The following is a 57,622-nucleotide window of genomic DNA, read 5'->3' on the forward strand; positions in this document are numbered from 1 at the left end:
AATGAAAAATTAAGGAATCATTTCCACTGAGGTGGTCAAAATAATCAACACAAATAGATGGACACTGTCTATGCCCCACTGTTTTTCTTTCCATTTCTTCTTGGGTTATATACTGAGAGCAAGAGCAAGGGTTGAGGGTTGTTAATCCCTTCCTGATTTTGTATTACTCACAAAGCTGCCAGTAGGAGTGGCCTAAGACTGAAGACAGTTCAAATAATTCTCAGCTTCTTTTCTTCCCAGTATGAGGTAGGGTGGGCTGGGAAGTACCATCAGTTGGAGTTTTATCTGCACAGACCAGTTGGAGTTTTGTCTGCACAGATCAGATCCATGCACTCTAAGGGTGGGGGCACTGCAGAGTTTATTAGGAGAATTCCAGCAGGTGGGGCTTAGGTTTAATCAGGCCTTAGGAGCTTTGTTGGGTGGTGTCTGCTCTAGGAAGATTAGATCAACATAACCCTAGGGTCTGGCAGTTGCCAACCAGGGATTCTACTCATGGGGCAGGACAGCCAATCCTTCACTCCCTCTGCTGCCCATGAACACAGCCTTTTTAGAGTTCCCAGGCTTAGTCCCTGAGTGTATTCAAAGTACCTGTTCAGACTCCTGACCCCGCTTCAGAGGGTCACATGAGCCACCTTTCTCAAAAGGGGAAGTGAGTTGGGCTCCCCTTTGCTTTTCTGACTTGAATCTGCCTGGGTAAAATATTCACTGTGCCTGTTTTGCTAGGTATATGTTCTTCTAGGTACACCCTAGACTACAAGGAAGGTGCTCTCCAGGACAGTGTAGTCGCAGATCTCCTGGCTCCTGTAGCAGCAGCTGTAGTATGGCCACCCCAAGTTCTCCACCTCAGTTCTCTGTGGCCAGTTGCAAAAGAGAGGACACTTTTCAGTATAGCCTCTGGATCAGCCAAAGGCAGGCTGCTTTTCTTACCTCAGGTTTCTGTACTAATCTTGTCTGATTTCTCCATGTTCCGCCTCCCTCTGCTGAACCAGCAATGCTATTGACACTGCCACAACCAGCTGAACTGCAATGTAGTCTTTCTTTTTTGTTTAATGTGCCCAAATTTCTGAGTCTCTAAGATACTCTGACTGTCCAGTATTGAGCTTTAGTGAAATTCTCTTCCATCCACCTTGCAAAGAAACAGTATTCCTCCTGCCTGAATCCCAAGCCACAGAGCAAGTAGGAATGCAACCTTCCTCTAGCCCGTTGGTCATTCATAATTTTAATGATAGTAAGCAGCCTTTGTGTATTTCCTATATATCATCATGATAGCTAAATGATTTTCTTGGGGCATCTCATCAAGTCCTAACTTGACAGAGTTGTAACCCAATCTCATTTTACCATGTAGGAAACTGAAACCTAGGGATGTTAAATTACTTGTCAACCTGAGAGCAGTTGGTCTCATTTAAACTCACGTGGTCCAGCTCCAGAACTCAGGCTGTTAATCACTGTGCCATGCTTTTTCCATGGACAAAACTTGTTCTTTATCATCAAGAAAAAAGTAGATCTCTAAAATGCTGAGGGAAGTGAAATGGCCAAGGAAGATCAATGAAAGTTTTTGATAATCTTCAAACTGAAACACCTTGAAACATTCTGACCTCACCTGGGTTCCTTTGGTTTGGCTCCAGCTCTTGGGCATTCTCTATCCACTTTTGTAACTGAGATTCCCAGTTCCCGTTGGTCCTCATTGGTGGGGGTCTGCCAGTCCAGACATGTAGACTTTAAAATCATGTTCAACTCATTACATCATCTCAGCTGTTTTGTTACTATGTACACAGCCACTTCAGAAATTTCTAGAATACTCTGAAATGAAACACTAAATGCCAATCATGGTTTTCAGCTCTTAGAGACCTGCTGTGTATTGTTCTGGCCTCAAGTAAGACTTCAAAACTGTGGTCACCCTGGCTTACATTTTCTCTGGAAACTCAGAAAATACAGAATCAAAGCCATTTTAAGATGCATGACCTTTTCTTTCCTCCTCAGCTTTTTCTGCTCCTGACTGATAAGAAGAAAGAATCCTACATGCCTATATGCCAGGGTGTAAGAATAGAAAGAAATGGAAATCAGTAACCTACAACAGGGTGCCTAATTGCTCTATCTTGCCACCCACATCTAACTTCCTTCAAGTTTTCAAGCACAGTTTACAAATAAGTAAGCCAAGGCACTTCAAAAGAATCACAGTATAAACATACAAGTGATTTTTTTTATTTTAAAACACATTATGAAACAATATGTAGCATCATGATATAGGATGTATTTCATTAGTCTTTGCTTTTGAAAGCTTTCAACAACAAGTCTGCTGCTAGTCCTGGGGACAAGGCCCCACTGAGAACCTTTCTTTCCAGAAGGGGAATCTGTTCTTGGACAGTAGGATGGGTCCTGAAATGCTCTAACACATTTTCCTGAATGAGATTCCACATCCAAACTTTCTGCTGCTTCCGTCTTTTGGCAGTCAGCTCCCCGCTGGCAAGCATCAGGTCCCAGAATTCTTTCATTTTATCCCACATTTCTGTGATCCCCTCCCCACTTCTGGCAGAAATACGAATCACCTATTGGAAAGGAAGAACCAGAACTGCTTTACTTAAAATGACAGAAAACATTTTCACTGGGACTCTGATATTTGTCAATTAATATTTCAGTTTATGGAAATAGGCAAGTGACAAAAATGAATGTTGTGTCAAAGTAAATATTCTGATATACATACTAGTGTAATGAATCTAGGATTACTAAGGGCATGGTAGAAATAAGACACTAATTAAAGGTCAAATTCTTTAGCCCAGAAATTTATTTTAATTTGGGATTGTTCAGATAGATGGGGCATCCTGGAGAACTGACAAGAGAGTCACAAATGAGAAAGGCAATACCAGGGAGGTTTCCCTGAGGCCTGAGTTTCAGGAAATAAAGCCAAGTTCCAGTCTGTGTCAAATCCACCTGACTCAGCAAGGCTAAGAGCTAAGCACTTGGCACCTGCACGTACAAGGTGGCTCTGGACTCAACGTAATATGACCAGGGAAAACGGGAGCTGACAGTAAGATAAGTCATCGTCCTTATTAGAAGGACTACAGCTTATTCTTTAATAACATAGCATCCTCCTGCTGATAAAGCTGTCGGAATCAATAATATTGCACTACTTACAACAGAATTTTTCTTTGCTTTTTTTCACTTATTAAAAACAGCCTCCAATAAACATAATGGGAATGGAAGTATCACATCACAAGCCTCTTGTACTCAAATTCCAATTTAGATAATCAAATCCTTAATTGTTCCATAATCTAAAGGATGGCTCCTTTCAGGATGGATTTGCTCTCACTTCCAAGTGGTTCAAGTCAAGCATTAAGCAATCTAATCTATCACCCCCATTCTAGTTTTTGACATCCAGTGGTTGAAAGATTATATTTAAAATCATGACTACATACTCCGGCTTTGTCATATTTTTAAAACTGTAATCTTCACATTCAAGCACAGATTGATTATATGTCTAGCTGGGACTTATGTCCTCTCTTCTAATGTACACAGTCCACTCAGGATGAAAAATGTAGAATGAAATGCAAACTAACCTTTGGTCTCCAAGCTTCTGAGCGCTTGCGGAGCAATTTCAGTGCACTCACATACTCTGCTTGTATCCTTCGAGCTGGCACAATCAAGTCTCCATCAGATTTAGTTATAGCTACCAGATCTGCCATCTCAATTATACCCCTTTTGATACCCTAGTGTGAAAAAAAAAAGGAAGAAGAATCAGATTTATCAGAACAGTTCATTGAATCACAAGTATCATAAAAATGGGACAACCAGTTAATACTGTGATTTTGAAAGTCACATGCTTCATTAACTTTTTTCCTGTATTTCTCTAATCCCTGGATGCCAGGAATCACAATTACTTGATAAAAATTACTTAAATCCACCAGTTCATGGGATTACAGAAGTTATCTGTAACATCTCTTCCCAACTTACAGAGTAGTTTAGTAGGATACATTCAGAATTAGAGTAAATAGATCAAAGACACAACATGATTGAGTGGCAGGAGACAATTCACTCAGTCTCATGATGGATTCTGTTTCTCATGAGCAGGATACAAAATCATCCATCCTAAGAATGCTTAAAAATAAAACACACATTTCACTAACATCTACATTTCTCAAAACAACATCTTCAAAAGTTTTTTAAATGCCTATAGCATTTTTTTTTAATTTGCAAATAAGAAAAAATAACCTGATAGCTAAAACTGTCCTACCTCTTGACTTAAATTGTGTTGCATAAAAATACCAGAAATAAAGGACAAAATTCAAGGACCAATCTCATTTGGGAAATATATCTTTCCATTTAAGATTAAAATTCCTTTTCAGGGGCTGTGGTTGTAGCTCAGTGGTAGAGCACTTGCCTACCATGTGTAAGGCTCTGGATTGAATCCTCAGCACCACATAAAAATAAATAAAGGTATAAAAATACATAACATTAAAAAATTCCCCTTTCAAATACTTTTATTTATTACTTTTAATTATTAAATTCTAATAGTTAATGTTTCTACATCATAGCATATAGTCTGCTATTGCTTTTTTTTTCTTAGAATTATGTAATTGAAAAGGAAGTTCTATATAACAAAGAACATGCCTTGTCTTGTCTTTGTCCATATTTTACTGGTAAGGACCTCTAAATCCTTAGTATTTCTTGAATGATTTGTTACTCATGGTGGGTGCCTGGGACCATACCCAAGTTTATGCAGTGAGATCACTCAGGATAGGGGCCTGATCACACTAGAATGACCAACTGCAGGATTAGAGGGTTGGGGCTTTGTATCAAAACACGTTGGCCCAACCTCTGTGGGGGAAGGGAAGTGAAAGACTGAGTTAAATTACGTAGCCAATGATTCCATCAATTTCAGCTTTGTGATAAAACTGCAATTATAATATAGTGCCTTCCCAAGTTATGCAAGTTATTCTAATGAATATCAAACCGAGGGGTAGTGGGATCCCCCAAATTTGTAGCCAGCTGGTCAGGGGCATGGGTGGCCTGGAAACCCTGGAGCTTACAGCTGGTGTCTGAGTGAGGGAAAGCTTGTGGAAGACCTGTGAAGTTCACACTAACTCCAGGTAGTTAATGCCAGGACTGCATTGCAGAAGGAGAGTAAGACACCCATTGCATGAAATATAAATTGTGATGGTGGCACCCCAGTTAAAAATAACCATCAGTAACAAACACCCATGCAACAGTGGTCTCTTTTAGTGAGAGCTATCCATATATTCCAGTCACTTTCATGTTATAGATAGAAAAATTTAAGTTGTATGAGTAGCTCAAAGCCATACATTCTATTACCATAAGTTGGGAAAAATATAGAGAGAGAATCTGCCTTTGAGTCAGATATTTTAGCCAATGTGAATGATGTTTCTTTCTTTACACTGTTTTCAACTTAATTTACAAAAACACAACTACATCTTAGAGATACATACTTTGTATTTTGAGAGGAAATATCAAAAAAATTACCTGCAATTCATCCCCTCCTGCTGGTGGCAGTAGTAAGACAAACATGTCAACCATGTCAGCAACAGCAAACTCTGACTGACCCACACCTGGAATTTAAATCACAACTATGTCCTAAAATATTCACAGTTATTACATTTTCTCATCCTCACTATCATTTCCATTCCACTTTATTCACTTACACTCACCCCTTTGAACAACCTGTCTTAGTCCATTTTCTGTTGCTGTAACAAAATATCTGAGACTGAAGTTTATTTGGCTCACAGTTCTGGAGGCTGAGAAGACCAAAAGCACAGAGCCAGCATCTGCTCGACATCTGGTGAAGGCCTCCTTGCTGCATCATAACATGGTGGAAGGCATCACATGGCTAGACAGAGCAAGCATGGTAGCTCAGGTCTCTCTTCTTAAAAAGCCACGAATACCATTATGAGGGGCCCCACCTCTAAATACCATTAGCATAAAAATTGGGGGATTAAGTTTCTGACACATGATCTTTTGGGGAGACACATTCAAATCACAATACCCACCTCTGAAGAATTTATTAAATGCCACTATTTTACACTCTTAAGAAAACTGGTAGCCTTCCTAGCTCTCTCTCTCTTTTCCCCATTAGACCTATTCCTTGACTGAATGGAGATCCAAGGGACTTCCACTCTCTCCTAGTCTCAAAGCTCTTCTTGGCTTCTCTTCAGTGAGTAGCTGGAGCACTGTGACTCTAATCTTAAACCATGCCTGCCGATGCTTCCATCTTTTCCTTCATATTTCTACCCTGAAAACCTCCAATCACAGGTCAATCCAAATATGTGTACTGTTTCCTTTATAGGCATGCTTGAGAAGTCACTGCACTGTGGATGGGTGCCACTACAGCGTCATGGTCTCCTGCATCTGCCACACCTTCCCTCACTGCCTAGTAAAGGCACTCCCCGTCAAGGCCCTGTGTCAGCCACCTTTCCCATTTCTCACAACAGTGATCTCCCACCATGTCCTCACCCGATCACTGTGGACCTACTTCACAGAGGAATAAAGGGAGAACTCCCCCCACTTCTCCTGTCCACCTCCACAGACAGATGATAAGATACAAACAGCCCTGCTGCCTGCCCTGCAGTCTGTGGAAGAAGTATTGAAGGGAACCTGCCTCTTCTTTGCCATGAGCCCTGCCTATGTCTACAGGCTCCAATTCCTTGGCACACAAAATGAGCTGTACTCAAGGTCTTCTCACCTTGGAACCAAGCAAAACCACATAAATTGTTCCACTTCTCACCAAAGTTCTTACTTTCTCTTTGTAGTCAAGTTTCTGGGAAAAAAGCAATTCATGCCCACTGGCTCAACTTCATATTAATCTCAACCCACTGAAATATGGCTTCCACATCTCCTGGGCCACTAAAACTCCTCTGGAAATTCCCTCCTTTCTGGTTGCCTATTTGATACCTATTCTTCCCTGTTTCCTCACCCCAGTGTTACTGGGAACATCAGTGTATCAGGTGAAAGGCCACATTCGTGAGGTCCCCTTTCACGGGAATGGGGCTGAGAGAAAGCAAAAGTCATGAGATAGGGTTTCCAGGACGTTCATTAAAGAAGGCAATCCCACCTAGGAGGTGCACCTCTTCTGCCTACTCTTCCCTGACCCCTTACTCCTCCTTTCCCTTTCTTCTATCTGGAACATAGATGTAACAGTCAGAGCTTCCCCAGACATCTTTTAACCATGAGCAACCTTGAGCATGAAGATGAAGTGAAGGGAGGACAGACAGACTGAAGCAGCCTGGGCTTGCTATCACTGAATAAGCACCTATTCTGGACTGCCTGTCCCCAGAATTCTTTTGTTTACAAGAAAATACTCTCTTATTTAAAGTCTCTGAGACAAGAAGTTAAATACAACTTTTAGGTAACATGCTTGGTTTTTATACTACCTTCTCCTTCTAAGGCAGCTCTTCTTCCACCTAATCTCAACTGGTGGAGCTCCTTAAGCCCAGTCCTGGCTACTGCTAGGGACTGAATTATGTCTGCCTCTACCCTTCTCGTTCTCATGTGGAAGCCCCAACCCTCGAGGTGACTGTATTTGAAGACTGGGCCTGCAAAGAAAGTAAATGAGGTCATAAGGATGGAACCCCTAATCCAACAGGACTACTGTCTCATAAGAAGAGGAAGAAACATCAGGGTAAGAGAAATGCTCATGGGAGGACACAGCAAGAAGGCAGCCATCTGCAAACCAAAAGAAGTTGCAGAAAAAACGAATCCTGACAGCACCTGGGTCCTGGACTTTCAGCCTCCAAAACAGTAAGGAAATAAATTTTGGTTGTTTAAGCCACCCAGTCTACAGTATTTTGTCATGGCAGCGTCAGAAAACTAATATGGTTATCTTCTATTTTTGCCCCATATTTTCCCCAGTTTACAGCCTGAAATATGAAACTCTGAACTATGCTGCTAACTGCTAAATCCGTCTTTCTTACTCAGTCCTTTCTCAGGACACAAACAATCACTTGTACACCTAATAAGCATCTTATACTTAATATACTCACAACTGAACTTCTCATTTTCCCCTCTCCAAATCCCTCTTTTCACAGCATTCTTGATTATCTTCATTTCTCTTCCTTCCTCATCTCTTATACCTAATCATGGATAAAGCCCTGCCGATGTACACTAAAGCCTTTTTAATCCCTCTCCTCTTCTCCATTCCCATTCCCCTGTTTGGTTCAGAGCCCTGCCATCTCTTTCTCTGATGAGTACAAGAGCCTCCTCACTGCATCCTACCTCTGCCCTTCTAATCATTCCACACTCCGCTGCCAGCAATGTTTCCAAAATGCACATGTGGGTTTCTCCCCGTCCTGCTCACCCTGCATGGCTTCCCACTTCTTTCAGGGCAAACTCTAACCTCCTTGACATGGCACATAAAGCCCAGACAGTCAGCCCTGGCTCCAGCACTAAACCCCACACACCCCTTCACACTCTGTGCTGTCAGTACTCTAAGTGAACTGCGCTTCTCTGAATGAGTCAAGCTTTCTCCCTCCTCAGTGTCTGCAAAGGCCCTTCACACACATTTTGTTTCACTCCTATTCTTTCTTCAAAACTGAGTCCAGCTATCACCTCCTTTAGGAAGCCTTCACCGAGTTCCCTAAATCTGAGTGAGTTAGGTTGTATCACAAACATTTAGCATGCAGTAATATAATAGATGGTCTCTCCACCAGAACACGACTAATTGTCATTTCAGTGTCTTCACTGCACATAATTTTGTGCTACAGATATAAAATTAAATAAAACAACCCTCAAATCAAAAAATAGCTAACTGCATTACTTTTCTTAATAATACAGACAGATGAAATGCGCTTACACAAAACAGGTGTGGGGCTTTGCTTGCACAGCTCATCCTAAGTCTACAGCTCTTCTCTGGCACACATGACATGCTGCCTCAGGTAACAGTGATTAGCAGTGGCTCACTGTCACCCTCCAAATGGCAAGCTCTTTGAGGTTAGGAAGTGTAGCCTATGTACTCCTATTTCCTATAGAGTCTGGGGTAATATCTTGTACTTAATTACAGCTTTAGTAAGTATCTGCTGAATGAACAAAATATAATTAGTTGTTATTCATCTTTATATGGCATTGGTTATAAGAGTATATTATCTTTCTGAAAGCATATCACACTCACCTACAGTTTCAATAAGAATGATGTCATACCCCCCTCCTTCACACAACAGGATAGCTTCATTTGTGGTTCTTGTCACACCTCCTAAAGTCCCTCTGGTAGGAGATGGCCTGATGTATGCATTCATATCTCTTGATAACTCCGTCATTCGGGTTTTATCCCCTAAGAGCGATCCTAAAACACATAATTACATTTTATAATCATGGAACAGTTCTAAGGTCCAATTATCAATCAGCCAGTTCCCAGGAGATGTGTCATATCTTAAGATACATTTCATATTATTGAGCTTTCCTCTAACTTGCTATGTATAATCATGCAGGATTCATTTTTTTAAAACATTCCAATCCCTTTAAAACCTAAAAGGGCTTCCCACTGCCCCAAGCCAGATCCTTTGGCCTAGCACTGAAGGCCCTCAGAACCCAGCCGTACCTTACCTGTCCAAATTTGGCTCCTACCAGTCTCAAACTTCCCTCTGATCCAGCTGGGTGGTTTCTTTATTGCCTTCTTAACATCTTCCTCCCCTCCTTTGCCTGTGCTCTCATGCCACAGACATCTCTTTTTTTTCTCAGTGCTAACTTACAAAGTGTCATGCCCAGGGTCTGGGCTTTTCTAGAACTTTTTCACCCCAAGTCTACCTCTTGTGAATTTCTCAGTACAACAGCTGCTCTGCAACCTGCCAGCATCCTGGAGAGCACCAGAGAACTTCACTGTCCCTCCCCTTCCCATCATTACCTGGAGCACCACCACTCCTCATTCTTCTATTTGTGTGAATGGCATTTTCTCTATGTAAATATTACGCAAATGAATCTTTATGCTGCCCTTCATCCTATGTGTGTTGTTTTAATTCTTTACCAGTTAGAAATTTTGAAGCCCAGACTGAATGCAAAGTAAGTCAAATGAATGGATGGAAAAGTATTCACACAAAATATTTTGGATTTCATATCTGTATGTCTTATCTCTTCCAAATGGTGAGTCTCACCAGGAGTAATTTTATCTCCCCTGCCCAACACATTTGGCAATGTCTAGAGAAATATTCACTTGTCACAGTGTGGGTGGGATGCTACTGGCATCTACTGGATAAAGGGCAGGGATGTTGATAAGCATCCTTCAGTTTAAAGGGCAGTCACCTACAACAAAGAATTGCCTGGCCTCAAATGACACTAGTACCAAGGTTGAGAAATTATGCTTTAGCAAAAATTCCCTGCTTATGAACCTTGTCTTATAGATATTGAACACTGAATGCTAAACAATGTGTTAATAGTCGGCACTCAATTTAAAACTTGTGGAATGGAACTAGTTAAAGTTTTTTAGTTTCTTGCAGTATTTTGGCAACATCAATACCTGTAAATTCTAGAAAAATAAAAGCTCTGGAACTACTATTACCTTTCCCTACTTTGCTTTAGCTACATAACATGTGAAGGTGTGGCGCTGTTTTAACCTGAATATTTATTTTCAATCTGCCTAAGGGCTATTTTTTTCCACATAAGTTGATACTAAAGATTAAGAAGATTAAAGATATGCTCTTTTCTCTTATGACTACAATTTAGAGTCTTCTCATAAGTTTGAATTCTAGAGCATACAGCTACCATGTGCCTCAACTACTTTATTTACTTCACATAAAACTTCTTCCTAAAGTAATTTTCTGCATGAAATCATCCCTGTGGAAGTCAACAATCTGCCAAAGTTTAAATTATTATCCTATAGATCCTATCACACTGAACTAAACATTATGAAATTATTCTCCCATGTAATTGTCTTTTGCAGTGAATCCAAAACTGTTAGTTGTAAACCCCCAGGGAGGTCTCAAAGGTATCACAGGGGGTCTGTGAGTTTAAAGCACCAAGACTAACTACAGACCAAAAATTGAATGCTTCTCAAACTTCAGTGCTATTTTTCAAATGTATGTGTTGTCATAATAAGGTAGGAATTTACAGTTCTAGTGTCCTGTGTATCTTCATATTTTTTTTTCTTTCAAAGTCTATGTTTTTTTTTTTTTTTTTTAATATGAGAAAGGGGCTCTCCTTTTTGGTTTGAGAAAGGTGAAGAATCATACATTTAGCCCGTGACCCGCGCTGGCTTCATGAAAGAAGGTTTGAGTCGTGAGAAACCGCTAGGGAGTTTTAAATTAAAGAGACAAGACTCTAATTACCTTTAACCAGCTCTTGGACGGCTCCTCCTAGCTCCAGCCTCAAGCCACCTATTGTGGTAGTGAGGTTTACTGAAGAGGCTAGCAAGATAGAGAGAACACGCCAGGGAGTGGACTTTTATTGGGGAACAAAAAATTCTGGGGAAAATCCCATCCAATGAAGATGAAGGGGGGCAGCATCCCAAGGTCAGGAGCGACGATTGGGTCTTCAGGGTAGTGGTCAGACACACCTCTGCACGGACAAGCCCTTGGACTTGGAGAAAGGTGGGGAAAGCTCTAACACAGCTGTGCCTAAACACCTCTCACCAGCCAGGGAGGTAACTCAAATCATGTGTGAGGATGGCCTCCCACACACATCCAGACAACTTCAGCACAGACTACTTTATAATATTTTTGCTATCAATTGCAATCTCAAGCTATTATTTCCTCTTTCAATTGCAAATAGTCTAGGATATTAAGAAGGTGGAGGGGAAAAGGACTTCATACCTATATGAAAATGAGGAACACTTATTAAAAATCATCAAGGTACTTACCTTCAACAAAGTTTAAATATAAATAAATTAGGCAATGCATTGACACAGATTTAATCTTAACTTTCTAAGTATAAATTTTATCTACATTATTTATTTATTTATTTTGGTACTAAGGACTGTACTCAGGGGCACTTGACCAATGATCACTGAGCCACATCCTCAGCCCTATTTTGTATTTTATATACAGACTGAGTTGCTTAGTGCCTCACCTTGCTGAGGCTGGCTTTGAACTTGTAAACCTCCTGCCTCAGCCTCCTGAGCTGCTGGGATTACAGGTGTGTGACACTACAACTAGCTACAATTAACCTCTTTAATTATAGTGAATCAAAGACTTCTGAGCTAGATGTCTCAATGAGTGCTAACAGGGATTGTTGCCCACCTCTCTAATGACTATGGCAATTGAAATAATATTCCATCTGCAGAACACCACAATATACACACCAAACACTTCCAAAAAGCCCCCTATATTCATTCTTTCACAACACACACTTGTGTTGATTCATCTGTTCAGAAACCTCCTAAGAATCACAGCTTCACAAGGCCAAGAGCACGGTATCTTATTCACCATTACACTGCACAGTACTTTCTTTACACAATTCCTTGCCTGTAGTAGGCATTCAAATACTGCTTAAGTGAATAACTGCAGTTGAGAAGCTTAAATCATAAATAGGGGTAAGGAAAGAAAGACCTTTCCTGAGTATTTACATGGCATGCTTTATGTTTTCTTTAACTGATCCTTTGAGAACTAAGTTTATATTCATTTTATCTCTGATGATATGCAAATTAAACTGTGAATGATTGTATGACCTTAAATCAGTAAGTAATTGCTGAACCCTGTATTGTGCACAAGATACAATACTAAGTGCTATAGGGGGAACAGCAATATATTACATGATCCCTCTAAGAGCTTTCTGTTTAACTAGACATATAAACAGGTGACAAGTCATAAACAGCAGTAAATTTCTTTTTCTTTTTTTTAAGCTTAAGATAAGTTACAACAATAGGAAAATAACAGATGGGTAAGAACCATTTTATACATAGCCACTGATGCAGTCTGCATAAACAATAGAAGATAAGGGTCTAGCCTTAGGCATGATTGCCAAGGGCTAAAATTTGTTTTTGATCATCTTCAACTTCTGCCACCTGTAATGCTGGTTCTCTAAGTGCCACTGTGCTACCCACAAGCTGACCTTCTCTGCGCAGTCCACTGCCCCCCCACCACTTCCCTCAGCTTCTACCCACTCTGCAGAGGCCCCTTCCCTCAGTGAGACCAAACTCAGCTACAGGTACAGGTTACTGGATCATGGGAAAAAAAACAAAAAAGCTCTACAACCCCCCCCCCCCCCAAACTAGCTATACTCACCACCACTAGTGCAGGAAGAAGGGTCCACAGCTAGCACTGATAATCTGTGCCCTCGCTCAGTAAGCATTTTTCCAAAATATTCTATAAATGTTGATTTTCCAGCACCAGGGGGTCCAGACAATCCTATAGTGAAAAAAGATCTTCTAATTTACTAGATAAATGAAATCAGCACCATGTTCAGTTTACTGAATAAAACATTAGACTATCTTATATTATTAAAACTATCATTATTATATATTTAAATATGTCCTAAAGCAGAAAATAAAAATCTATCTTTTTATCTAATCCCCAAATAATGAGGGTATATAGGAATACTTCTCAGTTCCATGTGTTTATATATTCACTTTTTAAAAATACAAAACATGCTTGCCTTTTTACTACAATGTAGATTTTTTGAGACACACTTCAGTGCCTATATTTTAATGTGCTGAATTTCTATATCTGCCCAGGTCTCATCATGACTGGCAATTATTCCACCTGCCCCAATTCTGTCTATTTTCTCTGCCCATTGGAAAAACAACTCATTACTCTAGAAATTTCTAGTGATTGAGAAAGTAATTTTCTATTCACAAAGGATCATTCTTCATCTCACTTGTAACTCAAAGAATATCATAAACAGAGTCCTGAAAAAAATAATTTGTGTTAAGAAAGAGAGAAAAGCTCCCTCCTCCAAGAGCTAGTCAAGCATGGTGGATAAGAAGGCAACCCCCAGAGCCAATCAGCAGGTTCTCAATCTAGTTGTGCCTCTTAGGAGATGCAGAGATCAGTGCTCTCCAAGTTACTTTCCCTCTATGTGTGCTTCAATAATAAAATAGATAGTGTAATAGTACCTATCTCTTCAGGCTGTTTTAAGAAGCAGATCAGTTAACATTTGCAATATGTTTGAAACAGTGTGTGGCACACAAGACAAACATGTTTTGTCTAATTAGTATATACAACCCAGGTGTTTAACTGTATTCAAAACTATGTATAGTGTATGACATGCTTTGCTTCTTAATACAATTCTCAGGGCAGCTTCCTATCTTCAAAACCTTTACAGATGCTGAATAAATACCTGCTGCTTTTATTTGTGATGATGATAAAATGACTACAACAAAGACAGGCATTTATCTGGCCTAAAAAGATTAGGATGGAAGAATCAGAATACCACTTCAAAGTTATGTATGAATTGCTATCACTTCAAAGTTATATATGAATTGCTAAGTTAATTCCAGATATTTCTGAACCATTTTCTCTGCCAGGATTCTTTAAAACATAGTAAGGTGTACTTCATCATAACTAGAGTTTCTCTTGGTGAATTTGCTATTTTTCCCTGTCTACAACAAAAAGATTAGTAACACTCAATGGAGTACTCTCCCAATGAGAGTCCCTCGATGAGAGCAGAAGAAATAACCATGTAAAATATGTGGGCTGGTTCAAATACTGGTTGGTGAGCTATTTTTGCAATTATCTTTTTTGATATCCTATTAATATAAAAACTAAGTTTGAGTCCCTATATTGCCAATAAACTATGATATAAACGTCTATTGTAATGTCAACTTTTACATGTATTTACTAATTCTTCCCAAATCCTCTACATTTTGGCCACCACTTCAAGTGGTTTTTTGCAGAAAGGTTGGTTCAAATCACTGAGTTCCCTATCAAGGGACACTCTCTACTCAAACTGCCTTACTTAATTCCTGCTAGTCAAATATATCTAAATTCCCAAAATATAAGAAGCTGACTCACAATTACAGAACTAAGTTAAATTGCCCAAAATAATCAAAGGATTATTTAAATGTAGAAGGCAAGTGAATATGGTTTCTCCTTTAAAGTACATTTTAATATTGAGATGGCTGGATGGTGAGTTTCGGGGGAAACTCAACAGAAAGTATTGGACGCAGTGGAACTTACCTGTAGAAAGACTAACAAAGAATAATAGAGGGGGGCTGGTATTGTGGCTCAGGGGTAGAGCGCTTGCCTGGTGTGTGCAAGGCCCTGGGTTCGATTCTCAGCACATAAAAATAAATAAATAAAAATAATAGTAATAGAGGGCTGGGGCTGTGGCTCAGTGGTAGAGCGCTCGCCTAGCATGTATGAGGCCCTGGGTTCAAACCTCAGCACCACATAAAAATAAATAAATAAAATAAAAACGATATTGTGTCCAACTAAAAAATAAATATTTTTTAAAAAAAGAATAATAGAATAATAGAAGCAGAAATGTGATGAGGATAATTATAGTTGATACACCACAAAACAAATATCCACTTTAGACTACTAAATAAGAAGGACTACTGAAAGCAAAGAGTACAATGGTTACTAGTTCTTCCTATACATGTTTATCTTCTGGATGTCACATAAAAATTCTTACCCAAAGAGAAATCCTATATTATTATATCAAAATACAGACCCTTGGTTTAAAGGATCATGGCAAAATTTCAATATATCAAGATTAATACTTGCAAAAGAAAACAAGGCATTTAAAAGTCATCCAACGGGAAAAAGAATAATCTCATTAGATTACAAACATTTTAAAGGAATTTAGAAAATATTTACTGAACAAAAAATAAAAGACTGACCCACTCTAAATGCTAGTGGTTTTCCTCCATTTAATTGTTCTTGTTCTCGGTGGTAGATTAATACTTTTTGAAGAAGCACCTGGGCTAACTCCTTTTTCCTGCTGTGAGTCGATTCTACAAGAGTTATGGCCTCTGCTAAGCAGGCCCTTTGCCCTTGGATTAAGCCAGTATAAAGTTTATCCACAAATCTTTGTTCTTTATCAGAAAGTCCTTCCATGTGGTCCTTTAAGGTTGCTTGTACACATAATTTCCTCCTTAAGCCATTTGACAACAGCATCCACTTTGTACAATGGAGTCCGAGCGACTTAAATGGCTGAGCACACGGGATTCCTGACAGGAGATGAGCACTTGAGTGAAAGGTGAAGTGGTAACCAGGGAAAGGTGTCCTTAACAGGCCTTTTAGGAAATGCTGGTGAGGATGCAGTAGGAGCGCGGGAAGATTCATTTTGTTTGTAACTGAAGAAAACCCCGGATGCTTTTTGACTCAATTGATTTGTGACCTCCCTAGAAGAAAGAGAAACATATTTTGCCAGTTTATACAGACATCTAAGATATGGAGGTAGTAAAAGTGAAAGTAGAGTGCTTTTCCCACATTCTAAAACACACAAAATTAGCACTCTTAGCTGTATACATGGTTGAGTTTTCTTACTAAATTTAAGAGAGAAGACTTCCCCCTTGGTCACAGTTACTATTTCGAGTAATCCAAATCATGAAACTATTACTCTATTGTGAGGTGGAATTTACATTAAAATGTCCTTTTAAACAAAAAACAAATATACCAAACCTCATTAGGGCAGACATTTTCTGTCACACTTTTTCTCACATTCGTCTTCACACTTTCCTCAGGTCAACATACCCAATTCTGAAGCTCATACAAAAGATTCTTTAAAAAGAATGCCTCTGAAGCTAGCCTTTTATTCATTCTCTACAAAAGAAATGTGATTAGTGGTGTGGCACCAGAGGCACAAGTTTAGACCCATGTGTATCCTCAATAGACTCACCCCGAATAACCTGGCTTAAGCACAAAATCAACAACAATAAGCCTTAATGTGAGTGAACTGTGTGGGTTTGTGTAGTAACAAATGAGTGCATCTTAAAGTATGGTCAGAACAACCAGGTACTTTCTAAAAATGCACATTCCCAGCCCCACTACTCAGAAGCTCTGTAGCTAAGCACACTGAAGTTCGAACCGCTCAGGAATTGGATGAGGAGCCTTAGATTGACTGATATTCTCAACATAGTTTTATATTACATTAGGCAATGAAAGCTGGCAATAGTACACTGAATCAGGACAGGGTAGGGGATATGAGCCATGGCCATTCAGTTGCTGCTACTTATGCTATCATGACCTAGGGCTAGTTACTTAACCACTCCGAACTTCAATGTTCTGGAGTTAAGAGAGCAGAGTGGTTAAGAGAACAAAATGACTTATTTCATGTAAAAAGCCTGGAGCAGTGCCTAGCACAGAGTAGGAGCTCAATTAACATTAGTTTTTATTGTTAGTATATGAATTTGTAAAACAATAGTAATAATTAGGTCACAGACCTAAACTTCCAGTGACATACTAAGATTTTGGGGTTGGGGGGGGACCAGGGATTGAACTCAGGGGCACTCAATCACTGAGCCACATCCCCAGTCCTATTTTTTTTTTTTTTTTGGTGCTGGGAATAGAACCCAGGGGCTTGTGCATGCAAGACAAGCACTCTACCACCTGAGCTATAGCCCCCAGCACCCCCAGCCCTATTTTGTATCTTATTTAGAGACAAGGTCTCAGTGAGTTGCTTAGTGCCTCGCTGTTGCGGAGGCTGGCTTTGAACTCACGATCTTCCTGTCTCAGCCTCCAGAGCAGCTGGGATTACAGATGTACGCCACCACATCTGGCTCAAACTAAGATTTCTAGGTACATATGTCCTATGCAATTTGGGTTCATAATTATTTGGAAATTTTGGTTTTTCTGGGTCTCATGGCTCATTGAAATTAATTATTTTATTGATCCAAGATACTTCTCCAAATAGCACTTCAAAGCCAATGAATATAAAATTAATTTTAGTTAATAAACATGCTATTCAGGACAAAGAAGTAGTTTAAGATTTTTTTAACCTGTAGAAACTATAAATGTTCATAAATTTTCCAAAAGCAACAATTTTTTTTCAAATTGAGGGGGGCATTATAATATTTATTTATACAAATTTATTTTTAAAAGAATAATTTATTTAAAATGTATAAAATTATTTCTAAAAAAAAAGTTTTTAAAACATCTATCGACGAGTAGCCTTCATACAAACACACAAAAAGACACTTAAAGTATCTAACACGGGATCTATTGTGGAAGGTGTCATTAAACAACATCTTTCAGCTCAATTCACATCCTCACCACCAGCAACACCAGTAGCCTGGACACTCACAGGCAAGAACTGGATTTTTATTCAACCCCTACTTTCCAAGCACATACTACTTTCCAGATTGTAATATATCAGGGATGGATCTGAAAGAATAAAAGAGCTGATGAAGGATGAAGACCGCTTTCTAGTATGAGGACTTGGCCTCTTCCCTGCCATATTAGAGAAGACTGAAAAATTCAGTGATGACAGAAGATACCAGTTTAAGGAACTAGTGATGGGAGATATGTCTGGATCAATATGTAAACTTTAGGGGCCAAGAAGCTAGCTTTTGGGTCTTGGCAGAGGACAAACAACAGAGACCTTTATGGAGGTGACACCACTGACTTTGCTCTTTTAGGAGATAAGTCTAGGAACAGTGGTGAAAGGTCAAGAGTGATGAGACCCTGGTAACACAGAGTCCAGTTTAGAAACCCTAGCAAGGACCCCTAGCACAGGAGCAAAGGAGATGATGAGGACCTGGACTTCAGCAAGGTAGTAAGTATTGTACAAGATAAAGATAAGGCACATTCAATTCAATCCACCTTCATGTCCCCGTTAGAATCCTCAAAGCTTGACATGAAGCCTGGCTCTCTTCACTTGCTAAGGGGGGGAAAAAAAACTGTTGCTGATCTGATCAGAATTTATTTTATTACCCACTTACCTGCAACTTTAGAGCTTATAAACCACTTTCAAATACTTTATTTCACCTTATACACCAATCCCATAAGGACAGTATGACAGTTATTAATCTCGTTTAACAGAAAGGGAAACCAAGTATGAGTTAAACAACTATAGTCACAATCAGAGACAGGGCCAGGACTCAAATCCATACCTTTGACTCTCTATGGAATTTCTTCTTAATAAATTATGATAGAACAAAAGAGAAATCCTTTGGCTAAAAGGGAAATAGATATCAGTTTCCCACTTTCCTAAGTGAATAGGGGAATGGGGCACAAGACCAGAAACAGGAAGACCACCTGGAGAATTGCACTAGAAGGTAGATGAGAGGAATGACCTGGACCAGGTTGAGGTAGTGTTAAGACAGATTCCAGATGAATTCTGAAAGAACTGCTAATGTGGGTAGGAACCGGAACAGTCAAAGACAAGGCAGAGGTTCTTACTTGAGCCATAGAAAGACAGAAAGATGGGGTTGAGTGTGGTGGCGCATGCCTGTAATCCCTAGGCTCAGGAGGATGAGGCAGGAAAATCTTAGTTCAAAGTCAGCCTCAGCAATTCATCGAGGCTCTAAGCAACTTAGCAAGACCTTATCTCTAAATAATAATAAAAAAAAATACAAAAAAGATCTGGGGATGTGGCTCAATGGTTAAGTGACCCTGGGTTCAATCCCTGGTACCAAAATAAATAATAAAAATAAATTAAAAAAAAAAAGAAAGACAAAGTTGTCCTTCAGTGAGCTAGGGAATACTGTCAGAAGTAAGGTTTAAAGTGCAAACAGGAGTTTAGTTTCCAACACATTAAATTTAAGAGGCCCATTATTAAACATTACACCATGTATACCTGCATCAGAACATCACATGGTCCCCTACTAATATGTACAATTTTAATGTATTCATTAAAAATAAATTTAATCAAAAACAAAACAGACCTACTAAATATCCAAGTGAGATATGGAGTGAGCAGCAGCATTTATCGGTCTTAAGTTCCAGGCAGAGGTCAGAGCTGTGGCGTAAATTTGGGAATTACTGTTTAGCTGACCAAATAAGTTCACCAACTAAGGGATTGGATAGAGGATGTGTGACACCATTTTTTGATAAAACTTTACACACACATGCAGGAGGAATACATATGTTGAAGTGTACTTATCTATAAACTCACCTATAGATAAGTAGTCTTGAGGTGTTTCCATATTGTTTTGGGCATACTGTTTCTGATTTTTTTCAAGGCAGTCTATTATTATGGTAGTAGACAGAAGCATGCCTACCCAAGGATGCCCATGTCTGAATTCCTGGAACCTATAAACATGTTATATCACATAGCAAAGGGGAAATGAAGTTTGCAGAAGGAATTCAGATTGCTAATCAACTGACTCAGATACATAGATTAGTCTAGTTTATCTCAGAGGATCACTGCAACCACCAGGGTCCTTACAAATGGAAGCCGGGAGGCAGAAAAGAACAGTGCAATATCATGTGAGGACTCCACCCATCCCCACTGGTAAGGGAGTAAAAGGGCTAACCTGTAGAAGACAGAAAAATCCAGGAAGCTGATTTTCCTTGAGATCCTCCAGGACAGAATGAAGTATTATTGGTAGCTTGATTTTAGCCCAGTGATACCCATGTCAGACTTGATCAAGATAACTGTAAGATAATAATTCTGTGTTGTTTTACACCACCAAGTTTGTGGTAATTTGTTACAGTAGCAACAGAAAACTAACACAGTTGCTAAGGTAACCAAAAATATTTAAAATAAAATTCAGAATTTTTATGAGAAATATCTAATAACTACTCATGATTTAATTATCTGTCATAACTTGTACATTATTTCCTTTTTCATTTGGATTTCTTCCTAACATGAGAAGTAAACTTGATGAATCCTTAATTTTATCATTTATTGTGACTATCAGTGTTACATCCAATACATTCATATGTCAATTTCTAAATTAGACATAAAATTAGCATATGTTCTAGAAAAATCAGTAAACTGAATTATGTGTAAGGTGAAAAAGTGATGTTTTAGCTATGTTACTGCAAAGCTTTTATCAGATTCATCACATTAAGATTAGAAGTTCAAAAGTACTCCAAAATAGCATGACGTACATATTCTAGTCACCAGTTCCGAGCATGGTAGCTTTTATTAAACTATGCACAAATTATCATAAAAATAAGAAGTCTGGAATGCATCTCATCCACTTTTTTTTTTTAACCTGAAAAACACCTATTTAGTTCAAATAACACCTCCTTTGAGGCACATTTTCCCCCAACTCTTTCAGGCAGTTAATTGTTCTATTCAATGTTCCACTGCCTTTTGTTCATATAACAGGTAGTTTTCTTTTCCTTTTCCTTTTTTTTTTTTTTTTTGACAGTGGGAATGGAACCCATGGGCACTTTACCAAAATTCAGCTACATCTCCAGGCTCTTGCTAAGTTGCTGAGGGTTTAAGTTGCCCAGTATGCACCTTGAACATAAGATCCTCCTGCCATGGCCTTTGATTGTTGGGATTACAGGCCTTGTCTTTCTGTCTTTAAATTAATCTATTTTGAGACCTCTTCCCACCAATTTTCACCCCTCACCTTAGCTGAGAACCTCCCAGAGAAATGACAAAATATTATTGCTTATTTCCCCAGAATCTAACACAGTGCCTGACACAGAGTAGCCTTTCTATATTTTGTTTTTTTAGGTCAATGATTGGATATTCTATCTACCTTGCATTGATCTCACATACGATGAAGAAAAACTTGGGTTACGATACTTATCCATGTGATCTGAGGACCTTTACCTAAAATATTCCGCCTTCTAAGTTCCCTATTTCAAATCATCTAGCCAGAACAGAAAATGTTTTAAGGAATCAAAACCTAGTAGCAAGAACATTAGTAGATGAAAATATGTCCATTTATAACATCTCAAGCAAATAACATTTCCTAAATGAGATGAATAAAAACAGTCTTATAGGGCTGGGGATGTGGCTCAACTGTTGAGTGCTTGCCTAGCATGAGCAAGGCCCTGGGTTCAATCCTCAGCACCAAATAAAAATAAATTAATTAGTCCAACTACAACTAAAAAATAAATACTTTAAAAAACAAAACAAAACAGGGGCTGGGGATGTGGTTGAAGTGGTAGTGCACTCGCCTGGCATGTGCGGGGCACTGGGTTCGATCCTCAGCACCACATAAAAATAAAGATGTTGTGTCCACCGAAACTAAAAAATAAATATTAAAAAAATTTTTTCTCTTTCTCTCAAAAAAAAAAAAACCAGTCTTATAAAAAAGTAGTATAGATTACTCTAACATTTAAAATAATGATGTCGTGGGCTGGGGTTGTAGCTCAGTGGTAAAGCACTTGCCTTGTATGTTTGAGGCACTAGGTTCGATCCTTAGCACCACATACAAATAAATAAAGATACTGTGTGTTCATCTACAACTAAATTTTAAAAAATCTGTTTAAAATAATGGTGTCTTATAACAATTTAATTGCAATCTTCCTCAAGAAATCCATGCCAACTATTTGATAAGTTAACATCTATTCTGCAGGCATAATTCTTTGTCCTTTGATGTCAGTACAAATCTTAAAAGGCTTTTAAGTGAAAGAAAGAACCAGGAAAAGGATGATAACATTTACTCCCTCCCCTTCTTCTTTCCCAAACTAAAATAACAGAAATGAAACCAAAGACCTATCCAGATGTATAGAATTCTAGGTTCTGATACCTTCCAAACTCTTCCTGGGGACTGAGTTTCTTAGTTCCCCTCTCTCTCTGGACCATGTGAATGGCAGCTAGAAGCTGTTGCTTTCTGCTGGCTGTGGACTATGTGTGAGTGCTGGACAAGCATTTCCTAATCTAACCTACAGATGAAAAGGCTCAGCAATGTTAGGTTGATTGGCCACGGCCTCAGAATGAGTGGAAGAACTTGGGAAAACCTGAACCTCACAAATATGTTATCTACATGATGTGAACAGAGACAATAAAATAATCCTTTACATTTGAATGTGGCATAATTATACCTGACTGTTGTTTATTTTTTACTTTTTTTTGCTTAGGCCAAAATGAAAAATTAGTTTACATTTCCTGTGCAAACCATATTGGTAGGAATTCTGAATGAAGTGTTAGGTGACAGAACAGACTGAATTTTAAACATTTTAAATGTTTCTCATTTCATGGGAAACTCATATCTGATAACTAAATTTATTAACAAACCACATTAATTTATACAATTAATCTGATTTTAAAGGACCCCACAAATTTTTTAAGAGTTATCTAACTCAGCCTTATGATCAACATTCTACCTATACATACATGTCACAGGTAGAAGATAAAAGTTAGTTTATTAACTTATATAACAAATAAGTTATTTGTAGAGTGCTCACCTTGCATGTGAGAGGCCCTGGGTTTGATCCTCAGCACCACATAAAAATAAATAAATAAAATATAGGTATTACATCCATCTATAACTAAAAAATAAATACTAAAAAAAGAAAAAAAGTAGGAGGGAGACCAATAGGATGAGGGGGATCTGGGTTTGGGAGGAAGGGAGGTACCTGGGAGTAAAATTGATCAAATGATGTTGCAGGTTTGTACCAATAGGCCACAATGAAACTCAATGTATAATATGCAACAGTCAAAAAAATTCACATCTGTTTTTCTCCTATAGGATGGGAGAAGGGCTTCCTACCTGCTCATGTAACTAAGAGTATTTTTTCTGCTTTCTTATACAAAGAAAAGTTGGCCAATAATCATGCAAGAGAAAATCTGTAGCATTTATAATGTTCAGTAAGATACCTGAAAGCATCACCATTTCTAATATACCAGAATATCAATTTATTAATATATAATGAAAAACATCAAGTAGGCAAAAATAACGAAATGAGTTTATAAGGGCATCCCCTCCTTAAATGTCCCTCAATGGCTCATGTGTTAAAGGCTTGGTCCCCAGCCATGTGCTATTGGAAGGTGGTAGAACCTTTAAGAGGTAGAGTTTAGTGGGAGGAAGTTAGGTCATTGCAGACATGCCCTTGGAAAATCCCCAGCACCTTCTTTTGTTCTTGGCCATCATGAGATAAGCTGCCAAACACTGCCAACACTCCTGCCATGATATACTGCTCTACCACAGGACAAAAGCAACAGGGCAAATCTGTCATGGACTGAAGCCTCCAAAACGGTAAGCCAAAATAAATCTTTCTTATCGTCTCAGGTATCTTGTTATGGTAACAGAAATATGACTAATACACCTCCCAGTAGCATTTACAGTAGCATTTTAACATTTTCACATCTGTGCTAGAGAGGGCACTGGGATAAAGGAACTTTCTTATACTCTATACTCCATTGGTGGGAATATAAATTACTACAGCCCACATGGAAATCAGTATGGAGGTGTCTCATAAAACTAAAAATAGAAGTACCGTATCATCCAGCTATATCACTCTGGTATTTATCCAAAAGAATTAAAATCAGCATACATAAGAGATACATTCATACCCATGTTTATCAAAGCATAATTCACTACAGTCAGGCTATGGAATCAATCTAGGTATTCAGCAACAGATGAACAGATAAAGAAAATGTAGTATACATACACAATGGAGCTTTATTCTGCCATAAAGATGAACAAAATTATGTCATTTGTAGTAAGTAGATGGAACTGAAGTGATCATGTCAAGCGAAATAAGCCAGATTCAAAAAGACAAGTACCATATGTTTTATGCCATATGTGGAAGCTAGTGGGAAAAAAGAGGATTGAGATTTATACATAATTTAAAAAATAAAATAAAAGGGTATCATGAAAGTAGAAGGGAGGGGCTGGGGTTGTGGCTCAGTGGTAGAGCACTCACCTTGCATATGAGAGGCCCTGGGCTCAATCCTCAGCACCACATATAAATAAATAAATAAATAAATGTTTTATGTCCATCTACAACTAAAAAATAAATATTAAAAAAGGGGAAAAAAGTAGGAGGGAGACCAATAGGATAGAAGGGGATCTGGGTTTGGAAGGAAGGGATGTATCTGGGAGTAAAACTGATTAAATGATATTGCAGGTTTGTACCAATAGGCCACAATGACACTCAATGTATAATTAATATGCAACAGTAAAAATTCACATCTGTTTTTCTCAAAAATACTTTCTATACCCATTCTTTCCTCTCTACCACATTCTATGTCTCTACTGAGTTTCCACAGGAAGAAATATGCTTATATTAGTCAACACACACACACACACACACACACACACAACTGCAACAAGTTTCACTAAAAAGACTTACCCTATTTATATGTGATACACTCTAAGACTGTCTTTTCTTTCTTTTTAATAGATTGCAATGTGCCAATGGGTACAACTTTAAATCTGAAAAACCCAATCTACTATAGCCACCTCTCTGACCACTATTAATTTATCTTCCATACTATCACTTAACCTCATGGTCATATTATCCTCTGCTTAAAACACTAAAATGGTTCCCTCTGCCCCATCTGAAATAGAAAAGAAAAATAATAATTTTATGCATATGATTCATTTATTCACTCAGTAAATATTTATTGAGATCCTACCATATGCTAGGCCCTGTGCTAGGCAATGATAGATGGGCCAGGCATGACTCCTGTTAAAATGGAGATTACACTAGTCATTACATAAGTATTTCATATTATTTGAGTTCTTCTCTTAATTCACATCTCAACTTTTACCACATTACTATAACCACTATGATCAGCACACAGGTTCCAGAAAAAGCTACACTCTTTCATACAGTGTGGCTGTCATCTATAACGTTTTGTCTGGCCAGAATGTCCTTCTCTCCTTTAATCAGATCACATATTCTTTCTCAGCCTTCAAGAACCAACTCAAGTGTCTCCTACAGAAGAGTTCCCTGGCTTCCTTTCCTCACACCTTCAGTTCACTCATATCTCCTGCCATCAGTGCTGGCCATAGTCCTCTCTTACAGTGCTCATCACACTGTGCTGTGGTCATTTAAGATGGCAGTCTTCCCTAGACTCTAAGGTATCTTTGTCTCCACAGCAAAGTTCATTTCTCACAGAATAAATGTATGAATATGTGCTCTAATTTTGCGTGGGTCCATAATGCCATTACACTGATTACTCAATGTTTTGAAAACATACATTTTTTCTAGATTGTGCAGTAAGTATAGAGGTAAGAACTTTCTTTTTAAATTCTCATTTTAACATATGGATGTTTTTCTTCATTAAAAATTAGCTCAGCATCAGCCAGTCTGACTTGGGATATTTGTCTTGAAATTGATCCAATGAATATTCTCAATTTCAATAACTACTCTGGCAAGAAAAAGCACACAGGATTTCCAAAATCAATACATTAGGTCAGTGTCTGCAGTGCAGCACAATTCATACAGGCAATTCAGTGTTATCCCATGTGTTTCCATTTCTCAATGCTAATCACTTTTGATTTGAAGATAAGCTGTCAGATGCCATCAATCTATTCACCATCTCCCACCACTCCTACAGAAGGCTTTGCTGTCTCCTTTTCAAATAACTTCAGGAAGTTTTTGTAGAGTAGGATGTCTTTTTAAATACGAAACTTTTAAATAGGCTTTAAACAGTCATCATTATGTAAGAGTAATATAGAACACATACTGAATTCATGCAGAGATTCTCTAAAGTTCTGTGTCCACTTTACCTTTCATCATGTTTCCAGTAAGACTCAGATTTCCCAATTCTACTTTTAGGTCCCATTTAGCAAGGGAAGTCTCCTATTTTCCTAAATTCCATCACCATTAAATGTTTGGATTCATTCCCACTGCTACCAACCTAGTTCAAATCTGCATAGTCTTAGGGGGCTCTGAGACCAGATATGTTTCCTGAGACATTTCTCATATTCTTTCAGTTTCTTCATGTCCAAAATGAAGACATTCAGACCTATGCATGAGGGTAATGGGAAAGATGAATGAGAGCATGTGCATGAGTGAGCCTGGCACAGGGCCCAGCATCATGCAGATGCTAGCTAACTCTAAGGAACTTTCTTCTTTTCCAGCTCTCTCCTTCCCCAGTTCTCCTCTCAGACTTCATAACAAGACTTATCCTGAAATATGCATGTGATTTCCTTACTCTCCTTCTCAAATTCTTCCAGAGTTCCCCACAACTTAGGAGGGTAATTCTCCAAGTGTGTTCCATGGAACAGAAACACTTAAGAACTATGAGAAAGGGAAATTCTTAGGCCTCAATTCAGACCCCTGAATCAGAAACCATGGGTGAAAATAGGGCCAATAATGTTCTCATAATCCCTCCAGTTGATTCTGAGTTTTCATAAACCCTCCAGCAGATTCTGAAGTGTGCTCTAGTTTGAGAATTGCTGCCCAAAGGACAAAGTCCAGTCTTCTTAATCTGGGATTACACAGCTTCCCCAAAACAATTTTCTTGCACTCACCTTTCCAAACCTCCTCTAAGGCGAGTTTATTAATTATCTTCCAAACCTACCACTTACTTTTCCAACTCCAAGATTATACTCGCCTGTTGTCTCTTCCCCCGTGTATAGCACCTATCCTACCCTGCTTAAATTTCACTGTTCTTTTAATTCTTTCTGGATGATCCCAGTCTTGTAATTTTTTCCCATCCTTTAATTCCAATTATTACTGAATATTGATTTAGGTGATAATCTGCACAGATCACAAGACGTACCTGGCCAATTACATTTTAAGAAGCAAAAAAATGCACATAAAAATAAAGATTTTGGGCCTGTGTTGCAGAAAATCATATCTTTTTAAGAGAAAACCACTGTTCCACAAGGCAATAAACGAGTAGCAAGTTTCAAGGGCTCATCAGCAATTTCCATTTCAAATATATAGGTTTTATTTCATCATCTTCAAATTCCTCAGTGATTTATATTTCTTATAATTATGTAACTTTTCATGTTTTTTCTCTCCTATTACAATACAGCACTTAAAAGGGCCATTATTTTTTTTAAAAAATCCTATTTTCCTGAATGCAAAACAGTATTTAGTGATTACTATCTAAAATAATATTCTGGACATTGTATAGAGGCCCAAAAGATTTAAGTTCTCCCAGAAACTTTTGATTTTTCACATACTTGGTACAGTTTTATTAGCTTTCTAAAATATATGTATCAGAGTACAGCTTTTTCATTTTTCAGTGAGAAATACATATTTGAAGACAGAATGTCCTCTGCTGGAAGAGATCTAGCCCTGCCTGGGCACAGTATTCGACAGAACCTAGATACTGCCTGTGACTTTTAGTCTGAACCCTATTTTTATATCCTAGACTTTATCCCTCACAAAATGTGTTAATCTCACTCTTCGGTGGACTATTGAGCTTTTCTCCCACCCAGCCAGATCTGGTGGTGACAATGGAAAGCTGCCTTGCCAAAGGTATCTTCCTAATGGCACAAAACTGCCCAAGATGACGAGAATTTTAAAACAATATTCACGGGGCCTTTCTTTTTCAGGGAAGAAAGGAACTTTCTCTTTGAATCGATCTGCCGACCCCTGCTGGTCCACACGTCCCCCGCCCCAAGACATCATCCCATTCAGTAGCCTCCTTCTCCTGCCCCCAATCCTCCAGGGGGCGCCCCCAATCGAGGACTGACCCCAAGCTGGCAGCCTGAGGACTCTCCAGCCCTGACTCCAGGACGACTCGCGCACCCGCGCCCCGACTCACCCTCCCGAGGCCACGGAAGTGCCGCCCCGCCCCTTCCGCCCCTTCCTCCCGCCCCTTCCGCCGGGCAGTGGCGCGCAGGCGCATCGCCAACTGCAGGCACGGGGCGGGGTCTGACCCAGGTCTTCGCAACGTGGCTGGGGAGTTCCGTTGTGTGGTGGCGGGTGCGTGGGGGCGCTGGGGTGTCGTCTGAGAAGGCAGCCGAGGGAAACTGGGGGTGTTAACGTCTTTTAGGTTAGCTTTTGCTCTTCTCCGGGTCCAGTTTGACCCTTCCGCCCACGGCGTTCGACGACTACGTGTCCCCGCTCTTGTGCTGGCCCTTCACCCGGCCTCGGGTCACGTCCCGAGTCTCGTCCCGCCCCCAGCGGCCCCTGGAGGCCGTGTTGCACCTTCCTTCCTTGTAAGCTGTAATGTGGGCTCGGGAGCGAGACGCGTAACGATTGACAAACTGGTGCAATAAGATCTCACTCTGCAAAGCAGTTGGCAACCTGTTGGAGTAAATGCTCATTGTCCAGCCAGAATATAGTTTAAAATTTTTAAATGGTTTTAAATAGCTGAAGGACTCACGTTTCTTCTTAAGAATCATCCATTCATATTAATTTTTTAAACATGCACCAAAGGCAAGAATCTGCACTCACTTCCACAACTGTGCCCTCGAGAAGTCCGGGGGCGGGTTGGCGGGGGTGGCTGAAATGAAAACGAACAAGCCTAATATTTGCCATCTCATGGCGGGTTGGAATGGTAACTAATGTTTTTTAAAGCATATTAAGTGCTATAACAGGTAATAAAACTGTTGCATACAAATCTAGGGTTTTTAGGGAAAACTTATTCTCCTAAATGTTTGCTATAATCTGGCAAAGATAGCATCTATGAACCATAGACAAGTAGAAATGCTCTCAAATGGGTGCTGTAATTAATATCTGGAACCCAGACCTCTATCCTCACGTGTGATTTGCATAATTGCATGTGATTGGAAAGGTTTAGGCCTTCTCAATTATTTTGATACAGAATGCTTCTTAATGGATGTAGAACAATAAAAAAAAAAAAAGGATTATTGGTCTTCCGTTTCATCTTCATTATTGATCTTACTACTAGTCTATAAGATTGCCAGCTTTTACCCCCAAAGAGTAATTGCACACCCAAGAGTAGTCAGGGTACAGAAAATTAAAACAAATCTAAATGAAGCAGAGATTGAGCGGAGAGATTGTGGAAGGGGTCAGACTTCAAAGGTCAGCTACTAAACACAAATATAATCAGGACAGGACAGTTTACTTTTGTTTCTTTAAGCTTGAGCTTGAGCTTTTTTTTTTTTCTTTTTTCTTTTCTTTCTTTTTTTTTTTTTTGATAAAAGCTTAAGTTTTATAAAAGATCAGTTTGCATTGTCTTAGTAAATGAGGAAGTTTGTTAATTTAAAAACAGTTTTTAATCCTAAACTCCTTTTTATTCTACAGACTAATGAAACACTAGTGCATGTTGCTTTTTAAAATTATTCAGGTGTTCCCGAAATTATCCCATGGAAAGTTATTCCTTTGCAAAAAGTTAGTAGATGCTTCAGGAAAAAAAAAAAAAAAAAACTGCTAGCATCTCCATTATTGGAGAAAACATGAACCTGTGTTTTGTGACTGAGAAGTATGTCTTTGTAGCATTCTTCCTTGAATGTTTAGTCAGATCTCATCCTGAGGAAACATTTCAGGTGAATTTAAAATGTGATCCGTTTGGATTTTCCAATAATGTCAGTATAATGAAAGACAAGGAACAACAGCAGCAAAGGGGACAAATCTATATTTAAGGCAACTGTAAACTATCCTGGGTAGAGTTAAGGATTTTTAAAAATTGAACAAAAAGCATCATATTATTGACTTAAATTTGTAAGGAATAATATTGGTCATGATTTTAAAATAATTCTTTTGTTTTCAGGAGATGTACATTGAAGTACTTAGGACTGAAATCAAAATTTCTTTCAGATAATCTAGACAAAAAAAAAGCATGTGGGGAGAGAAAATACAGCATTGTGTTAACCCAAGTGGTTGTTCAAGTTGTTAATAAATATGTGTTCTTTTAACTCAGTTTTAAAAGTTTGAAATTTTTAAAAACAAGCTGGAAACAAATTTTATTAGCAATTATTTAATATAACATTATGTTAAGGGTAAAAAATTTCATCTGTATAATAGTTTTCTTACAATCTGACCTTAAGAAATGATTCTTCATGTCAAGAACTATAGAAACCCACTTGAGAAATTACCTCATTCTTAAAGGCATTTATCAACTAGAGAAATGTTAATGTATGTCATTTGATAATCACTGCTTGCTGCAGTGAATGTTGCCTTAGAAGTTTAACTTAACGAATTCTTGTAATCTGTTGGCAAATTATAGTTTTTAAATGTCCATTCATTTCAATAAATACTTATTGCATGGTTATGAGGTGCCAGGTACTCTACAGGTTGCAGGACACCCTGAGGATGTCAGAATCCAAACATGCTCAAGTCCCTTATATAAGATGGCCTAGAATTTGCATATAACATGCACACATGCTCCTGTGTACTTGAAGTCCCATTTAGATTATAATACCTAGTACAATGTAAAGACTACTGTTTATGGAACAAGTGACAAAGGGAAAGCATGTGTATACATTAAGTACTGGTACAGTTTTTGGATACAAAGGGTTGATTGTGTTATTCTGGAGATACAGCTGTCACTGGCTCTGTTACAAAGTCCCTGTTCACACAGAGCTTACATTTGGGATATAAGAAAAGCAGAGTCAAATAAATAAGCAAAGCTCTGCATAGTGGTGATACCTATAATCCCAGTGACTCCTGAGGCTGAAGCAGGAGAATCACAAGTTCAAGGTTAGCCTGGGCATGTTAGTGTGACCCTGTCTCAAAAAATAAAAAAGGATTGGGAATGTAGCTCCTTTGTAGCATATCCCAGGATTTAATACCACAGAAGTAATAAAAAGAGGTAAATATATATATCAAATGATAACTGCTATGTAGAATAATGAGCCAGGGTTTAAAGTTTAGTGCTAGGTAAAATATGGGCCTATATTATACACAGGGTGAACAAAGAAGGCCTCTTTGAGAAAGTGATATTGGAGCAGAGACCTGAAGAAAGTGATGGTAGTTGAGTTGTGACTGAGGAAAGAACGTGCTATTTTTTTTAAAGGGACAGCAACTATTGAGGTTCAAGAGCAGCTTTGCATGTTTAAAGACTGCAAGGAGACCAGAGTGAGTGCTGTAAGCAAGGGGGGAAGAGTAGGAGGTAGGACAGGAGGTAATCTAGAGTTGGATTGTGTATTGCACTCAGATATGTTCTAGCTTCTTTCTCAAGTAAGATATGGGAAGTTCTTGGTATAATGCTAAAACATGGTAACAACTCTTATTATTAGTTTATTAGTTTTTTATCACTGCCATAAAAAAATTGCCACAAATGTGGTTGTTATGGTTTAAAAATGAGTTGTCCTTCCAAAAGCTCCTGTGTTAATGCAGAAATGTTCAGAGATGAAATGATTGGACTTTGAGGGCTATGACTTAATCAGTCCATCCTAGTTTGAATGGACTAACTGGGTGGTGACTTAGGCAGGTGGGGCTTGGAGGATAGGAAGGTCGCTAGGGGCATGCCCTGAAAGGATTCATTTTCCCTGCAGCCCCTTCCCCTTGGCTCTCTGCTTCCTGGCCGTCCTGAGTGGAGTCATGCTCCACCACACCTTTTTGCCATGATGTTTTATCTCATCTTGAGCCCAGAGAAATGGAGTTTGCCCACCATGGACTGAAGCTCTGAAACCATGAGCCAAAATAAACTTTCCTTCTCTAAGTTGTCCCTTAGAGGTATTTTGGTCACAGTGATGTGAAGCTGACTAACGCAGTGGTTTAAAAAAACACAATGTATTATTTAACAGTTCTGTAGGTCCGAGGTCCAACACAGGCCTTGGGGGGCTGAAGTCAAGGGTGTTCCTTTCTAGAGTTGTAGGGGGAATCTTTCTTTGCCTTTTGCGACTTGTAGAAGCCAGTCACATTCCTTGGTTCATGTCCCTCTTCCTCCATTTTCAAACCCAGTACCATTAGTCAAAGGTTCTCCACTTTTATGTGTTGGTGTCATTAAATTGGGTCCACCTAGGTGATCCCAGGATGATTTTCCCATCTCAAACTCTTTAACTTTAATCACACCTACGAAGTCCCCTTTACCTTGCAAGGTGACCTGTTCACATGTTCTGTGGAAATCTTTGGGGGCGGGGCATTCTTTCTGCCACAGTCCAACCAGTCCACCAAGATTCATGTCTGTTCTCATGCAAAATCCATCCATTTCCTCCAAAACCCCCAAATTCTCATACATTACAGCACCTCATCTAAATCTTAAGAGTTCCAAATTAAAGTTAGGGATGGTCATGTTTCTGAGGTAAAATCCTTTTCATCTGAAACTGTGAAACTAGAAAATGAGTTTTCTGCTCTCAAAATATAGTGATTGAACAGCATGGCGTAGCCATTCCCATGCAAATGGAATAAAAGGAATTACTAGCCTTAAAACAATTTCCTAGTCCAATCAGGCAATCTCCACTAAATGTCAATAATCCCTATGGTTCTTGGTTTTACTCTGAGCAACAGGAATGGGAACATGGAGGTCTTTTGGTGGGGGGGGGGGCATTATTCTGTCTACCACAATCATTTTCATTCAATTTATTATTACTTCATACTAATCTTCACTTAACAGTGGTTCTTTAGCACTAAGTTTCTCTATGAGTCCAGTCAAGTGGTTAATTACCTTCACTTATCTTTCAGCAAATACTTGATCAGTACTTGTGTGGCACATTATTTTAAGGAATTTCATTGTGAATCACTTCATGGGAAATGCAAATATGCCATCTATTTCTACTAGCTGGAAAAAAAATGCATTCTTCATTTTTATAGACTGATCAGATTTTCTTATATGCAGGTCACTTATTCTAACATTATTGATTGACCCAAAATTATTATATAGTAATAAACATACTATTATAGTATAATGAGATAGGCAAAGTTTTACAACTTCTAAGTCATCGCTCTTTACCTTTGAAGGACACTGGGAACCCATTTCTGGTTCCCAGCAGGTGGCAGCAAATCAATACTGACTAAGGTACAGTAAAATCATCATAATTTGCTTGTCCTGCTAAATGTTTTGGCTGCTGCAGATTGGCTTTCTTAGAAAGAAGTGCAAAAAGTACTGCTATTAGACTATGGGAATCTGTATCAATTAACAACTAGTTTCGAGAGTGTATTTAATTTATGCAACTAACTACATTTTATTGTGATTATGTTAATGTTGTTCATTGTTCAACTCACAGAATCTAAAGTCTCTTTGTAAGCCATTTTGTTGGAATAATACTTAATGCTCACAAATTATCTCTGTAGATAAACACATATTCTCCATAACCACTCTAATTGGCTAATATTCCATCAACATGACATTTCAGAATTTATGGAATGTAGCCAAAGTATTACAGGAAAATTTATAGTGTTTTCATTCCTTTGTTAGGAAAGAAGAAAGAATTGATGATCTAAAGACCAGCAAACTGTGGTCCACCAACCAAGTCCAATTCATAGTATGAGGACATCCTGCTTCTATACAGTCTATAAAACTAGCAGAACTAAGAGACAAATCTCCAGTTATCTGAAAGGGAGGAACACTAAAGAGTTTACAGACATTAAAAGAAGAGCCTTTGGTTTTTAGCAGTGGTGTCTTGTCCTTGGAACATTTTGGCAATACCTAGAGAACTCTGGTTGTCACAGTTGGGTTGCTATCAGCATCTAGTGGGTGAAACCAGGGGAAAACCCCATAGTGCACAGAACAGACCCCCACAGCAACTTGCTGGTCTCAGATATCAATAATGCTAAGACTGAAAAATCCTAATCAAAATCATAAAAGAATATTATAAATAAATAAATTTAGACCAATAAAATCTGATAACAAAGGAATAAATTATTTGAAAAGCCAACTACCAAAACTGATTGATGAAGCTGAAATCTGAATACTTGCATATCTGTAACAGAATTTGAAGTCATAATTTAAAAATGCTTTCCAAAGAAAACTCTAGGCCCAAATGGTTTCACTGGTAAAATCTATCAAACCTTTAAAGAACATATAATGGCAATCATATAAATGCTTTGAGAAATAGAGGAGAGAATGATGAGAGTATAACCCTCAAAGAAAAACTGACAAAGATGTTAGAAAAAAACCACAGAGGAATATGTCCGGAATACAGATGTAAAATTCCTATGCTAAATACCAGCAAATTGAATGCTGAAATATAGAAGAAATATGGGTCATAGTCAATTGGGGTTTATCCCAGAATGCAAGATTTCCCAACTTTAATAAGTCATGTAATTTACCACATTAAGGAGAAAAAAAAATCATACGATCTTCTCAATAAATGCAAAAAAATAATCATTTAACAATGTTTTGCTGACTTTTTTTAATATTTATTTTTTAGCTGTAGTTGGATGCAATACCTTTATTTTATTTATTTTTATGTGATGCTGAGGATCAAACCCAGGGCCTTGCAAGTGCTAGGCAAGCGCTCTACCGCTGAGCCCCAACCCCAGCCCATGTTTTGCCAACTTTTGATAAAACCACCACAAAACTGGAAATTAAAGAGAACTTCACTTTATAATGAAAATTTGAGAAAGACCAGTAGCTACTATCATGCTTATTGGTGAATTATTCCCAGGACTGGGAACAAAGTGAAGCTGTCTTTTCCCTCACCACTTCTATTTAACTTGGTTCTCACAAATCTTTTACTTATAAAAATTGTGAAGATTAGAAAGAGTAAAACTGTACTCACAGTACTCCCTGCAGGGAAAAAAATTTTTGTTTGTTTGTTTTAAAAGCCTACTGCCAGACATGGTGGTGCACACCGGTAATCCCAGTGGCTGGGGAGGCTGAGGCAGGAGAATGGCCAGCCTCAGCAACTTAGTAAGGCCCTAAGCAATTCAGGGAGACCCTGTCTCAAAATAAGAAATAAAAGAGGGCTGGGAATGTGGCTCACTGATTAATCCCTATTATGGAAAAAAACTACTAAATTGTCTTTGTAGATTGTTCATGTATAAAAATCTTCAAAATCCACAAGAATTAATAATTAAAATTAGTGAAGTCATAGGATAAGAACTGGAAAATCCCCAAATCTCAGTAATCAAAGGCACACATTTTCCAGATTGCTGACCTCAGAAGCTCAGGGTGACATCAAGGCATTTTTCCTCTCTGTGCAGCCAGTTGTTACACATGGGAAATGATTATGGAAATATTAGTGCCACATTCTAACCAGCTGCACTAACCTGGCACTGCCCTGTGATTGGAATATGCTGGGAGCAACTGCAGACGGCTGTTCTATCCTTGAACATTGTCCTGAAACAGTTACAGCATATTTAAAATTCATGAAATTTTTCCCATTTCTTGCTTCCCTCAGACTGAAAACACTGATGACAAAAAAAAAAAAGTCTGGGAACAAGATGGTGGGTGTAGTTGACAAAACAGAAAATCTGTTCCTGGACAGCTTTTGATGAATTTAATAAGTAGAAAGATAATGAACTTAGACTACATTTGCATAATGGCATACAAAAATTCATTGAACACGGCTAACTGGGGAAACTACAGTTGGGAAACTGAACGTAAGATTCTGGTTCTGGCAAGATGACTCATTCTATTTAATGATGATGCATGGTTTTAAACAAAGGGAGTGGGGGAAACAGCTCCATGCTTTCCTCGTTGATTTGAAATATTTCATCCTATTGTAATAAAAATGATAAAATTCATTTTAATAGAAAAGTTTCCAATACCCAGAGTTGTCCTAAGTGGATCTTTTCCAAGGATTTAGGAAAAGTATAAGGTTCTCTTTAATAGACCTTGGAGAGGATTGGGATTATAAGTCATTTTTTAATGTTAAAAAATTTTTTTGACCCTTGAAAAGTTTTTAAAGTTACTCTTCCCTGTATTTTAACAGTCAGTTATACTTAATTTAAAAAGACTAATTTTCAAATTTAACTTTGTGAGTAGAGTTCAGAAGACCCTTTTTTCCAAAAAAAGAATTTTTATTGATTACTTTTTTTCAGCCTCTACATTTTACAGTTTTAAAACTTTATGATACTTAACATTCTGAAAATAATTATACAATTTTGGTATAATTTTCTGAAATCTCAGGGGAAGTCTTTTCTGAAACTTTAATATGGGTTTGAACGTAAAAGGAAAACCAAATGTGATAGTTTGTTAACAGTTAATTACAGCTGAGATTATTAAACCATTAGATGCCCACTGTGTTCACAAGAATACATTACTTGTTCTCTCAATATCCTGTGAAATAGAATCTACTGGAGTCCCCATTTTACATACAAGAAAACTGAGGTTCAAGGAGATTAACCAGGGTATCCAAGATTGTGCAGTAATTAGTAAGAGTCTGGCTTTGAGCTCAGTTGACTCCAGGATCCTCATGCTTAATCACTGATGTTTACTATCTCCCATTTTTTCTGTGCATTTACTAAGTAACAGGAGTATTTTGGATCCCCCAATGTAATCTGACCTCTGCAATTTCAATGTTATCTTTCTATGAGTGTCATATACTATAATGGCACGGTGTTGGTAAATTTTCCAATGCGATACACAATTTCACCACACGATGGTGCCAACGAAGTGAGAAGCTGTGTGCTAAGCATATTTGACATTAGGCTCAGACCTAAATATAAATGTCTAAAGAATGTAGTTCAAGGTGTTTAAAAAATCAGAATTCATAAAAAGAGCAGTCATAAGGAATTTTAATCTGTCTTTCAAAAACAAAAGATCACCACAAGAGTAATTGCCTCATAAAAGTTAAAAATAAAAAGATAAAAGATGAGCCTTTGTATTCATAAAGAAGCATGTGGGACAGATGTCAGAGACTTTCCACAGGAAGGAAAACACCACAGGAAATGAATTAAATGACAGCAGGTGACTTAAAAACAAAGTGAGACCAGCTGTATAGGGATGTAACTCCAGGGTCAAATGGCTAAGTGCTCCAGTAAGATTCCACACTAAGTGCAAATGGGTAAGCAAAAGCCAGGGAGTAAAGGATTGGAGAACCCTTTAAAAGATATCATCACTTTTCTAACTAGAATAAGTACTATTTCTTTTCCCCTGCAATATCGAATAACTAGGGAGGAGGCATTACTTTTCGAAAATTATTGAAGCAAATTTTTACACATTCTTTTATTTCAGTGATTTCTCAAAGTTGGATCCTGGGACCAGCAGCATCAACTTCACCTGAAGTTGTTAGACTTGTAAATTCTTTGGCTCCACGCTAGACTTACTGAATTAGAAGCAGGGAACAGGGTTCCAGGTGTGTCAGATGCATCCTAAAGTTCAAGATCTACTATGTTACCATAAAAAAATAAAAAGAAAATCCATTGAAGCATTATTAATAATATAAGGATATGGAAAATTATAGTCTAAAATTAAGTGATAAAATTATTATCCAAGCATTTACACAAGTCTGTTAATACTTTTTAATAATAGAAAATACATATGCTATTATAGTGCAAAAGTTAGAATATAAAATTGACCTCACTTATGTAAAAACAATTGTAGAAAAATATGAAAAGAAAACAAGCAAGACTATCAGTGATTGGCCTTGGAGTGATGAGATTATACACACCTCCCCCACTACGCACACTCTTGTTTACACATAGTGTTTTCAAATTTTCTATGAGAAACCATTTTATTCTTATAATAGCCTTATCAACATGATAACTGAGTGAGAAGAAAGAGAATGAGGATAGGGGGATAGGAAATTAAGGTGGCTCCAATTTGGTTGAGAGCGCCAGTGTGCACAGAGCTAATTCTTAGAAATCACATTTGACAAGCTGCTGTTTGCCGGGTAGAGACAAGTCCTTCAGTCTTTAACTTCACAGTGAAAAGCCCCTTTAGGAAAACTGCTTACAAGAAGACAGATTTGCAACCATTTCCAGTCCTAGGACTCCTACTGACTTGTTGAGATCTGGAAAGATTTATTGCTTACTAATGACTTCACCCAACAACCAATCATGTTTAATGTATAAACATCCCCCAGCACCAGTGTGTGTGTTCCCAACAACTTGAAAGTTAGCAGGGTCAAAAGAAAATGGTTCAAAGTAAGTTACTTCACCTCTCCCTATTGTCTCCCTTTTTCCGTTTAAAAATCCAGTCTTCCTTCCCCTTCGTGGAACACTGGCTTCAATGAACCTGTGTCTCCCGGTTTGCAAATCCATCTGTACCCATAAAAACCATCTCTGCTTTTATTTATTTTTAAAATTTTTTTTAATTGTAAATGGGAACAATACCTTTATTTTATTTATGTACTTGTATGTGGTGCTGAGGATCAAACCCAGTGCCTCACACATGCTAGGCAAGCGCTCTACCATTGAGCTACATCCCACTCCCCTCTGCTTTTATTTTTACCTTGTTTATTATTTCTTGATGTACTAAAGCAACAGAGACAATTTCCAAAGTCCTATTTAAAGATTACATTCTTGCCCATTTTTTTCTAAATATATGACGGTTGGGAAAAAATTGACACAAGTGACAGACCAAAGCTTTAAAAACAAACAAAGCCCAGCCATCTGATTAGTACTAGAGAAACAAAGCACAGAAAGACATAGTTAATGTGTATGCAGCATTGGAAGGATGTGGGGAAGAAAAATATTTGACAGAGAAAATCTTGTAGATACCAACCATATGCTTTGCTTGTTCAAGTATCATTAGGTGGTAAAATATTATGCTTTTTTTTTCTTTCCTTTTCTTCTTTGTTTTTTGGTACCCAGGATTGAATTCAGGGGTGCTTAACCACTGAGCCACATCCACATCCTCAGCCTATATATATATATATATATATATATATATATATATATATATATTTTTTTTTTTTTTTTTTTTTTTTTTAAATTTAGAGAAAAGGTCTCACTGAGTTGCTTAGGGCCTTGGTAAGTTGCTGAGGTTGGCTTTGAACTCACAATCCTCCTGCCTAAGCCTCTAGAGCTACTGGAAAAAAATATTAAGCATTCTAAATAAGGGAAATATCTTTACATTTAGAAAATAATATGCTTAGATGTATTACTCCTTAAAAAGATTCTTACTTTAGACCACTGCCATTTGAATTAATGACCTGACAAATCAAATAAGCCAAGAATAACTCATAAAACTATAATTTAAAAGATTAATAATATCTACCTACCTACCTATATTTATGTATGCCTTGGAAATTAGACCCTACATATGATTCTACCCTACATTTGATGAGGATCTATAGAATATTTGATAAAATTGATAATGTATTTGGGCATTTAAAACTTAGCCACTTAAAAAAATAACCTAAAACAAACCATGTTCTCTAAAAATAATAAAATGTAATACAAATTAATAGGAAATAATTGAACAAGGGAAGAGAGGCAACGGTTTGAAAATTTGGGAGGGGAATTGTCCCAAGTAAGTCTTAGAACAAAAAGGAAATTAAAGTTATAATTATTGATATTTTAGGAAAAGGATTAAAATATTAAAACTCATTGAGCTTAAACCAAATCCATTATTTAAATATTTCCATTGTTTAAAAATGAAAGCCTTAATTAAAAAAGTATTCAACTTGATAAGTTAGGAAATACAACCCTTCCCCAAAAAATATCATGAGAAAGGAAATAAGAAATATCAAAGTAAAAATTAAAGAATTATGAAATGAAAGCCATTCGAATTATAAGTAGACCAAGCATTGTGGTTTTGGTTTTGTTTTTTTTTTTTTTTTTTTTTTTTTGGGGGGGGGAGGAAAGAGAATACAAGACTGCCCTGAGAATTTCTAATTAAGAAACACAGGCATACACATCAGATACCTAATACTTAGGAACGAGAAAGAAAATAAAACCCCTTAGATGTAATATTTTAATTATAAAAGCAGACCTCCGTTTCCAATAATATGGCAGGCTCGGTTTTTCAAACTAACACTTTCTGCTGGAGGGAAGAATTGACTTGAAAATGATTGGTAGCACATACTGACAAATTCTTTAAAGCCGTAAAGATCTAATGAGATAGTAAGGGATTTCCAGGATGAAATCTAAATGGAGAAAGGCCCCCAGAACGCTGAAGCTATGGAAATGCCCTAGGAGCATTTGCTGAACTAGACAAACTTTGGCTACCTTCCAGCCCTCCCCAGGGAGACACTTTTCTTGTCAGAGCATTGGCAAGGGAATAAGTGCTTGCCTGAGTTTGCTGGAGAAGCATGGTAACTTTATATTGGATTTTGTTTTTTCTAAAGAATTAAGGTTTTTATTCTCTGTGGGCAAACATAACAACCAAAGTTCTTTGCAATAGGATCATCCTTAACACAAACTCCACTTCCTTTCATTGCTTTAAAGATACTTTAAAGATACTTTCCCATTTCATTTTTAATAGCCCAAACTATTAGAAATTGGCAGAAGCAGGAGTCAGAGCTTGGCCATTCCACTGACAGCTGTCAAGTCCCTCCCAGATGCGGGCTGCTTGTCTGCAGCTCTTGCCACCCTGGGGTACAAACACCTTAGCTGGACCTACATGATCTGGTGGAGACAGGGCAGGAATTGGATCTGGGGCTGCACCAGTGTCAAAACTGGATGCCAGCCCCAACCTCCTTGGAAGGATCAGGAAACAGACACAGGGAGTCTGTGGTTGCTGCCTCATGCCTTGGCTCCTGACCTTTTTGCTCACTGCTGCAGCCACCTGGCCATTGAAGTAACAACCACCCCAGGCTGGGTAGGAGTGGGGGGCCACTGCTGTTCCCTGGGCAGCCCCAAACCCAGCCATGCTATGATTGACACTGCCAGGGCTCCTGAAGTCCTGTGGGAAGGGTGCGCAAACCTGACTTCAGTCCCTTTAACCCTCCCCACAACCCAACATCTCCCACTTCTGTGGAAACCAGGAAGCTTTCCATCAAATGGCCACTTTGGAGGTCTGATGAGCAATTATGATAGCCATAGCCAGTACAGATGCCTTGAGATAGTTCCTTTGCTTGAGATAGACATTGCTTGGCTGAAGCAGATCTGAGTGTTCCATGAATGCCCCCACATGACTCTGCTTCCCTAGCCAGCTAATCTGGCTGTTCCTACCCACCTAAGCAGCTGTTTCAGATGTCTTTATTTGTTCCCATAGAAGAACCTCCCCCATACAGACTACACCTGTGCAGCAAAGCTGCTTTGTCTACAAAAGCACAGCACACCTCATTGTCATTGGGCCATCCTGGGACTTCTGTTCTGTGCACTGACAAACACTCCTCCTACCAGGTGCTGCAGCATGGGCCTCAGTGAAGCCTTGTTTGAATGTTTTATTGCTTATTTGTGATTTTTATCTTATGCATAGTGGATTGAGCTGGTTGCATTAAGAACTGTTTACACCAAGGGCTGCTAGCTCTGAAAATACTTAGCAGCCAGAAAGCTGCAGAAGAGCTCCAGACAGTTACACCTGGAAAGCTGCAGAGAGCTGCTGGGAGCTGCTCTGGCTTCTAAGGAGCTGCCGAGAGCAACTGCAAGAGCCGTTAACACCAGCTGCCAGAGCTGGGACACTGAGAGCAGAGAACCATTAGCCCTTGGAACGTGGACCCTCTAGCATTAGCTGCACTTTGCCTTTTCACAATTTCTGTCCAAATTGAACAAAGAACCCCTCTGCTGATGGGTGACAGTTTCAATTAGAAAAGTCAACATAATTCACAATAACAAATGATAGGTGAAATACTAAAGGCTGACATAAAATTTATGACTTAGTCCAGAAACTCAAAGATATTTTAATGTTGACTATTAGTTTAAGATCCAAATCTTCATTATGTTAGGGTAGCATCTCATTTCTTGTTCACTAAATGTTTTAATTTAATCAAGAATGGGTAGTAGCCAGGCACAATGATGAGTAACTTCCAACTCCTCAGGCCACGAAAGCAAGTTGTCACCAGATCCTAGGAGTTTGAGGCCAGCCTGGAGAAACATTTGGAGACTGTCTTGAACAACAACAAATTTATAATTAGTGGTAAATTTTATAAATTTTTTTCGGGGGTAGGAGCAATGTTGGGGGTCAAGTTCAGCACCTTCTGTACCTCCTAGCTATACCCCCAGCCCCTCAAATTCCTTTTTATTTAATCAAAGGGCCAGGTGATATTTCTTCAATAATCTGTTTGATTTAATGTATTACATTTTATAAGGTATAAATGTTGAAAAGGAATACGAAACTATTTTCATTTCTTTTCTAAATAGGTAACCCGAGAAAATTAATTTTAAAACAGAACCAATAAGAGATGCTGTCAGAGGCCCTTCTGCATCAGCATGGTGTTCTTTGGTTTTTTGTTTTCTCCTTCTCACAGTAACAAACAGAGTTAATAGACTGACATTATCTGAATGAAGTCATATCAAGATTTGTGTCTCCTTTCCCAGAAAATAAAGTATATACAAATGCAACATGAAAAGACCATTTAATGTTTGGTAAATTGTTGTTAGGTAATTGGATTTATCAAGAAGTTATGCTTCTGCTGCTTAAATATATAAAAGAAATAGTACAGAAGGTAGCTCCAATGAGGTTAAAAGTTGCTTTTGGAAATCATCACTGAACACGTATCAATGGAAGAGTATTGAGACAGGATGAAACCTTGGGTATACAAACTTCCAACCCAGAGGATATTGTGGGGGTGGTAATAATGGGACTCAGCAATCCCCTTTGTAGGGTCCTGGTTCTCAAAGTGACATTTGAAGAAACCTCTTTCACACAAGGTGTGGAACTAAGGCGAGGAATGTTTCAACCCTGCTTAGAAGATTGATAAGAAATAAAAGGAGCCCAAAGTCTGTGGGTTGGGCTCCATGCCCTGCTGTCATACAACTTCCACCTGGCTACGGCCAGGTTTTAGAACATAAGGTCCTGCCAAAGATGGGGTAACAGTGCCTAGGTTTGGCACGTTTCTTAAATACATAGTTTGTGAAGAAGGCCAAATCCAAAATGTGTTGGTAAACATTGATACATTTATAACTATAAGGCCAGTTATAAATCACAATCAAAAGCCCAGTTCACAATACCAACAAAAATTATGTATAAGAAAGGTGGCATCACAAATGAATGGGAAAATATGTGTTATTTAATGAATGGTTTAGGAAAATTGTTTTTTTTTTTTAGGTGGGAAAGCAGCAGCACAGGCATCATGGAGAGCTGGCATTGTCACTGGACTTCCCTTTGAGTACCGAGGCTGAGAACAGAGCAGAGCAGGTTGTGTATGTGCGTGTTTTACCAGAGGTTGAACTCAGGGCCTGTGCATGCTAGGTAAATGCTCTACCACTGAGTAATATCCCCTGCCCTTTTTATTTTATTTTATTTTATTTTGAGACAGGGTTTCCCTAAGTTGCAAACTTGCCATCCTCCTGCCTCAGTCTCCCTGGTAGTCATGATTACAGGCGTGCACCACTGTGCTTGGCTAAGACAGCAGATAAGAAAGAGTTCTGCGTTTAGTACCAAACCTCCTAGTAATGTGTGATTCCTAGGTCACTGTCCATCTTTCTTTATTTAGAGATCGGGAGGAAATATACAATGTTAGCAATAACTGTCTCCTAGTTTTATGTTTTATTCAAATATACAAAGAACATGATTTTATTTTTATTAATCATAAAAGTAATGATGGGACATTGAACCAAGGGCTCTGCAAAGTCAGGAGGCATCTCTAAGATCACCAGTGCTAGGCTGAGACATATGGCTTCCTCCACAAAAGTTGCCTGGTTTGATAAACATTTTTAAAAATGTGCATGCAATTATATATTTATGGGACACATAAAAGCATATACCTGATCATATAACTATGTATATATGTAAAAAATATTCATGTACCTAAGAAGCTCTGGCTTCTCAGGGGTGCCAAATCCAAAATGTGTTGGTAAACACTATACCAAGTTGGAGAAAAACTACACACTTTTCAAGTTAAAGAAAAACTACACACTTTTCAAGTTAAAGAAAAACTACACACTTTTTTTATAACATTATATACAAACAAGTAGAAACAGATATTTTTAGGAAATATGGATTTAAAACATAAATATTAAAAATTAATAGCAGAGACATAATCTGCTTCTAGTCCAAGCAAGATGACAGAGCCTAGTTTCTCTAATTTCTCTGCTAAGAACCAATATTAACAACAAAAAATCCTTGAACAAAATGAGGCAAAATAGAACGCAAGGTGAACTCCAAAAGTGTGAAGGACAGGTGAGCTGCTCTGGGACCCCAGGACTGTAGGACAGCTAACACGTTTACATAGTTTGCTTTGATTTGTTTTGCTTTAAATCCTAGAAGTCTTTGTTTCTTCTTTTTTTTTTTTTAATTTTTTTTTGTGGTTGTAGATGGACAGAATGCTTTTATTTTATTTGTTTATTTTTATGTGGTGCTGAGGATTGAACCCACTGCCTCACACATGCTAAGCAAGTGCTCTGCCACTGAGCTACAGCCCCAGCCCTGTTTATTTTCAATAGTAGGTAATAATAATTTTAAAATTAAAAAAAACTAAATTAGCATTGCCAGAATTAGCAAATAAATATAGGGTGCCTATAAATATTTGGTACATATTTAGAGCAAAAAATGTATTTGTTGTCTATCAGAAATTCAAATTTAGTGAGGCATCCACTATTTTATCTGGCAACCTAATCTAAACCTAAATGCATTTTGATTTTCTAGATTTTTTTTTTTGGAGGGGGTGGGGGGGGGTTACTGAGGCTTGAACCCAGGAGTACTTAACCACTGAGCCACATCCCCAGCCCCTTTTTGTATTTTTTAAAATTTTGAGACAGGGTCTTGCTAAATTGCTTGGGATCTTGCTAAATTGCTGAGATTTTCTAGAACTTTTATGATTTTACTTCCATAATTACTGAAAGACAATGGGTTTTAATCTTGATCAAAGATTATAATCAACTAGGGAGCTGGACTCAGGATTTTTTTCAGTGACCTCACCATCCTTCTCATGATCTTAACGTGCAGTCAAATTTAGAAAAAGTACCATCAATAGTTTTAACTGCTTAAATATTCTCCATTTTGCATGAAACTCCAAACACTGAAAGCTATAAATTTCTAAAATAATTACCATAATCTAACTTAACGTCTTTGACACATTGTCTTTACTTGACAGTAATATGTAACAATATGTCTGACAGAACCATTTTATAGACAGCCTATCGTTTTAAACTACATTTCTTTGGAAATGTTCAAGCTTTTTTCCTTCTCATTCAACAGAAAAATGCTCAAGGTTATGGTATAAAAGCAGGCAAAAGCTCTTCCCTATGCCGAGATGAAGAACAAGACAGTATATTTTTAAAATCGTACTTTGTGATGGACTTCAATTTCAAAGAAGCAAATAAACTTTTAAAAAGATTCAATTAAAAATATGGGCAGTTGGCCCTGAGGCATAATTCAATATTTATCAAATGCTTTGTATATTTTTGCGGAACTTGGAAAGAGTCGTTAGCTTTGTTCTCAGATAACTAATATTTAACTGTCTGTGATAAACATTCCTAGTCCCCTTTATGCCAAATTCAAATGTGCTTATTTGGTTTATTTTCAATTTCACAAAAGAGGGAGATAAGACTGAATAGCCAAGTGTTAATCTTGTTCACTGTTTCAGCTTTTTGGAATAAATGAGAAATGCACATAGCTTTGATTTAAAAGACCCTATGGGGCCGGGTGTCACCACAAGCCTGTAATCCCAGGGACTTGGGAGACTGAGGCAGGAGGATGGCAAGTTCAAAGCCAGCCTCATCAATTTAGTGAGCCCTAAGTGACTTAGCAAGACCCTGTCTCAAAATAAAAAATAAAAAGGGCTGGGGATGTGGCCCAGTGGTGAAGTGGCCCTGTATTCAATCCCTGGTAACAAAAATCAAACAAAAAATACCCCAAAAAACATTGATTGGCTGTGTTAGCCTGTCTTCCTACCAAGAGCGTGTGCAACCGCTCTTATAAAAGAATTAAAAGTTGTGGGGGGGGCTGGGGATGTGGCTCAAGCAGTAGCGCACTCGCCTGGCATGCGTGCAGCCTGGGTTCGATCCTCAGCACCACATACAAACAAAGATGTTGTGTTCGCCGAAAACTAAAAAATAAATATTAAAATTTTCTCTCTCTTAAAAAAAAAAAAGTTGTGGGTTTAATTCCCCTGCACTTTCTAGTCCATTTTGACAGCTATGCCAGCCAGTTGTTTTTTTTTTTTTTAATTCCTGTAAGTCTTGAAAATGTCCATGTCCTATCTGACATCTTAAATCGCATCTCAGCTATACATCTTCCTATGCATAGTTATAGAAATGTCTCCCAAGTATTTCATGATTATTGATTGATTGAAATTGCTGATTGGAAAGAGAACTTTCTTAAAGCCATCAGTCTTGTGGGAAAGTCTGCCAGCCACCTGCAGGGACACTGGAGCCACTATGTGGGGACAGTTGCCCCCTACTCTTGCCCCACAGGCTCAACTCCTTTTACTCTTTCTCAGGTAAGACTCGGGTTAGGCACACTTATGGACACTATGTATGTGACCAGAATGACAACAGTGCATCTTTGCCAGTAATTCTCCCCACAGGCCAATTTCCATTTGAGGACAAGCTTCCAACAGAAGAGGAGTCAGATGCTGCCCATAGCTCATGTCATCCATTTGTCACACCTACTCACCAGCACCAGTTTAGGGGTCATTTTCTATGTCGCTGACCATCGGCTCCAAATGGCATGTACCTTTGAAAACGTATGACTAAATATCCAGTCAGGCTATGGTTGAGTGCTGGTGGGCAAGGGTGGGTGGCCTTCCTTATCCCCTCCGTGTTCCTCACTCCAGGGTTTAGTCATATTTTTCTCTTTCTGTATCCTAAGGAAGAACACCGTGTCTCTGAAACAGAAGCCACATGAGAACAGAAATCTGCCTTGTTCACCAGGAACACACCCCCTCCCCGAGCCTAGAACAGTGCCTGTAATACAGTAAGCAGCAGTAAAAGAAAACAAAGAATTGAATGGAAGAACAAAGAATATTGTCCCCCGTATTCCTATACTAGATGACTGTTGTTCAGAAAAAGGACATACAGTAAGTCAGGATGGAGTGTTCCCCCAGAGGAGCTCCAGGGACAGAGCTCACACACTGCACACCTGATTTGCCAATTAGACACTCACACACGTTATTATTTTCTCTGATCTGTCTTTTCCTTCAGTTCTTACCACAGTTGGGAGTTTGCAATTTATTTGTGTTTGTTTGTAACAGCTCTGAATCGTGCTTGGGGAAGGCTGGGTTATGTCTGGTTTTTATACGGCCTCTATCTGTAGGCTGCCTCCCTTTATGCCAGGGGCCCCATATTCATAAACATCAACTCGGGTGTCGTGAGCCACATCTGTCCTACAAGCACAGGAGAAGGAAACAGTGACTTGGGGACTTTGGACGACGGGCTGTCTTGTAGGGCAGGCAGCCATTCCAGCTTCCTGAAATCACACCCCACAGGGAGATGCTGACTTGACCCCTGGTGGACTATGCAAAATTGGTGCTCCAAGGCTGGTGACAGAAGGAAACAGCTAGGACCCAGTTCATGTTCGTTTTGTAAAACTGAAAAAGTTACGATTAACTTACATTTTATAAAAATCTAGTCACATACTTAATAATCACTGTTCTCCTAAAAGTTGTTCCTTTTCTCTAACAGCTAGTGGTACACTTTTGCCTTGATTATGGAATTTTGTATATTTAAATGCTATTTACAATTTGTTTAGTTTTACATTTTTTGTGGTGTGCTATGATAGCCAACCCCCAGAAGAACATCAGTTACTTAAAAGTCAAGTATAGAAAGTAGCAATGAGGGGACTGGTGTTGTGGCTCAGCGGTAGAGCGCGCGCCTTGCACCTGTGAGGCCCTGGGTTCCATCCTCAGCACCACATAAAAATAAATAAATAAAATAAAGGTATTGTGTCCAACTACAACTAAAAAATAAATATTAAAAAAAGAGAAAGTAGCAATGAGGATTGTAAACAGGACAACAGTGTAACTGTAAATGGTGAACAGAAATCCAATGCGAATTTGGAATGTGAAGCTGTATTGGCTAGAACGAGTCTTGATGAATATGTGAAAATTGGATTTTATCAGACCAGCAATCAATTTGCCTGTAGTATCTATTGCATTGTCTGTTGCGAAATTTTGTTAAAGAATGGCAAGAAGCCACTGGAGCTTTGCATTGCTTTCAAAGTACCCTGACCTTTCTGATAAACCAATTGAGTTTTTCCTGAACAAGCACAAAATAATGCTTTCAAATGTGAAAGTGATTAATTTTGTCATTTAAAGGTGGAGAAGAGACTAAAACTAAAGAAATATCATTCAAAGTTAAACATCAAATGTGTGTGTCTGTGTGTCTGTGTGTGTATATATATATATATATATATATATATATATATATATATATATTTTACATATCAGATATTTATCTATCTATATATGCAGAGAGAGAGAGAAAAATTTTTATGAGAGAGAGAAATCACACTATGTTTAAGAGGTTTCTCTATAAGATTAATGATAATGACTATGCTCAGGAAGAAACTTTAATTAGCTGCTGAGAATTTCATAATCCAAATGGATTGTCATACATAATATAAAATTAATGGCATGCTGCACAGAAAAGCAGTGTTTAGCAGGAGTGTGCGCTTGTAGATGTTTGACTTACATTTAGAAAGAATCATAGAAGTATGGAGTATCAGTCAGCACTTGGCAGAGAAGTGCAGAGATACAAGCAAGACATGGCCACATTCATGCCAGGAACCCATCCATCACCTCCTCCTGTCTCCCTCCGTGTTCTTCATGCTTTGGGACCCCCACCTGCGAATGAGGATGTTGGCCTAGGGAGCAATTTCTCCTTTCATTGTGGCATTTCTGGTCAAGGGCCTCATCCTTGAAAAATGTGGAAATTCCACTCAAGAAGGAAAAGAAAAATATGAGAGAGAAGTGCTCAGTGACTTATTGGAGAGTTTGTGGCTCCCACCCCAGGCAAGAGGAGGTCCCTCGTGTCCTCAGCCGTGACCGTGTGAGCCAAGATGGAGGCTGAAAGACACACATTTACTGCGTGGACAGAGTGTTTGTCCCTTTAGCCATTATTTCATTTCCGGAAGACTGTGGGTGAGAGCAATTCATAAATTCACTGTGACCACCAAGGGTTGGTCTTTTAAGATGCTTTGTGAGGAAAGTGGAGCGAGTCCGAGCCTCTTCTTCCACAGAGATGGAAACTGTTCATTGAGGTGAAGAGTGTGTAAACATGTTTTCGACAAGAAAGAAATAAAAAGCTTTATTCGTGACACCAGTAATGTCATTTTGTTAAAAGTAATGTATTCAAGTGGCATCTCTCCATGATATGTTCTACTTTTCAAGGGCCTCAGTATATCATGTCGGAGTGTAAATTTTATCTTTTTAACTACTGGAGCTATCAGGATTTTTTAAGAAGACTAAACTATGGTACAAATATCTTGAATTTGATTTTAACACTTGTTTTTTTTTTTTTTTCCCCAATCATCAGAGAAATCAGTGATATTATGGGACAGATTTATATGTCTTATCCAAAAAATAAAAATAAAAATAAATCCAATGCTGGAGAAATACTTTACAGACCCATATCGAAATAATATTTCTTTTTTTCTTTTCTTTTCTTTTTTTTTTTTTTTTTTTTTGGCTCTGGGTATGGAACACAGGGCCCTGAGCATACAGAGCCACATGAAATAAAAATGGAGGAGAACTTCACTTACCATTATCTCTGAGTAAAATCCTAGAACATTCCAGGTATTAAATGGGATGTTTTTAATCCTAGTGCCTGACACTACTAAGAAAGAAATTACAGCATACTTTCTGGTACATGTTTGAACTATGTATTTAGAATTATCAGACAGAGGTTCTGAACAGTTTTGCCAACCCCAATGACTAATTGTGGTCAGAACTTTCTATTTCAGTTTCTATTTTTCAGAATGAAAAAGAAACTGACGTTGTGTGGATTCCAACACAGTTCCTTAAGCTTTTCATCTTGTATGGTGTCACAGAAACTTTGGTGAAAGATCACAAACACTCTTGGGGCTTTTACTGATACAAAATAATTATTTAATTTGAAACCATTGTGTTTTGCACAAACCTTGAAGATATTATGCTATGTGAATAAGCCAGACACAAAAGGGAAAATACATTATCCCCCTTTCATAAGGGAACAAAATTAGTAAGTTCACAGAAACAGAAAGTAACATTGAGGCCACTGGGGGTTGGAGGGAGTCAGGACTGGGGAGTTAATGTGTGATGGGTGCACAGTTCCTAATTGGAGAGATGAAAAAGTTCTAGAAATGGATGCTGGTGATGACAATGTTAACACACTGAATTTTGTTCTTAAAAATAATTAAAATAGTAAATTTTGTTATGTGTATTTTATTATTTTTTGGGGGGGAGGGTACCAGGGATTGAACTCAGGGGCACTTGACTACCGAGCCACATCCCCAGCCCTATTTTGAATTTTATTTAGAGACAGGGTCTCACTGAGTTGCTTAGCACCTCACTTTTGCTGAGGCTGGCCTTGAACCATGATCCTCCTGCCTCATCCTCCTAAACTTCTGGGATTACAGGCATGTGTCACTGTGCCTAGCTAAATATGTAACTAACTTTTAATGCATTATTTAAAAAGAAAGTCTCAAACTTAGAAGGATTTCCATCCCATTATCTCTAACCTTAAATTTTCTAATTCATGACTTCAGAGATTTAGTTGTTATTGGACTGCAGGGGTTGGGGGGCAGTACTGGGGATTGAACCCAGGGGCATTTTATCACAATCCTCCTGCTTCAGCCTCGTGAGATGCTGGGATTACAGGCATGCACCACTGTGCCTGGCCTATATTACTACAATTCTAAAAGAAGTTGTTTTTAATTGCAATTGTGTGTGTGTGTGTGTGTGTGTGTGTGTGTGTGTTGCCAGGGATTGAACCCAGGGCCTTATGCATGCGAGGCAAGCCCTCTACCAACTGAGCTATATCCCCAGCACCTAATTGCAATTTTAAATTGTAATAATGATACATTTAATATGTACCAAATTTTTATCCTTGGGTGTGCCAAACGCCCAGGGTCTGTGTTGGAAATCAGCCCTGGCTGTTCCCATTAGGGACTTTGAAGCACGATTCTTGTGAAATGGAAGAAGTGAGAGTGGATTGGAAAGAATCAAGGGAAGGGCTGAGCCTGAGGTGAGAGCTATGCCTCCTGTGGTTTGCTGTGGAGGGTCCATGCCCCTCTTACTTGCTGAGAAAGAGCCCAGGAAAAATATAACTCCCCACAGAGAACTCTGTGGAAGGTGCGGCTAGTGTTAGCAGAAGCACCTTGCTGCTATTTGGTAGTTTGCTTCTATGCTGGGCTTCAATTCATTAGGCATGTGGAAGAGAACACCTTTGGTGGTGGGATTCCATCTTCAAGAAAGTGGTCAAAGTAAGAGTCTTTGGGACTCAGTACGAAGACAGAGGGTCTGCTTGGACTTTACTAGAAGCCAGCATTTCCTAAGTGGGGGCTGCAGGATATTAACAGGTGTTCCATGAAAGAAGATTTCTGTGGTCAAGTAATTGATGTGACAGGTTCTCCACTGCAGAACCTTCCAGCGTGCATTTTGAATCAACAAAAGAGTTCATTTTTTAAAAATGTGGCCAACATTGTCTGAGGTCTTAAAAAGAAACTGCTTGTTTTTCTCAGAGCATTTTACAGACATATGTTCTGGGGAATCAAGGGAAGGGCTGACCTTGAGAAAACTTTGGGAAAGGTTTTCCCTAAAGAAATCATTTATATTGTTATTTGTTAGCTTCTTGCCCAGGTTTTATATGATCACCATAAATACCAGTGGCTCAGTTGCTGTCACGTGGTCTTAACACTTTGGTTATACAGTGTTTAATGTTTTTTCTTATTAAAAAGGCAGTGCATGGGTTCAATCCCTCCTACCACCAAATAAATAAATAAACAAAAATCAAAATCAATGCAATCTTATTGGAGATAATAGAAAAGTATAGAACATAAAAAACTATAAAATAATACACCTATGGCCCGCCCCACTTTCTAAAAGTAGTCATTGTTCCATAAATCAAAAATTCAGTTCTCTTCCTAATAAAACAGTTATTTACTCCAATGACACATTCAGCACACATTGTTTCAACCTAATTTTTTAGTTACCAAACACAAACTTCTTCTGTGTCAGTAAATATTCATCCACAGTATAATTTTATTGCTAAAAATCCCATATTAGTAAATAGATATGTATGATATTAACATGCAGGTCTGAACTATCCTCACAGACTTTGTAGATTTAGGAAATGCAGAAATGGCCTTCGTTCTTTTAATCTCCTTTACGAGAAAAGATTTGGTCAGCTCTTCCTAAGTCCCTCCACAACTGTATTTTGGCTGATTTTTTTTTTTTTTTTTAATATCAGGGATTGAACCTAGGGGTGTTTAACCACTGAGCCACATCCCCATCCCTTTTTGTGTTTTGTTTTGAGACAAGTCCTGCTAAACTGCTTAGGGCCTCAATAAATTGCTGAGGCTGGCTTTGAACTTGCAATCCTCCTGCCTCAGCCTCCTGAGCATCTGGGATTACAGGTGTGTGCCACCATCCCTGGCTTGGCTAATTAGATATAGCCACAGCTGAGCAAGATCACGTGTGTTGATGACATACTTGCCTATAAGGATAACACGCTTTGATTCGTACTTAAAAATGACTCATTTCTGAGACACCCCCCAACCCTGCAATGGCAGTTCACATGTGTTTACTTAGGGTTGATCATGGCCTCCCTGCAGGGACCTCGGGACCATTAAGGGTGATTAGCAACTGAAGCAGAGCTCAATGCACTGGGAAAAACAAAAACTTCTTCCAGGAAAGGAATTTGGCCTTTGAATGGAAATCTGTGGAGAGCCCTGCCAGTCTCCCAAAGATCCTTGGAGATCAAAAGGGATGGGCCAGGGCACTCTGCCCGTGGGAACACTGCTTCTCAGGAGGAAGCACCCTGGTAAAAGGAGGCCTTTCTCTCCTTTGTCCTTTTTTTAACAACCCGGGGGGAGATTCTTCCTCCACCTTGGTAGCCTTGGTAGCCAGGGTTCAGCTTGAGGACCAAGGTTGGGTAATACTATTACGAGAGGCACTAGGGGTGTAGCTCAGTGGTAGACTTCTCGCCCAGCATGCTAAGGCCCTGGGTTCAGTTCCTACCCCCCCACCACCAAAAATAAAATAAAATAAAATTAGGAGCATAAGTAAGTATATCTTAGAAATAAAAAATGGAAGTTTATTTTTTTTTTATTTTACTCTAGGGTAACTAATTCACTTAGAGATATTGTTTCCAAACTATAAACATTTCTTAACAATTGCAAGGATAAACACAAACTGATAAATAAAGAGTTAAAGATCACACCCTTCAAGAAACAAAGCTAGCCTAATTCTCAAAACCGTTTGGTTTATTGATCACATAAAAGTTTCCCCTTCCAATTTGCCAAATCCTTCAGACAACCTGAGGTACCTGACTGTTTCTAAGGGTACTTCCAAGGGCTGAGAAAATAGTCTTGTATGCCCCAAAAGGGGCTTTTGTTGCCCATAAAAAGCACACACAAAGAATCAGACACACAAACTTCCACCCACTTTCATGAATAATATTTCAAGACCAATACTTCACCCTATTATAGGGTAACATTTAAAAAGTTACGCATTTTAAAATAAAGCCAGGAGCAAGAGACCCAAAGGAATACCTAATTGTTGTTCAAAACACTGTTCTTCAGTTGACAAATCTCCCAGAAATAAGAAAATGTGCATTCGTCAATGGGAAGCCACTGTAAGCGAAAGCAGAAACATATGAAGCTAAAGGGTTTTTCTAAGTGAAAACAAATATATTTCTGCATCTTTCAAATGCCTCGTTGCTCACTCTCCATACACAATTAGGTAATTAAATATCCTGAACAAAGATCCCTTTTGAGAGTTGGAAAGTACACTTGGATGTCCTGAGCACAAGATTGTCTTCAGTCAAGGTATTTGAAGGGAACCCAACTTCTAGAAGAGACCTACCTATGGTGAGAGACACTTTTAGATCTGGGAATGACATAGCAGATCATTTATCTGACTGCTTCATTTTACAGATGACACAAAAAATATCCCACTCAGGGAAGCTGAGTAGAGCTGCCCAGGGTCATAAAGCCATCGACCTGTTGGCAACACCGAAATGAAAAGACCCCAGGCCTCCGGGTCTCCTGATCCCTCGGGGTGGGGGGGCCTCCGCCATGTCTCATGTGATGTATGTTTGATCAGGTCTCTCTGTGCAATGATAATGTCCATACATGCCCATAAAGTATGCAATGGCATTTATTGAAATTGATGCTCCTCTTAAACCAGTTCCTCACAGAAACTGTCACCCTTCACACTCAATCCACAAGTGCTCACTCACTCTCAGAGGCTCAAGTATGGTTCAGGCAAAGCATTGATCCCAGATGCTATGTTATGCTGAATTGTGTGATCATAAGATTCAACTCTATGAGGGCAGGAAATGGATCTCAAGCCCTGAGCACAGTATCTGGCACAAAATAGATGTTTAATTAAGTGAATGGTGATCACCAGCATCAGCGAATGAGAAGAATTCAGGTTAACCATTTTTTTCCATGTTCAGGACATGGGCAAATTGTCCTGTGGCTTGTGACTGTGAAGATGCCCATCAGTGTGGGGTAGGGGGAGAGGAATATGCCACTGGCTCAGTAAAGACTGTTTTTCAGATTTTATTTATTTATTTTTGGCATTGGGTATTGAACCCAGGGACTGGGCAGGCTAAGCACATGCTTTATCACTGAGCTACAGTCCCAGCCCCCAAGACTGTTCTATATCTGACTATGGGGACCTCATGTTTTTGCCTGTGGCTGTGGATCCTGTCCTTCAAGGTACAGTCAAGCCTCATTTGCCGCATGTACTTGTGGAGTTTCCTTTTTTGCACATATTGACCCAAGTAACGAGTGTGAGAATTCCGCAGCCTTTACTCAAGATGGCAGACCCCAGCCCGCATGTGGGTCTGCATGCCCCTTTGAGATCCCACTAATATCACAGCAAGCAATTAAAATGTTAAAGAAAACAAAAACCAGCAATAGCAATAATTTTTTAAAATGGCAAAGGAACTATCAACGGATGAGAGTCTTAGTGCATTTCTAGAGTGTGTGAGAGAATGGTGAGCGCTGACCATGAACCAGCCATGGTTCTGTGGTGCAGAATGGAAGAGGCGAAGGGTGCTGCTGCGGGGAGGGGACAGGAGTGCAGATATCACAGCAGAGGGACAGAAGGGTGGCAGAGAACAGAAGGGCTCTCTGCAGAAGTCCTCTCCTCCCCCTCACGGTTCCTGCTCTCAGAAGAGCCATAGCCCAGCAACTACTCCAAGGACACCAAAACTTCCCCAACAGACTCTCCAGGAAGAGCGAAGGCAGACATTGTAGATCTTGGTACCCAGAGCAAAACCTGCTCCTTTTGACACACGGGGTCCTAACATAAGGGCTAAATGGCTGAGAATTCAACAGATGTGTGAGATGAAACAAGCACCATGATGTAGAAAGTTCAAGATAAAAATAACACCAACGCATCAGAAGAATTTGCAGTGGAAGAAAAAAATCAAATAAAAATATATCTTTAAAAAAACCCAAAAAACAAAACAGAACTTTTCAGAGTTAAAGAAGCTAGTATATCCATAAAATAAGAACTGGATGCTCTAAAAAGGAATCTTGAAAAGTGAAGAACTCACAGTGATGTACACCTGTAATCATAGCTCCTTGGGAGGCTGAGATAGGAAGATTGCAAGTTCAAGGCCAACCTGGGTAACTTAGTGAGGCCCTGTCACAAAAAAATATAAAAATAATTTTAGAAGGGTTGGGGATGTAGCTGAGTTGTAGAGCATCTCTGGGTTCAATACCCAGTACTACAAAAAAAAAAAAAAAAAAAAAAGCGGAGGGAGTATGTGAATCTAACATCAAAAAAAAAATCTGTATTAGTTTCATATTGCTGCTGTAAGAAATTATCCCAGACTTAGTGGCTTAAAACACAGATTCGTTGTCTTACAATTCAGGAGATCAGAAATCCAAAATGGGTCTTATTTGGCTTAAGATCAGAGTGTTGGCAGGTCTGCTCTCCTTCTGAAGGCTCCTTGTTTCCTTGTTTGTCAGTTGCTAAAGACAGCCTGCATCTGTTGGTTTGTGACCCCTTCCTTCATTTTGAAAGCCAACAGTCTGGCGTCTTCAGATTTTGCCTTCTCTTTCTCCTGGGCTTCAGACCCTCCTGCCTTCCTCTTTTCCTCCAGAAGACCCTTGTGATCACATGGGACCCACCTGGATAGTCTCCCCATCTCAAGGTCTTAGGCTAGTCACACCTGCGAAGCCCATCTTTGCCACACAAATGACACATGGACAGATTCTGGGCGTTTGAATGGGCATCACAAAATTGGTGAAGTAAAGAGCTACAGCTGGATCTGTCATCAGGAATCTCAGTACGCCAAGGGCGAAGAAAAGATCCGAAAAGCTTTCAGTGGAAACAAACAACAATAGGTCATCTAAAAAAGATCGATAATCAGACGAGCATGGCTTCCATTCAGCAATCCAGCAATCCCAGGTCAAAGGGAAGACTCTCCCAGTGCCTTCAAAGTTCTTAGAGGGAATTTGTTTTCAACCTGGAATTCTGTGTTCAAACTACCACTCAAGGGGAAGAGCAAAATTTAAAAAGCTTCTCAGAAAAAAAAAAAAAAAAAAAGAGAGATTTTGTTTTATATTAGGAAATGACTTATTCAACCAACAAAATGAGAAAGAAAACCAACAGATGATGTTGTAGCATCCAGGTGACACAAAGTCAGCTAGAGAGTGCAGAGAAGGCAAGTCCTGGGAAGGTGGCTATGCAGACCCAGAGAGCAACTTGTATGGATGGGGAAGAGGGAGGCAGGGCTCCAGAACAGAGGGTGATTTGGAAGACTCAATAGTACGACAAAGTCATTGGCAAAACTTCAAGATGCAATAAAGGAACAGACGGGAAGTGTATCAGTCAAGGTTCAAAGAGAAGAGCAGAATCCATCATGTCTGCCTGGCCATGATGTGCTTCCTTGCTATAAGCCCAAAGGACAATGGATGGAAACCTCTAAAGCTGAGAGGTAAAATAAACCTTTCATCTTTTTAAGTTATCTCAGGTAAGTAATTTGTTATAGTAACAAAGAGCTGATGTACATACATACATAAGTAGGTAGGTAGGTAGGTA

The 57,622-nt window shown here is 38.7% G+C and overlaps 1 protein-coding gene across 1 annotated transcript; it reads right to left on the minus strand.

Annotated features, from left to right (window-relative positions):
- Positions 1-2,186: 2,186 nt before the first annotated feature.
- Mmaa (metabolism of cobalamin associated A) lies at positions 2,187-26,703 on the minus strand. Its single transcript, XM_027926794.3, has 8 exons — positions 23,130-26,703; positions 20,288-20,408; positions 15,710-16,213; positions 13,152-13,274; positions 9,113-9,283; positions 5,476-5,561; positions 3,555-3,704; positions 2,187-2,546 (listed from the first exon to the last, which is right to left on the minus strand). The coding sequence occupies exons 3-8, from the start codon at positions 16,152-16,154 to the stop codon at positions 2,259-2,261; spliced, it is 1,263 nt and encodes a 420-aa protein (XP_027782595.2). The 5' UTR covers positions 16,155-16,213; positions 20,288-20,408; positions 23,130-26,703; the 3' UTR covers positions 2,187-2,258.
- Positions 26,704-57,622: the final 30,919 nt, after the last annotated feature.

The sequence above is a fragment of the Marmota flaviventris genome, chromosome 7 (genome assembly GCF_047511675.1).
Source record: "Marmota flaviventris isolate mMarFla1 chromosome 7, mMarFla1.hap1, whole genome shotgun sequence".
NCBI lineage: Eukaryota > Metazoa > Chordata > Mammalia > Rodentia > Sciuridae > Marmota > Marmota flaviventris.

Excerpts from the sequence above, each read along its gene's own strand:
- Mmaa (XM_027926794.3), bottom strand. The coding sequence starts at position 16,154 with ATGAATCTTCCCGCGCTCCTACTGCATCCTCACCAGCATTTCCTAAAA. Across the intron at positions 3,705-5,475 it reads CAGGAGGGGATGAATTGCAG|GGTATCAAAAGGGGTATAAT; the intron begins GTAATTTTTTTG and ends TTTTCACACTAG. Across the intron at positions 2,547-3,554 it reads CAGAAGCTTGGAGACCAAAG|GTGATTCGTATTTCTGCCAG; the intron begins GTTAGTTTGCAT and ends CCTTTCCAATAG.